Genomic DNA, 72,089 nt, shown 5'->3' with positions numbered 1-72,089 from the left:
TTAGAGCACTACCTAGACAATGAGAGGCACTTAATGTAATTTTAAGTGCCTTCTCAGGTTTAGAACTTGATTTTTAAATATGGCCCATCAAGCTCTTTCCTGGCTAAATCTCGGGTTCCACCGAATACCTACTTATTTCAAACAAAATTTGATAAAGCAACTTTCACTACCAGAAGGAAATCTGAACTGAAGCAGAAAGATGTGCTGGTGATATTTTTATAAATGCAGCTTCAGGAAAAGAGGAAGCTGCTGAGTTTCTGGGGGCTATGGGGAGAGAAGCTTTGTCTTCAACCACAAAGGAGAGTACGGGCCAGAAAATTAGGCCCAAATCACCCATGAACCAGGGATAAAAAGATTACAGCTCTGTCACTAGGGAAGAAGTGAGCATTAGCTGCCTCTACATTTTAGCAGGAGAAATTCTCCACTTGCCTCCTTAGGAAACCAGAGCCTTACTATTTTAAATTATATAATTTTTAGATAAAAGGCCACGCCTTGACCCAAATAAAAATAGTAGTTAAATCTAGCTAGTGCTTAAGCTTGCTAGAGGTCAATGTTTTATCATTGTACATTTCATGTAACCTCCTGACAACCCTGTGAAGGGCGTAATGTTATGTCTCATTTTATAGATGAGGAAACCAAGCACAGAAAGCTTAAGTGAGCAGTAAAGCCGGACAGTTCTGACTTCAGGGTCTTTGCCCTTCCTCCCTCCGCTCTACTGCCGCTTTTTCATGGCACTTACATAATTTGACTGTTTCACCTCTATGAGTGGTCTTTTAATTAATTGTACAATATCTTGTTTATTTTAGTATATTTTCTATTTAGGTCAACTTACTCAAATTAGGGAAGAGAAAGAGGTCACAAGGATGCATATGAGCAAAGTGCTGAGCCTAGGAGCATGGCTGATGCTTCTCGATGAGGAACGCCCTCCGTGTGTCCCCCATGCCCCCCGGCCCTGAGGTCTGGCACAGTGAACTGTTCTCAAGGTGTAACTCCAGTGGGAGGGCCCTCTTTGCAGGATGCAAGCCAGCTAGAATGGAAGCCTCTGCGGGCAGGGACTATCTTACTAGTGCCAGTGCTTAGTCCGTTCCACTAACTTTGGATTTAATTTATTGTTCTTTCTCTAGCTCTTTGAGGTATAAAATGAGGTTGTTGATTTGGGATTTTTCTTCCCCTTTAATGTAGATATTTACTACTATAAATTTCCTTCTTAGTATTGCCTTTTCTGCATCCCATAGGTTTTAGTATGTGATGTTTTTGTTTTCATTTGTCTTGAAACATTTTCTGATTTCCCTTGTGATTTCTTCTTTGATCCCCTGGTTGTTTAAGTACATATTGTTCAATTTCCACATATTTATGGATTTTCAAATTGTCCTTCTGCTGTTGATTTCTAGTTCCATTCCACTGTGGTCAGAAAAGATACTTGGTAGGATTTCAATCTTCTTACATTTGTTAAGACTTGTTTTGTGTACTAACATGTGATCCATCCTGAAGAATGTTCCTTGTGTAATTGAGAAGAATGTGCACTCTTCTGTTGTTGGGTGGAGTATTATGTCTGTTAAGTTGAATTGGTATTTTGTGTTGTTCAAGTCCTCGGTTCCCTTATTGATCTTCTATCTGGTTAATCTATTCATATCTAAAGTGAGATATTAAAATCTCCTTCAACTACATACAAAAACTTGAATCCTTTACATTTTCCCCCAACTCTATGTTATCAATGTCATAAATTATATCTTTTTGAAGTTTGTATCAATGAACTAATTTTATAGTTACGGTGATTTTTATGCTTCTATCTTTTAAATTCTATACTGAATTATTACAGTATTATAATATTTTGCATTTGTCTATACATATATAACTTTACCAGAGAGCTTTATATTTTCATATGCTTTCATGTTGCTCTCTAGCATTCTTTTGGTTCAACTTGAAGGACTCCATTTAGTAATTCTTGTAAAGGTAGGTCTAGTGATAATGAACTCTCTCAGCTTTTGTTTATCTGGGAAGGTCTTTATTTCCCTTTATTTTTGAAGGACGCTTTACTAAATATAGTGTTTTGGGTTGACAGGTTTTTTTTCTTTCAGCACTTTAAGTATATCAATCCAGCCACTCTGACCTGGAATAGTTCTGCTGAGAAATCTACTAGTACTCTTATGGGAGCTTCCTTGTAACTGATGAGTTGCTTTCTTATTATGTACAAGGGAGCTTCCAGATGAACAAAAGCTGAAAAGGTTCATTATTACTAGACCTACTGATGCAGTTAAAATAAAACAGTTTTTCTTACCAATTTCAATGTGGCTGGCTGTTCTTGGCTTTGAACTTGCCTGGGGTACTATGATTTCCAAACTGGTTTCTGGAGTTCTCATAAAGCTTTTAAACCGTATATATATTTTTTATTTTTAAAGATTATATTTATTTATTTTGAGAGAGAGGGGAAAGGAGGGAGAAAGGGAGGGGCAGAAACATTGATGTGAGAGAGGAACATTGCTTGACTGCTTCTCGTGTGTGCCCCAGTGAGGAACTGAACCCACGACTCAGGCATGTGTCCTGACCGGGGATCAAACCAGTTACTGTTAACTTTGCTGGACAATGCCCAGCCAACTGACCCACAGTGGTCAGGGCTAATTGTATATTGTTTTTAAGTTAATGTCTCTATGGGGGAACAAGGTCTGGGGTTTCTTATTCTGTCATCTTGCTGATGTCATTCCATAACCTAGTCAGTATTTTTGCTAAAAATTTTTAACCTTAATTTAAATGTGAGGAAGTAACCAAACAAATCCAGGAACAGTTTGAAGAAATATAGCATGAATACTTCAAAAATGTTAACTTCTTGAAAGTCCTCTCTAGCCCCCTCAAGGAGGGGAGAAAGTATTGCAGATTAAGGAGACAAAAGAGATATGATGGTCAATGCAGTGCATGAAGAATGATCAGATTTTTGAATTTCAATAAAAGCCACAAAAATCACCTTATGTATAATTGAGGAAATTTAGATAGGTACTGCTTTTAAAAAAAATCAGTGGTAAATTCTTAGGTGTGATAATGGTGAATAGATAAAAGAATATCCTGTTCTTAGGAAATACATACTAAAATATTTAAGGGGGAAATGCTATGATGTCTGCAATACACACACAGAGAATGAGCAAACACATGACAAAGTGTTATAAAGTTACACTTTAAACATCTCACAGTTTTATTTTAAAAAATATTTGGGGAGAAAAACTGTATGTAACATATTTCTTATCATCCCAACTTTACAGGTCAGAAAATTGAGGTTGAAAGTGGTTAAGCAGCTTACTCTAGGTCATATAATAGCAAAGCTGGAAATTAAACCTTAGTAGGTTTACAGAACTTTTATATTTTTTTAAAGTGAAATCACAGGCTTGAGGTAGGAATTGTTGTCATTGTTTTCACAGAGGAGGAATCAGAGGCATTTAGAGAAAAGGTGGAACCTCCAGGGTCATGGGGTGTAGAAGACTGAGTAAGAGAATCAGCCTAGTGTTTTCTGTGATGTTTGATGTTCTTTCCATTGCTGAGAGAGAGAGAGAGAGAGAGAGAGAGAGAGAGAGAGAGAGAGAGAGAGAGAGATTGGACAGGGGCTGAAAGTCTTACATTTTTTTCCCCCTGATAAATATCAGATCCTTCACCCTGACAAGTATTTTAGTAAGATTTGGGAATGGGCCCAACCATGGGACATGGCAACATTTGGCTCAGTTTGTAGTCTGATGAATTTGAAGCACTTGCTCTTCTTTTTACCTGATTTCTTCTCCTCTCTGCAGCTGCTCTTAATGTTTTCTCTCTCTCATGTTCCCAGCCCTATGAACTCTACTCCTACTCATCTTTCAGGCCTCAGATTAAACTCCATTTACTTTATGAACACTTTCTTAACCTTCACCAACCTCCCTGCTCTACACCCATCTCCGTAGGTTAAGATCCCTTTTCTTACAGAGATTCCTGTAATCATGGCTAATGTTAACTGAGAACTGATTATGAGCACTTAGCATGTATGAACTTGTTTAATCCTCAACATTTATAAGATCTATAGTATTGGTGCCATTTTATAATGAAGACATCAAGATACAAAAAAACTGGTTACCTTCTCTAAGATCACACAGCTGGTATAAATTCAAATACAGGCATCTGGTTAGGAGCCTAAACTTTTAACCATGTGTTAATTCTTCTTAGCATGTGTAACAGTTGCCAAGTATTTTTTTACTTTATATCTCTCTTGTTTAACTGAAAGCCCATAGCTTGTTCACTAGTATATCCTGCCACTTAGCCTAAGTCCTATATCATCAGGGCTGATATATATGAGGGAGGACCCCCCCCCAAAATGGAATTATCTTCTGGAGGGTGGGCTCCTTGTAGTACAGGCTTTCCCCACTAGGTGAATGTTCTAGGCACCCGTCTGTATAAGTGTATTACTAGCTGGTGGTGTTGTGAGAGGCTGTATTTGGCTTCAGTGAATTTTTTTTGAAAACTCAACACATTTGCCCATTTCATGGTGGGTGATTTATGAGCACACTTGCCTACACCACACTGTGTGTTCAGCAGTTTTTGAGCAAAAATGGCATGACCCCCATGCCCCATACTCCCTATTCACCTGATCTCACCCTGAGCAACTTTTTTCTTTTTGTTTCCCTGGACAAAAAAAGTCCTCAAAGGAAATGTTTTGCTGATGTGGAAGAAGTGAAACAAAAAACAGCAGAAGCACTACAAGGCATCAAAATGGACGAGTTCAAAAACTGTTCTGAGCAGTGGAAAAAATGTCCCGATAGGTGTATTGCATCAAATGGAGAGTACTTCGAAGGTGACTGAGGTTTAAACATGTAAGAATAAATACACATTTTTTTGTAAATAAATTCCAGTTTTTTTAGGTTCCCCCTCATATTTGTTGAATAAATAGTAATGTAGACAGTGTGATGAGAAGAGCAAGGTATTAAGGGTCAGACAGGCTAGAGTTTGTCACTTGGTTACTTACAATTAGGTGATCTGGGATAGGTCAATTGACTTTGCAGTGCAGGAGTTTTGCATCAGAAAATGAGAATCAGATTATCGTATGAATTTATTGCTGCTCTATTGAAAATTGCACTACGATCTGTATAAATATGAGTTGTGCCGCTTTCTTGTACATGATGGGTGACAGGGCCATGGTTCTTTCCACTTCCCAGAGAGAAGCAAGGTAGAGACTGTGACCAGAAAAACGTCCCTCCCTGCCTATGTTGAGCAGGCCTCTGGGAGAGGCCTGAAATTCGAAGGTAGGCCTCAGGGACCTCAGGCTTCTCAAAGAGGCCTGCTGGCGGAATGGGCTGAAGTGTCCACCTCCGCCCCTGTCCTCGTGAGCTCCGCTTGGGGTGGGAGACTCAGCGTGTTTTGTGGAGCCGAGGGCTGAACCCAGGGCTGAAGCAGTGCACAGGGGCAGTGCTGGGGCTGAACCTGACAGTAAAGAGGAGGAACAGTGAAACCATTGTCCCCGTTCAACAACACTGCCTTCTAACCCCAGGGGAGGACTGTGAGGGACAGACCGAGACCTCTGCAGCAGAGGGTGCTGTGGGTGCCATGAAACTGTTCCCTCCACGTGGGCTGCTGCCTTTTGTTTGAACCTGGGGGTAAGACTGGGACAAGCAAAAGAGTGGCCCTGGGGTAACCCTGTGGAACCATATGATCGGTCCATCCTGTGATGTTGGGGAAAATAAATAAAGCAAAGTAAAAAAAAAAAAAAAACTCAGAAAATCTTGGCCTCTGTTTTGTAAAGCTTAGAAGTAAGGTTAGTTCTTTAAAAATATTTCTCAACTTTATGAATATTATATTATGTACAAGTTTGGCAGGATTCTAGTATGATTGTTAAACAGATGTGTTGTTAAGACCAAGAAAAGAAAGCGGCACCTCTCTGAGCTAGAAAGAACATGGCAGGAACAGATGGTGCATTTATTAAAAAAGGTTGGTTACCTAATAGAAACCATGGGAAATTATAGACCCAGTAGGCCTGATTTCAAAGAGTTGGACAAGACTTCCTGAAGGACATGAAGAGAAAAATGTGGTTTGGATACAACTGTTTGCTAGACCCTGGGGTAGATGAGAGGCAGATAAAGATAAATAAGTGCCGTTCTTGCCCTCGAGGAGCTCTCAATTTGATGGATTTTTGTTTCAATTAATCCTAAACAGGTAAAGATATCACAAGGTGGGTGAATTAATGAATAGTTCAATGGATTTTTATTTTATTGTACTGCTATTTGACTTTAAAAAAATCAAAAGTATGGAGACACAGAGAGCATGAAATTGAATTTTTAAGGTTACAAAAATCTGGGAGGGGTGACTAAAAGGTTGGATATCTGAATCAATACTTTTGAAAAGTTCTAGCAGATCAGACTCATTAGGTCCAAATTGAATCTTTACTTAGTTTCAAAATAATTAGTGAGGCAACTATACTGTTAAACAACCTCTAATCTAGTTTATGTTTTTTAAAAAAGTAATGTTGTTTTAGTCAACCACAGGCTTAATATGAGCCAGGAGCAACATGTGGTTGCAACCAGACAAGGAAAGAAAAGTAGCACATCTGGAACAAGGAAAGTTATACCACCACTGTTTACTCTTCCGGTCTAGTCTTGCTTGGAGAGAGTAGTATACGTGCATGGTTTTGATTATGACATTTTAAGAAGGATATATTCATAAGTTCCCTACCCCTCCATAAAGTGAGTCTTTCATTGTTGATAAGTAGGCTGTTGAAAAGGCATAGAGAATTTTGATTATCACCAAACCAAAACAAAAGTGTTCATGAATGACCCAAACTTAAGACCCAGAAGCCAAAATGCTCATGGATATAGTGATAGATTAGTGTTTGTCTTCCTGGACCTTGCCATTGCATTCCATAGATCTCACCATTCTCTCCTTAAATTGCCCCCAGGACCTGCTGTCCTCTTCAGTCTCTTCTTTAGCTCATGATTTCCCCTCTGACAGAGACTCCCACCTTGACGAAACATCATTTAGACTCCTCTGAGCCCTCTTTTCGATTAAGCTTTTTCCTTGGGCTCTAAGACTTGCCTAGTCCAGTTGTAGTGATTATGAGAACCCTACTTGGTCAATTTAGTGAGAATTCCTCCCCCCATACCCCCTCGCCTCAAGTCCCCTTGGTCACCCTGGCTTGCCTTCAGGAAGAATCCTGAGTCAGTTTAGCAAGACTGCCCTCCTCTTGATGTTTCCCTTTAGTACTTTCCCATATGCTGACCCCCCACATGTAGAGCCACCCCCCCCCCAGCTGCCATTACTGTATTTGGAGTGGAGTCCTACCTCTCTCCGTCTGTGACAGCCTCGATGCCCATTGCAGCCGTCTCAATAAAGTCTTTCTGATCATTTTAACCAGCATCAGAATAATTTTTCTTCAACACCATCCCCTGTAATTGTGAGCATTTAATTGAATGTTTTCATCAGAAGCGTTCTCTTCTCTTTCTCCCTGAGAATTTATCTGCTCCTGTAGTTTATGACTTTTTCCTTCTTTAATAACCTAGAAAAGTGTAGTTACATCTTGCATCTTGGTCTCTCCTTGAACTCCAGTGCTGTGTTCCAGGCATTAAAGGGGTAAAGGGGCACAGGATAAAAAAGTAAAAATTTATGCACAAGTGCTTTGCCTATGCTACGTCCTTTAATTCCCATAATAACGCTGTTCTGTTCAGGTGTTTAGCATACCTATTTTTCACATGAGGACCCTGAGGCTCAGACAGCCCAAAGTCAGGCTTTTATAGAATGGCAGCTTGGTTGGTGACTTACACCTAGGTCTGTGGCTCCTATTTTAGGACTTTTCCAACCTTAGCATAACTGCCTCTCTTTCAGGACTTACGGTCTGTGTTTGGCATTTATTTATTCAGTCCACTTGTTTACTAATGCACAGATATTGCATGTCTACTACATTTCAGGGGTGACTCTAGGGACTGGGGGTAAGAAATGAATAGGGCACAGTATTTTCTCTTTAAAGCTAACAATCAAGTAGAGGAGACTGAAAAAGCCGATGACAGCACAAGGTAAGACAGGCTTTGTTCCACTATGGAATGAACTGTTTTCCTTAGGCTCCAAGGGCGGCCGCCAGGAAAGGGCATTGAAGGGGTCTGGGATGAAGAGCAATTTGACTTTCCATTGTCGTATAATTAGGCATTTTATTTCACTTTTCATGTTTCTGTATTTTATCTGCCTTCCCACTACCATGTGTGCAGTAAGCCCTCAAGTTGTTGCTGAATAAAAGCTACGAACAGAATTGTGGGTGCAATGTTATAAAGTATCCACACTTAATTCTAACATAAAAATCTCAATACATCAAACAGATGGTTGTTCATTACCCATAGTGCACTACGTGTCAGTGTAATATGTTTCCTCCCTATTTTGTAAGGGAAGAAATTATGTGGCCGTGAAGTCCAGTGACTCGCGTAAAGCCACACAGCATTCAGGGTCAAAACCCTGAGCAGGTCTGCTCCCGGGTGCTCACCTGTGTAGCAATCAACACCTGACTATGCCCCTCTCTTCCAGGAACAGCTGGAGACAGAGCCTGAGCTGGAACAGACGTGTATTTCATCACTGTGGGTGAGAGAAGGGTCCACAAAAGTGCATCCAGGATAGCAATGCTAATGGCTTATTAGGATCTTGCAATTCAGCCAATTTCTTACCACCTGGATGTTAATGGCTGCAATTAGTTATCCACCTTGGTCTGACCTGGGAAAACTTGCCAGGTGCAGTCCTGCCCTATAGAAACCACTTTGCTGCCAAGGAGAAAAAGGCCCTTTATTTTTTGACCACTGAATTTATGGTGGGGGCTGGAGGAGCAGTTCCTTCTAATAGGTCTGGAACCTGAAGTTTTAAAAAAGTTACCTTATCTCCTTGACTTTCTCATATGTCTTTTCTGTTCCATTGACTCTCTTTGATGGAATATACCAGCAGGTGCTGCAAAGTGCTTTTTAATACTTTAGTAAACAGTTGGGAGAGGAAGCTCATTATGTATAAAGTGAGAAGTGAAGTCGGACATTTGTCTTACTCAAGATGAAATAAGGGCTATTGTTCAATTAGGCTAAAATAAAGTCTCTCATGTTTCCTTCTTAATGTCTTGTTCTGGGGGCAGAGGAATGGGGGTGGAGGAAGTGAGTGGCAAGATGAGTAAGCTTCTGAAATATTGCCTGAGAATGCGACAACAGAAAAGTATCCTCCCTGAGGAGGGATGATAGGCAGGGGTGGGTGGGAACGGGCCTCGGCAGCTGCTCCTACAGAAGTTGCCTTGCATTGATTTCTGCCGGCGTGTCCAATTAGGAAGTGGGGGCATGGGGTCATAAGGGATCCCTCAGAGAGAGCCAGCCTGAGTCCTTCTTCGGCCCTGGCTGTGGAACTTTAATTAGCATGGCTGGGAAAGGAACAGGAAGGAGGGAGGCAGCTGATGAAGGATTATCATTGAGCTTTCGGAAGAGGAGTTGAGAACAGTCGATTTGATCCAAATCTAAAATGTATGAAGATTGTACATCTGCTCTAATCCATTTGCCATTAATCATAGCAACTTTTTCTTTTTTTTTCTTTTTCTTTTTTTTTTGCTGATTTTTAATGGGGAGGGAGTGGGGAGGAGAGTCGGGTGGAGGGCGGGGCGCAGGAGCTGGGGAAGAGCGCTGTCAGGGGGAGGAGAGGGACCGGGCCCCTCTGGCCCGCCAAAGCTCGCACCTGGCTCCTTCTCAGCTGCTGTGCTGGCAAAGAGAATGCTTTCATTTCTTTTTCTCCCTCAGATACACATGTTTATCCTCAAAAAATGGGGACGGGGGGAAATCCCATTTTTGCTTCCAGACTGTTAATTTGGTGGAAGGCTAAGATCTTTCCTAGGTGATACACATACCCCTGACCCTGACTTTTCCACTTTGCTTGAATCAAACCAAATTTGCTCTAAGATATCTGATATATTTACGTACAGATGGTGTGTTGTAGAATTTTGCACCTGAAATATGTATAATGTTGTTAACCAGTGTCACCCCAATAAATTCAATGAAAAAAAGTCAGCCAGAATAAGGCCCCAACTCTGGCTCATTCACTTGATGTTTCAGACCTTTCAGGTGCAAATATCCCTTCCTGCCCTCAGTACTAATCTTTTTTTTTAATGTGATATCTAGAGTCATAAGTACTTCTTTTCTATTCTTTGATTATGACTCCAATATATTTTTTTAATTATCTTGATAGGAATGCAAGCTATTCACCTGTTTCATCAAAACATTTTTGTTAGCCTTAGAGAATCATGCATGAAGGTATTGCCAAATGGTATTCTGATTGGGTTCCTGATTAGGTTCTTAAAACAAGATTTCATTTCCTCAAATCTTCCTCCCCTTGAAAGGATAAACAGGTGCCCCAGTGGGAAGGGCAGCAGCCTCCCTGCCAGCAGGCCCACAGGGCAGCGAAAACTGTAGCAAATGTCACCACATCAAACCCTAAGTCTGGGGGCACCTGCCTGTCCTAAAACTCCAGATTCATGTCCCAAAGCTAACTCCCTCTTGCCCTTAGAAAAAACACTTCAGATATCACTTAAAATACTTTATTCATCATATATGCATAATAGCACATGATAAAAACATGAATTTGGTTTATGGAATGGTAAAGAAATAGTATCTTATTATCAGGATGGAGTAGTTTTGAGATTAATTTACCAGGAATGTGCCATGAAGCAACAACACTAAAGAGCAACTGGGAAGTTCTTCATGAACTTACTGCACTTTTTTTAAAAAAAAATTTTATTTATTTTTAAAGATGGTAAGGGAGGGAGAACAAGAGGGAGAGAAACATCAATCGGTTGCCTCTCACACAGCCCAACCAGGGACCTGGCCTGCAACCCAGGCAGGTGCCCTGACTGGGAATCAAACCAGCGGCTTTTCAGCTTATGAGATGAGCTCAACCCACTAAGGCACACCTCTCAGGGAGAACTTACTCACTTTTGAAGGGAGAATTGAACTCGGATATTTATTAAGGTGGGTAGAACTGGGCAAGGACCAGGTGATACCCTGAGAGTGGGGCCAAGTGGCCAACTTCCAATGGCTCTTGAGAGCCACTTTTAAGCAGTTCTTAGGTAGGTGGTTGGAATAGCAGCCACCGTAACTTCAACTGCATGTATAAACCTCAGCCTCACCTATAATCTGTGAGCTCCTTGAGGGCAGAAATCCTGCTCCTTTCATTTTATTAGTAGGTACACAGAGTGTATACACATGGCTGAACTGAATTTAACATGAGGGATGGCTTGGCGTGTCCCACTACTGTAGACTACAGCAAATATAGCATTTTCTACTTTCCTAGCGAGTCCAGTAGGACATTTTCATAAAATGGAAGGCTGAAATCTCCCTGGAAGAAGAAGCATATTTTTCCACAAACATTCCTATTTTTACAGAGGGGTATGTGGTCTGGGCTGGGGCAGGGGAAGCTGCTCAGGTTTTTTCATAGCTGCATCAAAGAACTTCAAATCTATAGTTAAACTGTCATTCATAAGTAAGACCACCTGACTCCAAATTCAGCTTCCACGGTCACCAACCCACCCTTAAATCACCAAGGCAGTTTTCCAGTAATTTTCCACCAAGAAAGAGAGATACTGTGTCCAGGATTTTCTTTTCAGAGGAAAGGAGCAGAGAAGCTAAAATAGGTTTTCACAACCTCTTCATTCAAGGAGTTTAACCTTCATTCAGGAAACAGTGCAAATAAGTCACAGTTAATGGGCAACAGAAAACTTAGAGGAATTAAGTGTATAACTATTAGAGAGTTTCTTAAAACCGAGATATGCATCAGAAGTCTGGAGAGCTCTAATGCTCTCAATACACCCACATGCATGTGTGGAATTAGCTTTTGAGCCTCCTCATGGGACCTCAGGTTACCCACTGGAGGAGAACAAGTGACTTTTCATGGGGCCCTTAAAATAATTTTATGGGCATCCATTTCCAGGTCCTCAATTTCCAATTGTACCCTTTCCTGCCTAGTCTGTGGTGTGCTGGCTCTTCCCACCTCCTCTTTTAAATCTCCTTCTTTATAAATGAAAGACAAATCTCTCGCCCATCCTAAGTCTTATGAATGTGATTGACCCAGGGAACTAAACAAAGGGGCAATTCCTGGATGCCTTGCTCGCAAGGGGAGTCCTATGAGTGTCAGCAGAAAATATTGAAGGGAGCAGTCCTTTATTTCACGCAAGACACAAACTCTTGTTCAGACTCTGAGGGCTTGTTTATCTATCCATGCATCCATCCATCCATGCATCTGTTTATCTTCTAGTTAGAATTAAAAACTGAGATGGTTGTCACAGGGGTGGGCATTAACATACATATATGAATTGAAAAATAAAGTAAGATTTTTTTTTCACAGAAAGTGATTCTGGTTGAGATGATTGACTTGACAATGCGAACTGGGTTTGCCGAGTTATTACGGTAGGTACATTGTATAAATTGAACCAACTAAGTATGCAGCTTCCAGATTTTGACAGAAATATATTCAGAGCCTATAGGCATCACAGAATACGTTGGACATGAAACATATGAGGAAAATTTTTTGATGTCAGTTTAAAGTTACATAGGGTATATGTAGATTATTTTTAAAAAATTGTAAGGGAATATGCAAGAAGATTTGAAGACAACTGTTTTGGGAATTCGCTGGGAATGAGGTGCACCTGGAACCATCTGGGGAGATTTGTTGAACTGAGACTGAACTGGGTGCGAGAGCACACTCATCCGGCTCAAAACCAAAAAGACAGGAAAGGCTATCTGGTCATCTGTTCAATGCTGACAGCATGTGCAAGGGCCTCAAGACTCTACCAAATGTGTCCATTGGCAGAATGGTTATGTGATGAGCCTCCCCTTAGAACAGGAGTCAGTGGAATGGCAAGGACAATAACATTGGCCACTTCTCTCAGCCTGAAAAGATCTAATATCTTTCTTGCCAGGAGGCAGAAGGAGGGCAGATTGGACAATAGGGAAGGTCAGAAAAGGCTTTTAAAGCCCCTTGAAGAAATCTGGATTCTTAGCCACATGAAAAAAGCAGGATGTAATCAATATTAAACTCTCACCTTTTCTAATTCCCATAAAATTATTTCAGTTTTTCTCTTATGGGATGTTTCTCGCGCCATGGCAATTACTTGTTTACATGTTGGTCTCTTCCCTAATTAGTCAGTAAACTCTTCAGTAACATAGATTATTTCTTATATATCTTCCTAACACTAGTGCCTAGCACATCTTCTCTCAAGTGACAGGATCTTAATAATTTTTTTTAGAAAAGAAATGAAATAATAAACAGAAGAAATTCAATAGGCAGGTGAAGAGGGATGGGCTAGGAAAGGGGGCTAATAGCGCAATAGCCCTACATACAGGGACCGTGCCCGTCCCCCCCAGTCCCCCCAGCCCGGTAACACTTCCTCCGCTGATCGGCTCTCAGACTTTGTCCACAGCTTTGCACTTTCAACTTGGTGTATAATCACTTATTTGTCACTAATATCCACAGTGTTGTGAGGTATACGAAGTCTGATGTTATTTTCACATACATGACATGCAGTAGTTAAAAGCTATACTTTCAGGAAACAACTAGGTTTAAAAAGCTCATTTTCCTGTAATAATTGTTGGGTCACTCCAACTGACATAGAACATTCTGAAAGTGCAACTCTAGAGAAATAGTTTGTTTCCTTCTTTTATTTAGTACTTAAAAAGTTCTTTTCACCTTAAAATCTGTTATTTCTATGAAATCTTTCATAATGGACACTACTGGTTCCCTCCTCGCTTGCTAAGAGAACTCTGATTTTTTTTTTCCCAGTTATCTTCCATTGCCCTGTGTGACTTAGGGAACTGCCTCTCCAGAGCCTAGGATAAAGTAGATAGAAACTAATTATGAAAATTCCATTCCCACTGCAAGTGTTTGGTTTAAAAATGGCCGGAGAACACTGAAGAGAAGCATGCTTACCGAATGGAACTTACTGCCTAATCTCTTCAGCCTAAATACAGTTTTAAGGGAAGGAAGAAGATTTTCTTTAGGACATTGACCAGACATTAGGTAAGAGCAGAGAATTTATTTTTTTTTTAAGCTGGTGAGGTCAGCAAGACTCTTAATTTATTTCTCATGCTTTGCTTAGACAAGATAATGCACTTAGTACTGCTCGGTTGGTCTCAAATGCTTGGCCAGCTCTCAAAGAGCATTTTGATTTGGGGAAAGGATAGAACAGGGCGTTCCCAGCCAGCCTTATCAGGACCAGACAGTACTTAGAACGGGCAGCCTTGATTGTGTGTGCCCTTTGTGAAATCTTTAAAAGGCTGGATCTGCTTACAGAGCCATTAGCTCTGAGTCCCAAAAGTCACCTTACAGGGATGGTTGAGCAGCCCCCTCCTAAGTGCACACCAATCATTAGGCAGAGCCTTTCACTCTTAACCATTTCCAACCCAATATATACTTAATAGATGCAGGGAAAGTTGCTAAATCTGTGCAGAAATAAAACGTTTTGTTAATCATGTTAACATATTAACTGACCCTGAGATGGGATGGCCAGGGAAGGCAGGTTGGAAGAAGTGGGGCTTCCATCGATTCATTCACTTGAACTCGGGGTTCCTTATCTATACCACAGCACACAGAAGGTGATTCAACTGACCATGTTCTCAAATATTTTCTCCTTCCAAGAATGGGACACTTAGTGCCATTCTTGATGCATGGGAGAAAAGTTAATTCATTCAGTGGGTGAAAGGCATTAGGACTTAATTCTCTCATGAAACTACAGTGTGTTTATTCAATATATTTATTGAAGGTTTACTGCTTGCCAGACACTCTTACAGGTACTGGTTACATAGCAATGAATGAAACAGATCCCTGTTCTCATGGAGTTTATACTCTAGTGGAGAATTCAGATTCAGGATGGAGATATACACACACACACACACACACATATATATATATATATATAGGGGGTAAAGCAGGAGTAGGTTTACAGTTGCTTGTATGCAAAATAAGACAATAATTAATAAATAATAATACAAGAATAAATTGTTATGTTTTGTGTACTTATAACTGTAAACTGATTTTTGCCCCACCCTATGTGTGTGTATCAATAAGACACACACATATGTATATATGTGTATCTGTATATACACACATACACGTGTATGATATATATATTATATATATTATATATATATAAAATATATATATTAGACCCTTGAAAAATACAGAGGTTAAGAGCACTGACTGTCCCTGTGGTTAAAAGCCTGTATCTAACTGAAGCCAGCCCTCTGCATACCCAGATTCCCAACCACCAGTTGACCTTGAAACAGCACATAGGTTTGAACTGCACAGGTCAATTGAAAAATCGCTGTGTAAGCGAACCTGCACAGGGCAAACCCATGTTGTTCAAGGGTCAGCTGTATAAACAATGTGTATGCTCTATGCCTGGGTCTTTTTTTTTCATTTATTTGTTTAATTACAGTTAACATAAATATTATATTAGTTTTAGGTATACTATACCTGGGTCTTAAAGAAAGAGGTGATATCTGGATAATGGAAGGGAAGGGGAGGCTATTTAATGTGGACTGGGAAGGTCAAGCTATGTGGAAATGGATCCAGGATCTGGCTGGTTTCTGCTCATTTCCCCCAGTGAGAAGGGCTTAAAGGGCAGGCTCTCCCCATCTCTACCCAGTGAACCTCATAATCCCTGCGTCCATGCCTCTTTGTCCACAGGACTATGGTCAGGCTGCCCTTTTAGGGGGCAGATAGTCCTGGAGTCCAGTGTCACTTAGGATGAGACCAGGAATTTGTCGACAAAGCTGGACATCTTGAGCCACTGGATGAGTGGCTACCCACCTACGTGGTTCGACTTAGGGCTCCTGAAGCAGTCCTTCTTCCCAGAAATACTTCTCTCCAGAGCTTGCTAAGATTCTCTAAATGTTACCCTTACCTACCTCTTTGGCCTAAGGCAGAATTTCCCAAACTTTCTCAGTTCATGGCACACTTATTTATTTTTGGGGCTCTTCTAGGAAAAAAGAAATATCTAACAATTCTGTTTATTAAGTAGTCAAGTCCAAATAACTAATTTGTAGAACTTCATGCAGAGTCTGACAGATGTCTCTGTATTTCCCTCTAAAATAGAAAATATCCCGCAGTACCCCTGTGAAAGTCTGGCATGTGTTTGTCATTGTAGACTCAATACATAGAAAGTCCCTGTTAAGATACAAATGGTCCTTATCTCTCTGAAAGCCAATCCATCTCTCTGGTTTGTTGTAGAGTTGCTCTAAGTCAAAAGACATAGGATAAAGGGTGGTTAAGATTGGATGGAGGGAAAAGGAGGAAAAGGTCGGATTGGGAAGGGCGGTGGGGGTCAGATAGACCTGTGAGGGGGAAAGACTGCCTTCCAGGGGGGAAAGAGAAGGCACTGAGAGCCCCCCATGGGGAAACCTTACAGCCACAAGAAGCGAAGGCAAGGAGGTTGGCAATGACGTGGGTACAATTGCCTATCTACCCCCTGTAGGGTGTACATTTTTTAAGCCACTAAATTTGGGCATAATTTGGGATGCAGCAGTAGCCACTTAGTTACCTTATCTCAATCTGTCAGGTCAGCTCTGCCAATAGGCAGAAAGGGACTAAGTAGCGCTAGTCCACCACTGTAGTGCTTGCTACCCTTCTCCTGTAGATTCAAAGCTCCTTAAGAGAAGGGCTCTGTGTTCATCAGCATAGTAGTTATTGCCACATCCCCCATCAGAGTGCTTGGTATATTTCCTTCTGCAAATATTTCCTAAGAATCTACTATATCCTGGGATTGTGCTCAAACTAAATGATGTTGAAGGAATACTCCTTGCTCTCAAGGAATGTAATCTAATGGAAATGACAATCAATAAACAAATAAATTGTGGTAAAGTCAATGAAGGAAAAGAACCAGGTGCATTTAGAAAGAATCCACAGAGGGACATAAGTGAGATTGAAGGAGAGTCAGGGCAAGGGTCTCTGGGAAAGTGACATTGAAGTGGAGCCTGGAAGGATGAGAAGGCATGAGCATCCTGTTGGGAGAATACAGGCAAGAGTGATGCAGGCATAGGAGATAGCGCTTGTCAAGGCCTTGAAACCCCAGAGAACTTGCTGTGTACACACACACACACACACACACACACACACACACACACACACACTTAATAACACATATCTGTCTAAGCTTGCTCAGGGCTGTAGGTGTGATCTGGGTCTGCTCCACCGTCCCTCATCCTGTTTGAACAAGTGCTACTGGGGCAGCTCTTCTCATGGTGCTGGCGCAAGCCCAGGAAGGAAAGCTCCGTGTGTGAACATATTACAAACCTCTGCTTATATGCCTGCCAGCGTCCATTAGACAAAGCAGGTCACAAGACCGAGCTCAGCATTAATGGGGCAGGGTAGTCCCTGGAGGTGAGGGGAAGGGGTATGCCCACTTTGGGGGTCAATTCTGTCCATCTGTCAAATGCTCTGTGTCCTCAACTGTTGTGACGATTGCCTGGGCTCCCCCTTTTCATCTGTGCTAACATCTTTGTAGATTGTACTGATGCCACCTAGACTGCTCTTCCTGACACTTCCAGCTGGTCATGCCCCCTCCAACCACCCACGGCGGCCCATGCCCATGCCTTGTTCGGGTATCCATCCCCATCAGTCTGCCCCCCTCCGCAACACTTAGCTGCCTCTGCCAGCTGTAGCTGGTTATGACAAGAAAATCTGATGAAAATGTAGGGTGCCAGTAAAAATCATTTCATGGAGATGAATTAAAATAAAATTGCCTAGGCTGATTAAAACGCTAAAGAAGAATTGAATGGGAACAGGATAATAAAACTCACTTATCTTATAGAGAAGTCATGAAAATTAGCTAGTCAGTATTCATGGGTTGAATACAGAAGACAAATTGTTATTGATTTACATATAATGTCTCTGTCGTGTCTTCCAAAAGCCTCTTCAGCTAATATATAACAGGGGGAGGCAACAACAAATGTTAGTTTAGGAGCCATCCATCATGGCTCTATTTTTTTTTTCTTCCCCAAAGAATAACATCAGTGGCAAACACAGCAATGCTTCTTTCAGCAGCAGGATGGAAGCAAACAGAGAGAGCTGGCTCTGGACCTGGACATTTTAAAGAATTGCAGAGCAGATCATAAAACACCATTGCATTCATGAAGTATGGTTCACTAGATTTTTGATGAAAAACATCAAGGGGCATCTGTTTTCCCTTCTCTGTTCTCCCCCCCACTCCCCACCCCCCGGCCCTGCCTCTACCATTAGAGACCATTTCAGGGTAAATTATAGCCTGTTCTCCAGCCTAATTATTCTGGGTTTGCTTGGCTTCACTTCCTTCTTCCCCCTGCCAACCTGCGTTCCTCCATCTCACAGCTTCTTAGTCCTAACCTCTTGAGAGCTCAAAGCGGCAACAGAGAGGAGGGTCGCAAGCCAGTTTATTATGGGTCTTGCTGGTGGTGCTGGTGTTCAGCTGCATTTGAGAAGCTGCACTCTCTCTTGGTTATAGAAGGGTATGCCTCTGCTCCTATTCATTTTAAACATTGGTGAGGCTGAATGGTATAATAGGTCATTGGGGAGTAGCCTCAGTGTAGAAATCAAGAGCAAGGCAAGGCTTTTGCAATTGGGCAGTCCTGGGTCAAAGCCCAAGCCCTGCCACTCTGTTAGCTGTGTGATTTAAGAGCCTTCCTTTCCCTTTTTGTGAAACAGAGATAAGACTGTACCCACCTCACAGGTTGTCAGAATCAGATAATGATGTAAATCGCTTTTAGCACAGTGCCTGACATGCAGGCAGCACTTACATCATTGTAGCTATTATTAGTATTATTTTTCTGAAGTGGCAAGGCCCTTGTTGATAGGACTTCTGAGAGAAGGGCAGTGGGGAAAGTGCCGGGGAAGGCCGACAAAGGCATCCCTGCCCCGCGCCCGCCCCTGGCTGCGGTCCCTGGGCTCCGCCACGCGAAGCTGCTACAGGACCGGAGTTGTCTGCCCGGAGAGGGCTAGCAGAGCCGAGCACTGAGAACTGCAGCAGGGAAATATTGGCTGTTTTATTACGAATGGTGTTTCAAAAGCCCAAACTCCCAGTGGTGTATAGGGTACAGATTATTTAGGGCAAAACCACAAGCCGCCATGCGTTAGGGGCTCAGGGTCATGCTGGGAGCTGATTGGTCGGCGGTGAGGTCAGGGCAATGAGTCATGTCTTCAGGTCTTGAGGACAAGCTCTGAGGTCCTTTCCAGTGCCGCTCTGTTCAGTCTCATGGGAAAGGAGCCGGGGGTTGTTTCACCTTAGGGCTCAGGACCTGAACATAACTTAGGTCAAGATGTTATCTTCAGCCTGCCAGCGGTTCTGACCCTGTGACTGAAAGTCAGGCCTGGGCTGCTGTCTTCTGCTGCCTTGGGGTTTGCTGAGTATCCAGGAGGAAGAGCTAGGTTTCTGACGGGTACACACAAAGAGAGATATAATTTCTAAGGCTAGGATTTAAAACTAAATTTAATCAAAGTCATAAGGATCCTCGGTTTTAAAGCTACCACAAATGGAGCAAGTGACCACAAATGGAAGGGGACCTCTTTCCTGCAGCTGCAGGCAGGTTCCCCGGGTAGACACATGGCTGCCTAAAGCTTCACAAGTTTCTGGATCAGCACCAGTATTTGTCCATTACCAGACTAAGGGGATTTTTTTTTTTTCTTTTTACAATTTTGCATCGGAATGTATGCACCATTGGTGGATATGTGTTCTCTAATTTAGGGAACTAAAGATATGACCGGTGGGTCTTCCAACTTTGAAGTAGTGAACAGACAATTGTGCTATGTGCTCAGCCAACTCAAGTGTACCACTGTCACCGTAGTAAAGAAGTCACTATTCCAACACGGCATGCATGAAGTTATTCCAACCATTTAATTTGTACACTAGCTGTTTTGCTATATGGTAGAGAGGTAGATATTGTGACCTGTTTATAAAAATAATACTTTCTTTCCATGATTTCTCTATCAACCAGTGATATTTTTTCAGTAGTTCTCTTGGCCAGTTGTTTAGTATCTTTCTGCCCAGTATCACTGTTGACACTTTTTCCACATTCTGTTAAGTCATGCCTCTTGCGGTTATTGCTGCTCTTCTTTCTTTCTCCTCCCAGGAGATGTTCTTTGTTCCCCAGCCTTCCTGGGTCCTTGAGGCTCAGCGACCCTTCCAGACCAGCTCTCTGGGAGATGGAAGACTAAAGTTGGCAGAAATTGAGCTTAAAATTAGCCACAATGGGCACCATGTGGGAGGTAAATTAAAAATGGGACTGGGTTGCGAAGGAAGGACTGGAACACTGGCTTCCAGTGGCTGAGTCTTGGGACCAAAGTAGGGGTGGGGGGCAGAGGGAGGCTAGTGTTAGAGAAAGGAGAGAAAAGCTTGGAGAACTTACCATCTCTAGAGACCCTGGGACCTTGAAATGAGGATAGTTCACCACTTAATTTTTTATCAAAGCTGCGATTGTCTCTTCTGCAGAGCGAGGACAACAGTCTGCATGTCATAGTGTTATTGTAAGAATGAAATTAGAAAATATGTGTAAGGTACTCCACACAGTGACTGGCATATTATAAATGCCAATGAATGGCACCTATTTTTTTTAATGTTGTTGTTTTGTCCAACCAAACAGGCCATATAAGCCCCATGGAAGCTGAGACTCTGGCTAGAAAGAACAATAAAGATTATATAGATTTCTCAGCTTTTAAAAAGACAAATCTATAGATCATATATTCCCCTATGGCCAAATTTTGGAATAACCTCTTCCAAGCCATGGGCTCTTTCCCTTGTTCCTGGCAAAATTATATTCTAAGCATTTTCACTTGCTAACAAAATTACTTATTAGCAATGACCTATTTAATTAATAGTATCAGTAAATGCTGTTACAACTTAGTTTAATTTAATAGCTTGCAGCAATATTTTGGGGCCTGTCAGTCAGTCTCTTTTATTGGTTCTTCAGGTAAGTCAGTTTTAAACTGAAAAACAAAAGAGGTAGGTTTAGTCTCTCTGCTTTTTTTTTTTTAAAGGAGTGGTTCTCAAACATGTGCATCAGAATCAGCTGGAGGGCTTGTTGAGACACAAGACGGCTGGACCCCAGCCCCTGAGATTCGGGGAGCGCACTAGGGAACCCCTGCCTTAAGCCAAGGCCGGTTTTTCCACACTTTCAGCTGTGATGGTAATGGGACTGAAAGATCCCTACCTGGCTTAATAAGTAGAGCCTTTTTTTCCCCCCCTCAGTTGGTTAAGCAATAGTTTATAGTCACTTTATGTTAAGAACATTTTTCTGCCCCCAAGAAAAATTCCTAGCCCAGAAGGAATTTGGGAAACAATGGGCCATTGACTATAATTTTGGGGCATGTATAAAAAAATTGGTGTTGCCCTGATTAGTGGGCTCAGTGGTTGGAGCATTGTCCTGTACACTGGAAGACTGCGGGTTCAATTCCTGGTCAAAGCACTTGCCTCAGCTGTGGATTCGTTCCCCAGTCGGGGCACATACGGGAGTCGACTGACTGATATTTCTCTCTCACATTTATCTTTCTCTCTCTCTCTCTCCTTTCCTCTGCCTCTGAAATCAATGAATATAGCCTCAGGTGAGGATTTAAAAAAAATGGTGTATGTTTTAGACACAGATTAAGAGCTTGGGCTTTGAAATTGGGAAGACAAGGAATGAGACCTAGCTCTGTCTCTCTAAACTGCTTCCTCTTCTGTAAAAGGGTCAAGGATACTTACCTTCTTGCCAGGTTTAAAGGTAGTGCATGTAAACCGCGTAAGCAATGTTAGCAATTTTTTTTTCAAGGAGATGTAAAAACTCAGTGATGTCTAAGATTGTGAGTGCCACTGTTCATATTTGCTCATTAGAACCTTTTAGAAAATCTGAACACAAAGTGGCTGCTCTGAGGCCCAGGGCAGTTAGGTTTCATTAGTCCAGGTACACAGGGGTTTCCAAAGGAATCTCTCACAAGTTATCATTCAGTCTCTTCTAGAAAATTTAGACTGAAGTTTTGTTATCTGAAATTAAATATCTATATTAAAAAAACCAGTCCCATCGACTACCTGTTAAACGCTACATATTCTTTAAGTTAATTAATAACTTAGGTTATTAAGTGAATTAATACCTTTAGCATTTGGTACTATTAAAACATGAGCAGCTTTGCCTTGTTTGAAGCATCTTAGGATGTAAGAGTTAGACCTTCGACATCACCTGGTCTAATCCTTGCACTTTACAGATGAGAATCTGTGGGCCTTCAAGGTTAAGTGAATAATTTGAGGGTACATAACCACAAATTAAATTTCTACTGGACTTGCTATATAAATGCTCTGAGGAAGAATGGCTTATGAAGAACTATTCCAAAACCGCAATTACTTTAGTCTCCAGCCACATGTAATGGGTTTATGTCTAAATACCCTATGTAAGGGTAAATTCATTTTGTTTCCTAGGATTACATTATGAAACAAATTTATCTAGAGGCATTCATCAGGAAGTTACATGAAGTAAATGTAGTCATTTTATAAGTTCATGATTGAAATTATTTTATAACCATAATATGTGATTGGTAACATATGCTCTGAAAAATTTCAAGTCACAATGGTCATGTGGTATTCTTGGTAGATTAACACTGAAGCTTCAGTGTCACATTTTTCCACATGTATGAGCATAATCTGGTCTGTTTTTTGAGAAAACTCTTGACCCTTTCTCCAGGTGTTCCTTTTTGTAAAGATAGGATGACAGTACAGATCTAAGTTGGTTAATTTTTGGCAAAAACTATTTCATTTTCTACATAATTAGTTAAAGAATAGGGATTTGTACTTCATAAATTCTCAACAGAGAACCTCAAACCTTCGGCTGCCAAACTGTTATGAAAAGGTTGGTAGTGGCAAATATATACAGAATTTGCTTGGAAGGTGTGTGTAGTTCACTCATTTAGAAATTCTGATAGCAACAATAATAATAGAAATTGTTAGGTGTTTAGGATGTGCTGATTACTGAGTCAAACTCTTTCATGCATTGTTTCATTTAAACCAGTGGTTCCCCAAGTTTAGCATATGTCAAATTACCTGAGGGCATGTCAAAACAAATTGTTTCTGCTTTACTCGGGGTCTGAGAGTTTGCATTTCTAATAAATTCTTAGGTGATGCTGATGCTGCTGATTGGGAGGATCACGTTTTAAGAACTATTGCTTGCTGCACACCTAGGAGGTAGGTATTTCAATCTGTATTTTACAGGCGAAGAAACAGGAACTGAGGTTATGTAAACTGCTCAACCCGCGGCTAATAATCGGTAGAGTTGGGATTTTAAAATTTGCTTCTTTGATTTCAAAATGTTTCTGTGCCAGGTGATTTTGCAATTAGATTCTGTCTGGGCAGAAGAGTAATAGCAACATTTCATAGCCTAGCAATAGGATAGGATTCTTATTGCTCTCAGTACTCAGGTTCAACTATGACAAAAATCATTGATGTTGTGAAATGGTTGTAATCAAAGCCAGACTGTTGGATAAATTAATATGGCCCCTAAGAGGGAACTTATCGTGAAGGTAGAAATAGACTAGATTGGTGCCCGCACCAGTGGCTATGGGATGAAGGGGGCGTCTTGGTTCCAGGTCCAAAAAGTGTCTAGGAGTGGAATTTGTCTTCCACAGCTATCCTTGTTGGGAGTTGTTCCTGAAAGAATCATCTGTGTGTGCATAAAATGGAAGGGTTCTTGCACGTAGGTGTTTCCTTTGAAAGGCCCTCAACTGAACGTCATAGGGAGGGAAGAAATGACTTCTCATCAGGCCGCAGAACTCTGACTTTCATCCCTGTTTGAGGGAGCAGTGAGCCAGGTGCTGGGGGCTGTAGAGGGCATTGAAGAAGGGGGTGAGTTATGGGTTAGCATGAAGCACAGATGTCTGGGGACGATCCCTGTCACCACGAGATCACTGAGGTGATGGTCCCCACCAATTGTGTAGGAGAGGAAAAGAGCTCTATCATGTACCGAATGTAAGACCTTGAGCTATCATGAGCAATTTTGGTGCCTAAAATTAAACTAATTAAAATAGCATTCTCTACCCACTTCTGTAGAATGCTGCATCAGAGATCAGTGATGACCTTCTGATTTTAGCCAACTTAGAGCCTGCTAAACCTAGCTATGCTGACAGTGGCCACAGAAATTTTGCGAGGCAACTGGCATAGGAGTGTGAGATGTTCTGGAATGAGGCAGGTTGGTGGCCCCCGAGTCCCCTGTCCATCAGCAGGTAGAAAGGATTGGTTTGTGGAGTATCCCTGGAGATTGTTAGAAATCTGTATGGAAGGGAATTCCCTCCACTTCCTCATGACCTGACAGGTGAAGTCTCAGCGTCACTGTATTTCAGGGTTTGTGCTCATTTGCATTCCCAGGCTGACGAAAACTGCAATCCAGCAGTCATGTAACATTTAATCTTGGATTAGGGCAAGAGCTCTGGCCTCTTATCTGTGCTTTGGTGCTTAATGTCATCAGAGTCCCCTCTAGTGCGTGGCCTTTACTTGAACAACCAGCATGGTTTCTTTAGTGAACAGTGAATTTGAAGTTTGATTATGCTTTGCTTCCGTCTTTGCTTTGGCTGCTAGAAACCAAGGTTAGTCACTCACATAACAATTGAGCAAGATCTATTATGCATTTTTTGACTGTTTTATCATTTTTCCTCTACTCTGTTATGAGGTATACATTTTCCTGTCTTTTTTGAAAGGGAGAGGGAGTATGTATAGGAATGTGAAAAAGGAAGCCTAGAAAAGAGGTAGAGGGGAGAAAGGAAGGAAAGTTAACACATTTTACAGAGGACATTTACATGGAAAAGCTTAATGTAAACAGCCCAATGCTGATTTAATAGAGGTGACTGAAACTAAATTAACTTGAAATATAGATAGAACCAGTAAAAAGTCTATTCCCTAATAAATTACTGTTCTGCGAAATACAAGAGAGTGTTGAGCACTGTGTAACATTAACCAATCAAGGGGAAGTAATAATAATGACAGATTCTGGGACTTACTCTCAAGAGAAACATGTGTTTCTGTATTGATGTCCAAAAGGGGCAATGCTGCTTTGGGCCAATGCCAAGTCTGAATCATTAATAGATCATTGGTAGAAATTGGAACGCAGCAAGCAGCTATGGGGATTGCTGAAACTCCTCTTTAAGAGTTAGGGGACACCAAGTTCCTGTCCTTAAGCTCTGCTAGGTTAGCAATTGTGGTTCAAGGCTATAAATGCCATAGCTGAGTTACATGTATGTATATAGATCAGTAATAAATTCTGTCTGACGAAGTACATAGTATCTTCATAGAGCTCACTCTTAACAAATGAAGGTCTTGGGGTGGAGCTGAAGATAGGAAACTATACACAAAAGGCAAGCAGGCATCGAAGTAGTGGATGTTGGGGACTACCTACTATATATATATCTTACACTTCACCAGAATATGGGACTAGGCAGAAACACACACCCTAAACCATAGTGCGTATCTTCCAGAAAAGGTACTTATAATAGTAGCCCAACTTCTTTCCCCTCATAATCAGTAGTTTAATGTTTTATTCTCATAAACCTGAAGCCTTCCTGTATAGTCTTCCTTATTTTCACCCCTTTTTTAATTACTCACTCTTTACTGGCCAAGTAGTTCCAAGTAATAATCAACAAACCTGATGATATAAACTTATCAGCACTCATCCAAATGTGAAAATGGGTTGGTATCTGGGGCTCTGTCTGCTATGATGACTTAGACATTAGCCCCAAACGTCTATCTTTTGGAAGTATTGCTGAGCGAATTTTAGAATTCAGACACTTTTCTAAATAAATTGCTTTCATATGGACTAGTCAGTTCTGTTCTCTAGTTCTGGAGATACTATTGGAACTTAGCTAATTATCTTTACCTTTATTGGGCTGAACGCTGTGTGTCAGGTGATCACAGCTGACACAACCTGCTTACCCTTTCAGAGTAACAATGATCACTTTGATAGACTGCCATTAGATGCCTGCAGGGAGTTTTATCTTGTTTGGTTACTTGAATACTGGAGTGTGGAAAGTTGAGACAAAATCTTTAAGAACTAGATTTTGTAGGTACTGCAGGAGGTCCAAGGCGATGCCCATTTATTGACAGCTGTGCAGGCAGAGTCCATATGACAATAGCAGTGGTATTTATTCCACAGAGGTCAACAGCAACTGCTCTAACACACTCAGCCGGAAATCCTAGTAAGTTATTATCTGCTAGGTGCCGGGCACTTTGTCCATAATACGACTAATCCTTTCAACCCTACACCATAGGCTTATGATATTATCTCTAGAGAGAAGCCAACAGGTTCAAAGAGGTTGACACAAAGCCAGGCAACCAAGTGGGAGAGCCAGTTTCCTCCTGCCTGCCCTCCAGTTTCTACGTCCCCTATTATGGACATGCTCCCTAAAACCGGTAGTGAGCCTGCACCAAACCCACAAGGTTCCAGTCTATTAAAGATTGTGCTCCTACCATTTTAGCAAAAGACTGAATAAAAGCAAGAGGCAAGCTAGTCGTACATTCCCAAAGTATGACAAACACGTAATAGAAGGTAGAACAGTAAAAGATGCAGTGTCAGAATAATTTAAGGCTGATCCTACTGATCTTAGTTTTAATTTTGCAGGGTCCTTTTATCTTCCTCTTACCTTTCATTTTTAAACTGAAGGTTCTAAAAACATTCAGTTGGAAGCCCTCCAAAAAGAAACAATTTCCAAAGTGTAACAAAGTCCAAAGTGTAAATTGGTAAGTTTTCTAGGGGTCAAAGTGGCAGTAACAAAAGCTTTTTAAAACTGGCATACTCTCCACTAGCATTCTACTTCCAAGTATTTATTCTTAAGGAAATATTAAGAACACATAAAAGATTAGTAACACAATGTTCTTTAAAGCAGTTTATTAGTGGAAAATTACAAACAACCTAAAAATCAACAGTAGTTTAATAAAATGTGGCACATATGATGGAATACCATGCAGCCACTAAAAAGATGTAGGAACACATTTGGCATGAAAGAATAGTCATGGTATTATCAAGTGAAAAAGTTACAAAACAGTATGCACAAATTGATCCCATTTTAAAAAATCTATAAAAGCGAGTCTAGGAGGCTATAGACCTAAATAACAGTTCTCCCTGGATGGTGGTATTATAGGTAATTTTTATCTTTTAAACTATATTTTCATTTTTTTCCTTTTTACCAACACATCTGACTTGCATTATTAACACAGCATTAACAATTCTTAAAAAGTCTCCTTTGAGGTGGAAACGAGAGCAGAGCTTAGCAACCTGAGTCATAGAGATGTTCATATTAGTCTTGTGTTACTTTAGTGATTTGTCAGGGTGCTTGGATGTTAAATTGTCACTGTCCTGACTAGAATCAGGGGTGGTAGTAGTGCTTATCCTTCTTCCTTCTTCAGACTAAGAAATCCATTCCTAGTGACTCCCCACAGCAACCAAGTAGTAGCATTCCAAACACTATTTCCCTTACTTAGCTAAACATACCTCTACCTTCACATCTACTTATAATATTGCCTAGCAAGTTTCCTTTAAACTTAAGACAGCACTGTTTTTGGTGTAGGTGCAGAAGACACGGATTTCTCGTGATGTCAGATAACAGGCCTGAAGGTGAGAGGCAAGTTTTCTTTGTTCTCTACCTTTATGGTGGAACCACCACCCATATGCCTTGTAAAAACAATTTGCTAGGTCCTACCCCCAGGTTTGATTCAGATCTTGGATAAAGCTTAGCAATTCCATTTTTTTTCTTTTGTTTGACAAATATTTATTGAGTATATACTATGTGCTAGGTCTTGTGCTAAAACTGTGACCAAAAGAATTATGGCCTCTATCTCAGGGAGTCTACATTCTGAAGTGATTGATATATACTAAAGAAATAAATTATAAACTAACTATATAATTAAAATTTTGATTAGTGCTAGAACACAGTCAAGACAGCTTTTGTCTTAGAATCTTAAAAATGTGCCCTGGCCAGTATGGCTAAGTTGGTCAGACGGTCACCCCATGTACCAAAAGGTTGTGGGTTTGATCCCCAGTGGGGGAGCTTGTGAGAGGCAACACATCGATGTTCTCTCTCCCCCTCCCTTTCTCTAAAAAAAAAAAAGAAAAGGAAAAAGTGTCCTTAGGTGATTAAAAAAAGTGTTGCGTGAAGAACTAAGACTAGTTCTACAGCCTCTTGAAGACAAAAATATCAGCACAAATAAAGGTAGAAAAAGTACTTGGAACCATGAATTAGCACTGTTAACAAGTTCCTAGGTGATGCTGACATTGCCTGCCTTGGGGTCTCACACTGAGAACCACTGCCCTACTGAGTGGCCTTTAATTAGGGCAATGTGGGAGAAAGGGCAGCTGTGCTCTTGAAAGTCCCTCCTCCCCTTTTGAGTCTCATGAGGTTAAGAGCTACTTATTCATCTGGAGAAGGGATTGAGACAAAGCCAGCTGTAGGTCAAATTGCAAAGCCACCCATCTATGATGGCTCCTCACCCTGGTAACATGTTTAAAAATTTCAGGCATTTGGGAGGCACAGTAGAGATTTTTGAGGAACCCTGTCAACAAAGCATGGAGTTAAGCTGAGCCTAAGTAAACAAAGCTGTTGCTTCTTGTCCTGCACTCCGTCTCCTTCCCTAGTTTATCTCAGGAATGTCCTCCCAGCACCAGCTCTTGCATTCATGTTCTGTTCGTTTGTTCTGGTGAAGGGTAATAGCAACTATGAGAGTGGATTCTAACCCACTGGATTCAGGTTTCTTATTTCTCGTGTTATCCAGAGTGAGGCACATTCCCATTTTTGGGACCTAATCTCCTAAAATATGAATTATTTTAATTAGCACCATAAAAAAACTATTTAACACCATGGCCTTTTAGGTTAGATTACTTAGAGAACAAAAGTAGAGACAATTCAATCACTTATTTTTGTTTGTAAAAGAGCCTACAATTATTTCCAAGTTTATTTTATTCACATGTATATTTTTCAAATGCATATACTATACCCAAGCTCAGAGGCACAGAGTTTATTTAAATAATTCTAAATTGCACCATGAATTAATAGTCTTTCCAAGCTTTTCTTCCATGCCTAAGAACATTTTTAGGTCTTTACCTGAGTAAAAATTAAACCTATGACTTTATAAAATAAGCCCAAACCAAAATAAAACCAACCAAGCCCCCCTTTCTCCTCCCCCCCGAAACAATGAATCACACACAACCCCATTAAAATATAAACCAATAAACAGAAGAGCAAGTCCACGTGTTGTGGTAGATTTGTGATAGACAAAGGCACAAGAAGCCTTTGAACCTTAATATTATTGAAGGCTAATGTACGTTACTGGGTTCCTATAGTCAATATTCATTTACTGGGAAGCAAAAGGTTCTGATAAAAACTCCCACTGACTGTGGTGAGGTTAAACTGGATCTGAGTCTGATTTAAAGATGGCGGAGGACGGGGTAGAAGAGATCAGATCACGTGTGTGAAAGAGGAGTCTCGGGCGCCGTCATAAAGGAGGCCTAACCTTGTTGGCCAGGAAGCTGTGAGGGTGAATAAAGGGAGACTGGTACTTAGGGAGTGTGTCTACTATGTGCCAAAGCTCTCCCTAAAAATTGCCTAGCATGTAAGATAATAATATTAAGGTGGCATAATTATCCACATTTAACTAATAAGGAAATTGCAGTTTACACATGATTTGAACCAAAGGTCAATGAGCACGGTATGAAGACTGGATCTGAATCCAGGCCCATTCGATTCCAGGGTCCATACTTTCCCCTTTACTACTCTACCTCCTATAAAACTAATTTATAGTTGCTTTTTAAGTTGGTATAATGATATATGTATGTATATCTGGGCTTACATAGCATAATAGACAGCTAGGCTGTCTGTAGAATTTCCCTTCTATGGAAAAAAAGCCTTGCTCACTTGGTTAATAGCTAATTAGCCAGCTTCAGCAGACTTTGGGGTTAAGAGTACGGCAATTCCCGGTGCTAATCAGAGTCTCTTAGACAACTATAATATCACAGAGGAATTTGTCTCATAGCACCAAAGTAAACGGGTAAAAACTACTGTTAAAATTTGGACTGTGACCTAAACTATCAATATGTTTACCAAGCTCTTGTTAGGAACTGTTAAACACCATATTCAAATATTCTTTTGTTAAGTATTTATCATTTTGCTACATTAACATTCCCTCAAGACATGAGCTACATCTTTGTACTTCATGTGTAGTAAGTCTGACTGAACAAAATATTTTTAGTTGCCAGAATGTGATACTCTTTTGGCTCTAGGCCTGGCACATCTTTTTTCCCTCTAAAACATTTCTTCTCCAAACTAGCTCCCACTCATCAAATCTGAATTAGGTGACTCCCAAAGCTCCCAAACACAGCCCCCTATATTTCCTCTATCCTGTCATTAACACTAGTTCTACAGCTTGTTCAGGGTAGTGTCCCCTGTTGATCAACATGGTACCTGGACCTCAAGAAGTATTTATGAATGAATAAGAATGATAGCAGAAGTCCTAACATGGAAACAATCTGTTCATTTATAGCAATGGTCCAAACAACAGTTTTCTGACTCAGAGTGTGTCGCTAGACATTTTACTTGTGTATATTTCAAAACTAAAGATCCTGATCAAGATAACCTAAGTTTATTAATAAATTTTCAATATTTTTTTAGTAGGCTCTGAGTAACCAAAAGTGGATTGTGTGCAATTTACTCTATGATGAATGGAGTTGCACTACTCTGTATTTTTATAAAGATGTGTTATTCAATAAGAAAAAATTCTCTTTACTGCAGAATGTTCTTAAATGAGTCCAGTTCTACTCATGTATTAAATTGCGCGAATTGAACAATCTTAAAACATTGCTTAGAACTAAACTTGTTTTACAATCTTGACTGCAAATATACCACAGAAGTATGGTAACGCTTTTGAAAGACTAGTTGTTCTTAAGTTTAAAAGAAATCATTCAGTAGTGCTTAATAAAATAAACAAAAAAACCCCCAATAACCCATCAAAATACGGTACTGAAATCATTCAGTTTCTGTTGGAAAACAAGGTAAACATGGTATAATTGGATTTCTGTTCTTGGAAACATTCAGAAACATAGTCTTCATAAAAGAGGTTTATATCTTAGATGTCTTTTGAAATGAACAGTTAAAAACAAGTTTTAATTTTATTCTTTGGCTATACCTAATAAATGAGTCACTGATATCAATTCACAATAAATTTATTTTACATAAAAGAAAAAGCTTGCCATTAATGAAAAATTCAGTAGAAAACAGTTCTGCTTTAAGTTGGGGCTCAAAAGTAGAAGCTGCTTATTAGTGAAACCTCAGTAGAAAGAGAATTTTGTAAGAAAACATTCTTGGCACAAAAGCTCTAACACAAATTCTGTAATGAAATAGTTACCATGCAAGTTTATTGGCAGAAAGTTGGTTTCTGATGGCTGGTATTCTCTTTTCAGTCTTTTAAGACATTAACATGGAAGATACTAAACCTGTTTTATTTAGAGTTAATTGTATATAAATATGGTGTCATGATGGATAACCTTTCCACAGTCCACCTACTTAATTGAGCAGCTCTAAGTAGGTTATTGGCACCCTGCCCTTCTGATTCCCCCTTTCCCCCATCAGCCAGTCTGAATCCATCCCGGCAACACTGAACACAGTGATCACCTACAAAGTAAAAATATTTCCAGTTACTATGTTAAAACATAAACATATAGAAAACTAATCTGATTTGTATTTAACTATTCACTATCAAAGGACTTTAAACATTACCATCAATTTTGCTGAAAGTTAAAGGATTTTCTTCAGAGGCAGTTTTAGAAATCTTTCACTTATTTATTGGTTAAAAGCTTTAAATATTTGTGTCACTCTATTTTGTTAAGGAATAGTCGTTAAAAGTCCATAAAATGTTATTATAACCATCTGAAGTCTATGAAAGCATTCATGATAAACTATTCCCAGTAAATAACAAGGAATTTGCATTTTGTCATAATACTAGAAGATATGTCAATCTACGATACGATTTTCTTCTTATACCCACATTACTCACCTCATCTGCCAGAAGTGATAGTTCACTACTGTTTGCAGCATCATAATCATACAGAACCCTGGCCTTCCTGCTGCCACTGCCCTCCTTAAGGTCAATAAGGTTGGAAGGAGAGGTCATTACTAGGCCACTTGTTGAAGTCAAGGCAGAAGACCCAATCACATTTGATGAAGCAGATGGTACAGGTGCCACAGGAGTCTGATTGTTGTTACAATGATAATTGGAAGGGAAACTGTTGAAAAGAAAATGGCTAATTACTTATTTCCAAGTGACCAAAGCTCCTGAATATCACCACTTGATGGCAGTATTTACTTTCCACCAACCTCCACTGTGGATACAGATTTATGGATGTTAATATTTTAATGACAGAGTGTGCCGTCTGGCTTACCCTTGTTGCAGTCATTCTCGACTCCCCTAACCCTCATACACATGAACTCTGTCAACAAATCCTGCCGGCTCTACTTATTTTAAAATACACAGCCAAGGTTTGACCACTTCTACCACAGTGACCACAATCACAGACCCACGCCACCATCATCTCTTGAGTGACTAAATCATACCATAGGTTCCAAACAGGTCTGTCAGCTTCTACCCTGCCCTCTAACATCTACCCCTAACACAGCAGCAAGAATGATCCTGCAAGAGGTTAAAACCAAATCATGTCACTCCTTAGGTCAAAACCCTCCAAAGGATCCTGATCTCTGAGTAAAGGCCAAAGTCCAAACAGTGGCTTCCAAATCCCTATGAGTTTCAGCTCCGTATCCTCAATTCATCTCCAGATGAGCCCTCATTGCTGTTGCTTGAACGTACCAGCTATATTCCTGCTTTAGGGTTTTTGTACTTGCTGCTCTCCTCCTGGACCAACATCTTCTCTCTGATGTCTGTACACTTCATTTTCTTACAGCCTCTAAGCCTATCTTCCCTGACTACTACGAACCTCTACCCCTAACCAAGGTACTCCCTTGCTGTATTTTTCTCTATAGCATTTATCATCTTCTAATATATAATACACACATATACTGATTTTCTACTCCCCTCTACCCCCAAATAAAATGTAGGTTCCATGGAGGTAGGAATTTAGTCTGTTTCATTTACATTGTATCCTTTATGCTTAGAATAATGCACTTTTTTAAAATTAAAAGCAAATGTTCCTCTGATAGATAAAAGGGTTCTAACAATAAAAAGAATGAATTTCTAATTCAGCTTTCACTCTAAAGTTAAGAACACATTTCCCAGCATCCCTTCCTCAGTGAACTCAGTCCTCATCAGTGATTAAATATACCCATTTCTGAAGATTGAAAAGAAGAGCCTTCTCTCCCACAAAAGGGGTTTTTAAACTCTCTAACCAAATTTATTAGTATCTTTAGCCTTTGTGTAGCCACTAAGGTCTACCTATGTCAATTCTGGGGAATTAATGGTAAAAACCAAAAACAAACACCAGCCAACTAACTAAACAAAAAGCCTGAAAGGCCATTTTAACCTTCTAAGGAATTTTACTGAAACACTGAAAAAATTAAAGATTTCCTGGTGTAACTTGATATGTTAAAAACTCCCAATTATTTAAAAATATACATTTACTATTCTTTTGACTTGTGTTTGTTTTCTCCTCCGTAAAATGTGGATAATACTAATATGTACCTCACTGGTGTGAAGATTATGACATTATTACATAGGAGGCGTCCAAAACCCCCCTAAGCGATTGCTGTTACTCAGTTACTACCAACAACACTGCCATTAGAGTCATTAGCATGACAACCTGGTTCAGAAATAGCTCTTGAATTGGTTAGTGTGGATGTGGATGATTTCCAAGTTCTGCATTTGAGTATTTCTATATATTGTCTAAAAAGCATAACCTGCAACAAATTAAAAGCCTAAAATTTCTCCTATTCTATCACTGGTCATTACCAGGAATATAATTCTTTGAGGGCAAAGAGACAAGCTAGACATTATTTCCTAGAGTAATAGTACTAGTTTCACTTTGTAATGTTTGAGCTTATCCTAAAGTGCAGCAATAACTAGATTTTGTTTGAATGGCTGAATTCCAAGCATTTGTGTAGCTTTAAGTACAGAAAGCAAGTATGAATGATAACAATAGCAACCCCTTTGCTCTACTCCCAGGGTATTAGGACAAAGTGAAAAGGAAGTACTAAAGCATCTTGGGCTTAAAATAGTTGTGATAATGTGGAGAACAAAGTGGTATTCTGCCTTCAGATATTAATACCGCTAACAAAACTTCAAATACAATAGAACGGTAAATCCTTCTCTAAATCCTATTAGAATAACTAATGGTATTAGACTACAACTCATATTTAAGATCTCAAATTGATTTTATAAATGTGCCTGATTTTGTTCTAGGTCTAGTTTTGAAAGATTAATATGCAGGAAGGAACACCGAAGTTATAAGGGCATTTTTTGCTTTATTCCTTGAAATAACTTCTCTTGATACACCTCCTTCAAACATTACACATCATTCCCCTGCTTTCATAGTTCCTCACTATATAAATTTTGAACTCTTTACATTACCTAGTTTAAAGGGCATTCATGACATGGCCCTGCTTCACTCTTTTAGCCTTATCCCATTCTTAACTTGAATATTATGCTTCAACCAGAATAAACTACTGTTAGTTCCCTGAACTTGCCATACTCTCATTCCTCTGCTCCTTTTATACACATACAGTTTTGAATATGTGAAAGTTTATTCTTGTATTATTAACTAACTATTATGTTCCATATGAACTGTAAACCTACTTTTGCTCCACCCTGTATTCTTCTTTTGCCTGGATTATATGAGGGGGGACCCAAAAAAACCTGGAATTATCTTTTGGAGGGCTGGCCCCCTGAGGTACAGGCTCCCACCGTTAGGTGAGTGTTCTAGGAACCCATCTGTTATCAGTGTACCAGCTGGTGTTGTTCTGAGAAGCTGTTTGAAGACTTCATGCATTTGCCCATTTCATGGTGGCTGACTTACGAGTGTACCGGCTCTTACCATGCTGAGTGTTTAGCAGTTTTTGACCAAAAATGGCATGACCCCTGTACCCCACCCTCCACTCACCCCGACTGCCTTTTTTTTCGGTTTGTTTCCCCAGATGAAACAAGTCCTGAAAAAGAAACGCTTTGCTTATGTGGAAGAGGTGAAACAAAAGATGGCAGAAGCACTAAAAGGCATCAAAATCAACGAGTTCAAAAACTGTTTTGAGATATGGAAAAAAAAAAATCTTGATAGGTGTATTGCATCAAATGGAGAGTACTTTGAAAGTGACTGAAGTTTAAACATGTAAGAATAAACACACAATTTTAAATAAATTCCAGTTGTTTTGGGTCTCCCCTTGCACATCCTTGCCCTTTTACTCATCTAGGCTGTTTCTACTAAAATAATTTTGTCTGAGAAATTTTGCTGGAACCACCTGAGTCACAGTTAGATGTCCCTCACTGTAACCTGCACTTTTTCCTTGCCAACTTATCATATGGCCTGCCCACCCATGTCCTGTGTTATGAGAGCAGACTGTGTTTGTCCTATACATCATTTTATTTCCAGTGTCAGCTTACAATACAAGGAGCTGCATACAGGAAATAAGCAATTTTGACAGGTTTTCTTTGCCAAGTTTTGCTGATATAGAATAATTCAATAATATTTGAACTTTAAATATTGAGTAACTATTTGGCAGGTGTTCAGTAAATACTTGAATGAATGAGCTGTATGCTTTATATTCTATCACTTGTGTTAATATATATTATTACACTCTAAATAATAACATCGATGGGCCTGCAGTCTTACATAATATTCTAAAACTCTTTTTTTAAAAAACAGTGAACAAGTACATAATGAGTAAGTACAAATTTGTTAATCTCTAGGGGCAACTATGAGTTGATTTACTTTATCTTCCTCAACAAACTGCAAAGATATTCAAAAGTCAACTTCAAACACTTTTAAAGCTTTCTTTATGTAGCACTAAAAAGGTATTCACTTAAATTATCTTCTCATCCCCGTTAACATTCTTTTGTGCCAGGAGATTTCAAAATGTTTTTGTAACCTCAGAGGTCTGATATTTACTTTCCTTTTAAAAAAATCTGATTTTAAGCAAGCTAATAAAAGCCTTTACTTTTTCTAATCTTCACTTCTATTATTAGGTTATATGCAAAAATCTGAATTTCTTCTCTTATCAGGAATTCCATGTGTGAAAAGGAAATCACCACCTTCCCAGTTGTTTCTGGAGGTCTAACATGTACTGGTAACACTGTGCATAGTAAGTCATCTGGGCTTCTACGAAGTCATTCAGACAGCGGAGGTGATGGGCCTGTAAAGAAGATACAGTCACTTTTTAGCTCTATAATCTATTCAAAGTGGTAAATCATAAGGGGAAACAGAATACAACATTGCACTCAAGGAGAATCACTAGTATTTAACAATTTACTAACTACTACGCTTATTAAGACTGACCTTGGTTAACTGTGTAACAACAAACTGGCCAAAAAAAAACCAACAACTGGTTGATTATGGTGAGAGAACTAGGTGATGAGGTGTAAACAAAAACTGAAATGTTTCTTCATATATCATAAAAAGTGCCAGAGTTTATATTACTCTGATTAAATGACTAAAAAGGAAATTCAGGTTTTCTTCCCCAAAATGACTTAGGACTACCAAAGTCTTTTGTTCCAAATGAATTTCCAAAAAAAAAAAAAAATGAATACTCACGTGTGTACTGCTGATTCCCTCTAGCAGAAGTCTGGTAATCTCTGCCTGACGATCAAATTCACTTTGAGTTATTCTTAATTCCTGTTCAGACTTAAATTGGAACGTAGTTTTAGAACCGCATTAAGAGGACTTAGTCCATTTTACATACATTTATGAAGACTGTTAAAAAAAATCCCCCAAATAAATCCCAAATGATAATCTGGCAATTCCCTGATTGTGTTTTATACCTAAACTGGTCCCTGGTTTCTAGACCTTAGTTTTTCTATATTACTCAACCTAGGCAGAACTGATTCCTTACCAATACTTGACTCAAAAGACTATATTAATGCCAAAGCTTAATGACATACACATAAAAACCTAGAAAACCACTGTGAGACAATCAATATATTTCAAAAAATTCTCAATTATTACTATATTTACTTTACTTTGAAGTTAAAGATAGCCTTTAATTTCAAAGAACTACTTCAGGCTGAAATCATATGACTAACTTTTTGTGTTTTGTTATAAAACATATTTGTTTCTAGAAATACAGTTTTTGGGTTCCTTCAAAGCATTCTTTTTCCTACATAAATGTCTTTCTTTCTAGTTTTCGCTCCAAACTTTGCATGAAATATGTTTTATGCAGAAATATTATCCATAAGATATGCTAGGGTTTTTCTGCCAAGTTTTAGGTGACCTTTAATCAGTGGTGTGCTTAAGTAAACTGGCTTTCTAGGAAAAACATGGTTGAAGCTAGTAGTGTTTCTTACAAACACTAATGTGTTGGTTTTCATGGTATAAATACTCCTACCAAGGTAAAGTCACTAAAATCAAAGCTGGAAAGAGTTGTGTGTGTAATAGTATACCACTACTAGCTTCAACCATTAATAAATGTTTAGTGCTGGGACAAAAGAGTTCACTACAAAATCAACATGATATAAAAACAGTAAATACTCCCAAAAACTACCTTCTCAGACCATTAGCTAGAGTTGGTTGGTCACCAACTCTAAAATAAGTGAGGAGGTCACTCAAAATAGTTTGCTTTCTCTCACTGGGAATCACCATGGCTAATGTCATTAAAATGATATTTTCTACCTCTCCAGAAGAAATAGCTCCTCACTCCCAACCAAATAATTACAATATTTAAGTATAAAAACAAGGACTGAACTTTTTCCTTTCACACCCCATCTTCTTCTCCTTCACCCCTGGTGACAATAATTAACTTAGTGAACCAGTTGACAGGCAATCGCAGCAAATTAGATAATCAGTCGCTATAATTACCCATATCATTGGCAACAGACCTGGCAGAGGGGATTAAGAATTGACCGCTAGATTGGATTTATAGAAATAAACTTACTCAGTAAGTGTTGAAATTAAATTTACTCCACTAAAACCAGAATGAATACATGATGCTTTGATAATTGTGCTGAAGTAAGCTTCATTTGGAAGCTAGTAAGAAGTGGAAAAAAGTTCCAGCAGAGAAGAATCAATGATTTTCCTAAGAAAAATGTTATGGAAAACCAATCACTTCAGTATTACATTTGTACTATTTACTGTCTGCTTACTTGAATGCAAAAGAATTTTGACTAACAGAAGTAGCCATAAGAAACCCACAGGAAGTAAATGAGGAGAGTTCCATGTAGATCTTTGACTGGGCAAGTACAACTTGATTTTAATAGCCTTTACTGGAAATGGCAGAAAAGCTTACTAAACGGCAATATTTCTGTACAAAGTATAAGCAAGGATGCTGGATAGCAGATTAAAAGTGACCCAGAAGCTTGAGTCTGGAGTGGAAATAATGTTTTAAAGCTAAAATACTATATATAAAACGATCTTAAGGACAAGAGCTCAGTCTTCCATGTTTGAGCAAAATTTAATTATTTAATTGTGAAGAAATGCACAATGTTACAAAGCTTGGGAAGTCATTCTTTTGTAGCATCTAGACTTTACATTTAGAAAAGGTAAATGACAGGAAGGAAAAGAATCTCATTTCTTTTTTAAACAAGTTTCAGTGTATGACTTGGGTGGCTGCAAACAGATCAAAGTCCCAAACCATTTCTACTTCAACACATATAATTCATCATAAATAATTAATCTGAGAGGCTGAGGTTAAATGAAATTAGGTTTGGTGTAATCAATTTACTGAGAAAGAAAATGATCTATATTAGGTGAAAAGGGTTTAAAGAAAGAAAATAAATTTAAAGGGTTTTTATTCTGTCCTCCAAAAGATCTCATTCTCTATCTTAAATTCTACAATTAAGGTGTAGAGTTCTAGAGAAAAGACCTAATGTTTAGAATTACTGCTACTGGTCTGATTGGGAATATATGATACCATAGCTTGCATTAAAGAAAGCAAGAAGAGTTCTTTTAAGAGGTAAATTGGAAAAAGGGCAAGAATTTGTTGGTCTGTGGTATCAGCTAGAAATTTAGGTCATACATTTGTTGTGACAAACTTGGTCAATGTTTCTTACTTTTTCCTATGGGCTTACATCTTGAAATATTCCAGAAATATAAATTTTTAAACATTTTAAAATTATAATGAAAGTGAGATTTACAGAAGAAAACTGCCCAAATTAATATTGACATATTTTCTTAAGTTCCTTTCATATATACATAAGTAATATAAATACTTGTTTCATGAATTTCTTCCCATTATATCAACTATTTCCCAAACTTGTAGACTGCAGAATCAAATCAGAATTTTTTGGGTATACCTGCACGCAAAGTGGAAGAGACCCTAGTTTTCTTGTTTAATCTATTTTCTCATCCATATTACTACTCTGCCTTCTTTTCATGCTAGATGTTCAGGAAGAAATCAGAGTCCAGGGTGAAACTATAACTAAATTGATGACTAGATTCCACAAAGGGGGAGGAGTGCATAAGTCAAGAATTTCACATTGGATTTCCAAGTCATAGAATCAACAGCTCTATAACCTATGCACGGAATATACTGTATAGTCAGTGATCCTACAAAGTGGAGAAAATAGAAAATTAAAGTGTATAAAACTATTAATAGTCAGGAGCCACAATTACCACCTGCCCTGAATCCACAGCATTGTCCTTATCTGAGGTCAGATTTTGGTAGGCCTGAACATAAAAAGAAACGAAAAATGCTTCACAAGACTTCCAATGGCATTCGAAAAACATGTGCACTAAAGTCATAATTTATTTATTAAATTCTTGCTTAGGTATTTGATTTCCCAGTACAGAAAGATTAGAAATGGTAACACAGGCTAGGAGGAGGCATACAGTCAGCTTCTAAGAGTGACTATTTGGGAGCAGTGTACTTCCAGTCAAGATGGCGGAATAGGTAAACGGCTCGCCTTCTTGCACAACCACATCAAAATTACAACTAAAATATAAACAACCATCTCTTAGAACCATCAGAAATTGAGTTTAATGGAAGTTAAATGAGTTTAATTCTGACAATTACAGAATTAAAGAAACCACATTCATCCAGACTGGTAGGAGGGGCAGAGATGTGGAATAGGGTGGGTGGATAAAAATTCGAGAGGAGTATCTCAGGAGCGAGGAATGCCAGCCCTGCACCAGGCTCACCAGCCCAGGGTTCCAGTGCCAGGAACAGAGGCCCCTATAACTTCTGGCTGCAAAAACCAGGGGGGATTAAATTGGTGGAAAAAATTTCTGGAGTCCCAAGCAGTTCCCCTTAAAGAACCCACACAGAGACTTACTCAGACTTGCTCCCCCTGAGCTCCAGCACTGGGGGCAGCAGCTTCAAATGCACCAATGGCATACAGGGAAGAACTGAAGTGTCGGGCATCAAGGCAGGAGCTGGGGGGCAGCTTTCTCCCAGACGGAAAGGTGGGCAGAGGCCACTGTCCATTTCCTGAATCCACCCCCCACGAAGTCTACAATTCTTAAATTCAGAGCCAGAAAGCGGGAGCCATCCATCAACCTGGCTAACACTGTTTGCCAGGCCCCAGAGATCCCCTGAGACTCTGGCCCACCCAAACTGTTAACCATGATATTTCTGTATGAATGGCTTGTCTTTGCTGCTGACGCTTCACAACTTCCTATACTTATCAAACAAGCAACAGACGGCTCAGAATACCCCGATTTCCCACACCTCTTGCTAAGTGGCCCCAGGCCTGGCACTAGGAGCAGACAGCCTAGATTCATAGCTTAGCTTTGCCTGGGACTCTCCAAGCCCAGCATAAGTATCAGACATGTCAGCTTGCTTTCTAGCTCAGGTAGAGTGGCCCTGGGCAGAACACAGGTGGGGGCTGACCTGGGCCGGCACCAGCCAGGAAACCAGAGCCTTTGCCCCCAGTAACTAAAGACCATGTTGGAGCACCACCCTGCCCCTACACAGTTCATCCTCTACAGAGGGCAGTGAATGGTGGTCAGTGGTCACAGCCAGTCCTTGCAGCTGATTGGCCTAAGTAAATCCCTCCCATTGATCTGCCAACAGCAATCAAGGCTCAACTACAAGAGGAGGGTGTATTCAGCCCAAACAAAGGGCACACCTCGAGTACTCAGCTTGGGTGATAGGGGAGGCTGTGCCACTGGGCCCTACAGGACATCTACTACATTAGGTTATGCTAGCAAGACAGGGAGTCAGAGCAGCTCTATATGATACATAGAAACAAACACAGGGAGGCTGCCAAATGAGGAGACAAAGAAACATGGCCTAAATGAAAAAGTTGATCAAAACATTAGAAAAAGAACTAAATAAAATGGAGATAAGCAATCTATCAGATGCAGGGTTCAAAACACTGGTTATAGGATGCTCAAGGAACTTAGGGAGGACCTTCACAGCATAAAACAGATCCAGTCAGAAACAAAGGACACACTAATTGAAATAAAAAATAATTTACAGGGAAACAGCAGTAGAGTGGATGAAGCTGAGAACCAAATCAATGATTTGGAACATAATGAAGCAAAAAACAATCAGTACAAGAAGAAGAAGAAAGAATCCAAAAAAAATGAGGACAGTATAAGTAGCCTCTGGGACAATTCAAGTGTTCCAAAATTCACATCACAGGGGTACCCAAAGGAGAGGAGAAAGGGCAAGAAATTGGAAATCTATTTGAAAAAATAATGAAAGAAAACTTCCCTAATTTGGTGAAGGAAATAGACATGCAAGTTCAGGAAGCACATAGAGTCTCAAATAGGATGTATGCAAAGAGGCCTACTCAAGACACATCATAATTAAAATGCCAAAAGTTAAAGAGAGAATCTTAAAAAGCATCAAGAGAAAAGCAGTTAATTACCTACAGGGAAGTTCCCATAAGAGTGTCAGCTAGAGAAACTTTACAGGCTAGAAGTTATTGGCAAGAAATATTCAAAGTCATGAAAATCAGGGACCTATAGCCAAGGTTGCTCTACCCAGAAAAGCTATCATTTACAATCAAAGGATAGATAAAGAGCTTCCTAGACAAGAAAAAAAAACTAATGGAGTTCATCACCACCAAACCATTATTATATGAAATGTTAAAGGGACTTATTCAAGAAAAAGAATAAGACTATGAACAATAAAATGGCAGTAAATACATATCTGTCAACAACTGAATCTAAAAAACTAGGCAAACAAGAACAACAGATACAGAATCACGGATATGGACAGCATTTTGATTGTTGTCACACTGGAGTGGGTTGTGAAGAAATGGGTGAACAGGGGAAGGAACTAAGAAATACAAATAGGTAGTTACAGAATAGCCATGGGGATATAAAGTAGAGTATAGGAAATGGAGTAGCCAAAGAACATGAGCAATGGTGGGATGATTGCCTGAGAGAGTAGGGAGTGCTATGTGGAGTGGGGCAACAGGGGGAAAAAATCAGGACAACTGTAATAGCACAATCAATAAAGTATAATTAAAAAAAGAAAAAAATAAAAGTGACAGTTTGACACTGAGGGAGAAGGCAACATACTTCAAAACCAAATAAGAGATCCAATTTTTACACATAATGGATATTCACAATAAAGACCTTAACTTTAAGTAAAATTAAATATATGCTATCCTGTATTTAATGAAACAGGGAAATACATTTTACAAACATTTTCAACTAAAATGTCAGAAAAATTAGCTGTGGTGCTAGGAGAACAAGCTTTAGTTACCTAGAAAATTCATCTGTACGACATTTGACCTTCCATTCTCTGAAGATGGAGAACATAGTTTAACTATATTTTACCTAATTGCCGTACAAATAAACCAAGTATTTAAACTGTCTTCTGGCAAGGCACTATAAAGATTACCACTTAATATAATAGGTATCAACAGTGTGTGCAAACACTATCTTTACAGCATTGTTCTACTGCTCTATGGACCTGAGTGTTCCTTAATCATTTTCTGATTTTGTAAGATACAGTAACAAAGACTGTGACTAGCCCCATGGTTACTGACCAATATTTTTTGAATGAATGACAATTAAGTTTTTGTTTCATAATTCTGTACTTTAATAATTTACTTACTTTTGTCACTTCCTCTGCCCAAATCTAGCCAGCATTAAAAATTAGAGAGAAATATACAGCATGAAAGAAAGCTGGAATTTAACATTTTCTACAATTTAGTATAGAGAAATGAAAATTTTTTAATTCAAACAGCATACTCCTTTTTTAGAATCACATGAGCAGATTAAATACAGTAGTAACTAAATTAGCACAGCTTAACATACTGTGAAATTATGCTTTCATATGTATAAATACTATGAATTTTTGAATCTTGTACTAATTCTTTAAGTCAGTAAGAATAACAGTTTCCTAATATTGGGAATATTTAACCACTGTTACTTCTAGTTTTCTCATCTGTAAAATGAGAAGTTTAAACCATATGATTTGTAACTTCTCATTTAGGCCTAAAATTCTAGAACTTTAGGAAATTAAAATACAGCAAGGATAAATGGACACTGAACACAGACACAGCCATTGGGGTGGGGGACGGGGGCAATAACTAGAGATATAATGAATTTAAAATTATCAGTTAAATACATCATACTATAAGTTGATAATATCAGTAATAAAACAAATGCCTAATAGACAATATTGCTAATTGTTTAGGATATTTTTATAAAAGAAAATCTATGATTTATATACTAAATTACCAATGACTAGAATAGCCTTACACTTTTCATTTACCTACAGATAGGACAATGGAAATAAATGAATGCCTTCTCTTGCTATCTAAGGAAAGCCTTCATTTAGCCAGGGCTTCATAGACCCCGCCTTCCACCCCACTTTTAGTTCAATGCTAATATTAGGCCTAAAAGCAGTCAGTTAACGCCCAATTTATTATTAACTGTACTGCAGTTTGCAAGCCACTTCTGTTAGTACTGTATCTAGGAGTATAATACCAAACGCTCATAAATCTTTATTGGCTAACTAACATTTGTAAGATTTGGGTGGTGTTCAGATTTTTCATATTTCTATTTTGTTGAAAAAATAAAAAATTCCTAACATCTCTAAAATTTCCTCAAATTAAGCCTAATATATATGTTGGACACTATATAACAATTCTTACTCTCAGTTCTTGCCCAAGGTTATCATTATTCTGCAACTTTAAGTGAACTGGCACTGTATGGGGAATGAGCCTTGCCACTACAGAAATACCTAAACTACTGGGGTTTGTCTTGGCCTGAAATTGCAGAAGAAATTAATTCTATGTGGAGTTTGGGTGAAAATTAAGGGAACATCAAAAATACTGAGAAAAAAGATAAATCTGTGTATATTATACCTTCTCAAAGTTAAATAAATTTTGTTAATTTTCTTTGCCAAAAGTTAACATATACACATATAAAGTGCCAGCTAAATTAACATTTTATTATGTATAAAAGTTGCATAATAAATTTATGTGTAAATTCAGATTCTAACATCTGAATTTGGCATAGCTGAATTTGGCAATTACACAAATTTCAGAAAACACATGCTTTCTTTTCTTTCAGTTCCAGTATTACTTCAGCTAGTGTTCCCAATATATTTTGTTAAATTAATGAATGCATGGCTTTGAATTATTTTAGAACTTTACATGCAGATAATAGCAAGAGAAGGCACTTTATTCAAGACATAGAAGACACAGTAGGCCAACAAACCTTTAGCCATTTTACATGCAGGAAGTTGAGCATGTAAGAGAAATTTACCATAATGTTATCTCCTTCAAGGCGAGCTGAGTTTAGTTGCTTAAATACATAGGTGAGAGACAAAGAACATATTATACCAATGAACACAGTGAAAGAAGTTATTTCTGCACAATAAAGAACACACAAACAGGTAGTAAAACAGCTGATAAAATGATTTTCTCCTAAAAAAACTATATTGTTCTGTGGAATTTCATATAGTGGTGCCTATTCGATATTGCCAAAAGATTCAAACTTTCAAAGACCAAAAATACGGTTTTGCTAGCTTGATCTTAAATTAGAATCATACAGGAAAAAATGCAGCCCTTTAAAAACTGCCACCATTATCTACAATTTTTATTAAATCTTCACCTATTAAAGCCCTTCTGCCTCCCACAGCTTTCCTATTCAAAGATCATTTCTATTTTATGAATGTATGATGCCTTCTACCACGTTATCTTTTAATCAGTCTCAGCCAGGACTTGGCATACCCTGAAGAAATATGAAAGGCATGTCAATCTTTATATTTTAAGTAAACTTCAAATTCTAGTATGTGTACCTTAAAATTAAGGTGATATGCTGGTGCTATAAATTCATTCATTTTACAGATTAAAGATTAGGAGTGCATGGAAATGCTTAAGTGAGCAGAGAGACGTATTGGCTGTATTTTGTTATCTGATGACATAGTTTTCCATCATTATTTACACACCCAAAACTAACAAAGGCCTAAACCTCTAAATGTTAAGAGTTTTGAAACCAGATGATTGTTTTTTATCATTTACAAAACTCTAAAATAATTTTAAAAAATGTTTACATAAAATGAAGATTTGGTTAATAAATGTCAGTGTCTCAAAATTTAAATATAGAAGTTATATTTGTCTTTGCTTCTCTGACATAAGTTTTATTCTCTTTTCAAAGCTGTATTTTTGTTCATCGAAAAACATTCAAATAGGTTTTCTCTTTCCTCTCAACTGGTATATTTCAGAAATGCCTTTGATGTTGCTTTATCATTCTTCATTAGTAGTTAGTAACCATTAGTTACTAATGCTAATAAAACATTAGTAAAGCAGCAATACTGGATATAGGCACAAATATTCTTCTCTTAGGGCTAGCTAAATCACCAAAAACTTCAATCTATTATGAGATTGTGGACCAATGGCAGCAGAAATTTTGCATTATATATCTATGAACACTCCTCAGCAAAGTACCCTGCACAAAATTAACATTCAGTAAACATAAAATTTTAATAAAGGTCACAAGAAACTAGTAAATGATATTTTTACTGATATGCACACATCCCAAACCTTACTTGCAAAGGAATAACTAGTCGCAAAACAATCCATGGAAATTTATAAATAAGCGAAATTAAAAAATATCTGAGGTTAGAGTAACCACTTCAGCTGCCAACCAGAAACCAGGAAATGTGTCAAAGAAAAAAAAAAAAACAAAAAACCCCCAAACTTCTGTGGTTTCTATTTTTCTGTATTCTCTAAAAAACAACAACAACAACAACACAAAAACAAAAAAACAAAAGAGAAATGGAGAAAAAAAATTCACAAAATAAACAACACATAAACAAACAAAAACCAAAAGAGAAATACAGAAAAAAAATTCACAAAATAAAAGCATGCTTCAAGTGTTTATGCAATAACAAACTAAAAGGACTTTTCCTTTCCAAAGTATTTCACACTTGCTACTATAAAGTTTGAAGAAAATAAGTTGGTTATCTAGGGGGAAAGAACACAACTAAAATCAGGAAATGTAAATTTTTGTCTAGCCTAACATTTTAAATAGTGGGCTACAGTTGTTTTATGCAATATATAAGTTCTAGAAAAGCTGTGTTCAAATGCAATTGTTGAATAAAATCATCTGTATAATCTTTTTTATTTTAAATGTAAATTCTCAATAAATTTTGCCTTCAAAACAAAAATACAGCACAGAAAAACTGACAAGATCTTCTTTGGATATATCAAAAGGCAACATCTCTAAAATTTGTCTACTATTATTCTGAGTTCTTGTATATTTTAATAGCAGTGTTAAAATAATTTAGAATAATCAAAGGACCTTGTATACTGTAAAATCTATGAGCTTCCTGGCACACTTCCAGGTAAAAAAAAGTGGACTACTGTTATCCTATAAAAGCACTTGTTAAAGGAAATTTTGTACTGATTCTTGACAGCAGTATTCTTATTCCACAATCATCACTGGGGACATATAGACATTTTGAATAAAGAGATTCTGTTCTAGTTCAAACACTTATTTCCAAATGACCCTCATTTATCTTAACATTTTTCCTGAATAGAAAATTAATATCTGAAAAACCAATTTATATTTTACTATAGAAATGTATTATTAGCAATTAAAAATAAATATCCTGAGTCTCTTGCTAACCACAGGGTTCATTTTTAAAGTTCTGATTCTGCAAAAAGTCTATTTAAGGAAGCCTGACTGTTCTTGATGATGATGTCGGGATAATTCTGAGAAGAAACAGACAGTGAATTTGAAATTAATGTCTTGTCAAAGACAGCTCTTCTCCTGCAGTAACTAATACAGGATCTCCAAAAGGGGAACTGTGTAGAAGAAAATATTTTGCTCATATATAAGTTATTAGGGTAATCTCATTAGATATCACTGTTCAAAACCAAGTTATCAGTTGTAAGTTTTATTCAAAACCAAGTCTCAACCTTTTCTTTCCCAAAACAAGAGAACCATGACAGACTTTTACCAGTATTGTGCTAACATGCTCCTTAAGGCAATGATTCTTAATGGTGGTAATGGTAATGAGTTGGGAACAGAAGGCAGTGGGAATAGCATGCTCTTAATGTATCTCTTAGCTCAATTTAAGAATGAACTTACTAGCTAATAAATTCAGATTTGTTTACATTGCACTATCTTAAAGTGTTTCAATTTATGTCTGATTAATCTTTTCAAACTTTGGAATAAAGATTTAAACAGTATAAATGTTAGATTAAATAAGCAGCTTATAAATAAAACCTTGAAGAAAGTTTTATACATATATCATCACTGAATAACTATGTTTAATATATACCCCCTCAATTTTATTTGAGGTTGTTTTTATGAAAAATATACCAGAACTTCCTTATCCAAATAGGTTTCCTCCTTTTCAAAACAGCCACCAGTAAGTTTGTGGTGCCACTGTTTCACTGTTATCTGAACTATTCTTGGTGTCAACTCCTTCAGTCAGTTTGAATCACATGTGGAAAGGAAGTCACATCTACTTTTTAAGCCACACACCAGCCTTCTCAAACTTGATTCATTCTCATCTTAATTACTGTTTGTTTTCCTACTTTAAATATAATAAATCTATCTCCAAAAATACTATTTGTCACCAACAGAGACTCAGGATACTTAAATAACATGACACATCTCGAGGAGCTCGTAATTTTTGTTTTTTAACAACAGGGGCATCACTGAAATAAGAATACTGTCTTTTGATGGCGATTCTGCACTTATTTGGATATATTACATTCAGGTAGGTCTGTTTAAAAACATAAAAACAACACCCTAAAGTCATATTCTAGTTTTAATGACATACTGTAGGTTGCATGGTACATGAGTAAGATATTTTTCAAGTCTGAAAGTTATTAATCTATAATTTTTTTTTAAATTAAAAAACACTACTTACTGAAGCTCTAGTTTCTGCAGCTTTTGCCTTTTTTAATCTGGTTTTTGCAGCATCCAAATCCAGTCTCTTATTTTGTAATAGTTTCCTTTCTTTCTATAAGTTTAGAAAAGAAAAATATAAAGGCTAATGATGTTAAAATCCAGTAAAAGCATACACATTTAAAGTATTATTTTCCATTAAATATACAAATTTGATAAACTAAGATGTGTAATTATGAAATTGGACTAAATTGACCATTTTGGGTATCTGACTCCCTTTTCTTATTGTTTTCAATTGTAAATTAACAGAAATTTTAGATAAACTGACAGAGACATTTAGAAAGGCGGCAGGTGATGGTAGAAACAAAGGAATATTAATGCTAATATTTTGGAATTCTGCCCCACCCCCAGGAACATTTGGCAGTATCTTACTGGTTATCACAACTGGCAGAGGGATGTTACTAGCATCCACTGGGTAGAAGCCAGGGATGCTGCTGAACATCCCACAGTACATATAGTTACCACAATAAAGAATTATTTGGCCCAAAATATCAACAGTGCTCAGGATGAAAAACTTTTCAAACTGTTAGTTTATTTAGAAAGTGCCTTTGGTGAAGAAAGTACAGGCCTAGGGTAAAGCTGCTTGATACCCTATATGATCACATGCGTCTAACACTGAAAGCAACTCTATTACTCCTAAATGGAATTTTAAATTTATAGATAAATAATGAATAAACACATGTATGGTGTCTTAGAATTTCTCAGGGGAACTTCAAGCTTCTATAAAATAGGTATGATCATAAGAATGCATTGTTTGTTTTATTAATTCTTAGATTTCATATATCAAATTTTGTCCTATTGACAGTCTACTATCTTTTAAATTATATTTCAATTTGGTGATTTTTCTTTTGTCTCAGGTCAAATAGTTTTACCTAGAGATAAATTCATTGTAAACATATTTTCTGTAATTTTTTGTAAGAATAAGAAATCTGCAAAGTTCGACCTAGTATTTAAAATAGAGTAACTTTGCAATAATCTCAGAAAATAAAAACATCCACCTAAATCTCCATTCTCCATCACTTAAAAAACAAATTACACTGAAAAATAACAGACAGAAGTCTGATAGTCAGAAATATAGCTTCTAGTAATTAGGTTTCTGGCTACCAGTTTAAATAAATAGTTACATGGTTATACTACAGTGATATTTTGTGCCATATTTTTATAATCATTCCAGGAACCTTACTCTGTAGATTTTAATGCTGGCAATAAACAAGAATGGATGTACGGGTATCTCAATAACACTGGAGGGACACAAAAAAAGGAGGCCATATAATCAACAGTCCTTTATTCTGTTTGGTTTTGTGTTGTGTTTAATATATACCTACCTAGACTATTTAAATTTTCTAATCTGTGACATCTACACAGTTATGAAGATGGCAAATTATTGATTAAAAACTGTAAATATCTAAATTTTTTACTAAAAATGGAAATACTTTTCAACTCACAGCGATTGTTTTGTAATCTCCTTCTATAAAGTTTCTTAAAGGAGTGAGAAAGTTTAAAGCTGATGTTTGAATCAGCTCTCTGTCTGCAGTTCCAATTCGTTTTTGTGTTTCTCCACATTTAATAAGAGCATTACCTACAAAGGAAAAAAAGCTTTTTTTTACCATTGCCTGCTAACATCAGAAAACAGAATCATGCTAAGATAGATAATTTGATTTGCTTTATACTTGTCACTTGTTTACTTAAGTAAAAATCAAATAGAATTAACTGTACTTAAGGCAGTTTTATTTTAAAAGTGAATTTAAGATTGTAAATATCTACCTAAAAATGAAAATAAAACTCCTTATCATAGTTATCTGTATTCATTCTACCAGTGGGACAAAAGAGGATGGATACACTAAAATGTATGTATGGTCACAGCTCAAATAGTATAGACAGATTTATAGAAGTATAATGCTTAAAATATTATAAGAAGTAGATCAAGTCAAAATTTGACTTGTTTCAACATTTATGCACTAATCTCAAGTATCTATAAATAACAGTATATATTTGTATTTTAAGTTAAAGAAAAACCCATGTTTTTCTTTATGGAAAACACAGTGAAAGAAAAGGGAATCACAAAATCAGGATTCTACTCCCAGTTCTCTCTTTAATACACTTTAGATTTGCGGATCTTAATTCCTTCACTTTAGGATGAGATTAGATCTGACTAGTACGAAAGGCAACAATATTAAAAAGATAATAATATAAAGTAGCAGTTAAGAGCTCAATTTCTGGATACAGATCTACATTTGAATTACTAGTTGTATGATCATGGATGGATTATGTAACCTCTCTAAAAAGTCTCCTTTTTGTTAAAATGCAGATAACTGAATTTACATTACAAATAGAATATAAAGTGAAGATTTACTAAAATAATTATATTGTATAGTGTTTAGTTCAATGCCTAGAATATTCAACTGTTAGCTAATTATCAATTAATAATATAGATTCACAAAGCCCAATTCCAATTATCAGGATACATTCAATATAACTATTAGAGATGCACACAGATTAACTGAATTGAAAAAAGAAAAAATTTAGAAGCCTTTCAAATGATCATGCTCCACTAGGCCTTCAATTTGGTGAAGGAAAGGGCTGGGTCTCCTTAAACCTTTATGACTCCAGCATGTAACTGAGGCATACCAGGCAATAAAAAAATCTGTTTAATGTATGAAGTTTTTCTAAATTTAAGAATTTCTAAATTTAAAATTTAGAAACAAAACTACAGAAATTGTAAGTATTTTTCAACTTCTGGAAAAATCATATTTTGAAGAACACAATGTAAAAATTTTAAAGTTGTACATCTAAAAGCCAGTCAATGGATTAAATGATATTCAACACACAGTATTGAGGTTATGTCCATTTGACAAAAGAAAACTACTAAAGTTTAAGTTCATTTAGTTCCAGGATATATGAGCTATTTCATAAATTAAGACTATATGTAGAAAATCATTTAATTTACTTACTTCATATTCATTTAAGGGTCAATTTCTTGCAGAAGTCTAAGAGAATTATTAGACATGCATAATAGGAAAAAAACTATAGAAATCTAAAATAGTCTTATGTTGAGAAAACTGGATTTGAAGGATAATGGTTTAAAACTTTGAGCTTCAGAGTTACACATTAAAAAAGTCAGTATAACAACTAACAAAACTGGAGAAACTATAAAACATGATTATAAAAAAATAAACTATATGAAGAAAATAGAACTGAAATATAACCTAAACATCCAGAGATAACCATTGTATTAACACTTTTGTATTAATGACCATATTGTGTAAGACAGTTGAGTTGAGTTACGCAGTTGGAGCACTTACGGTTCACTGAAGCTCTGAATCCTCAGGGATGCCACCCGTGCATGCTCATACTCTGTTCGGGTTTCCAGCCTAGCCCTTACCATAAAACGCTATTATGAGGCCTCAAGCTAATAGGACTGCTGATTTGTTCAAACACTTAACTATGTGTCAGGTACTTTTCTATAGAAATAAGCCCTCAAGAAAGCTTAAAAAATAGAGGAAACATGTAAACAAAAACTGCAATATATCGTAAGTACCACAACAAAGGTGTTGCAAGATTCAATGGGAGAGCAACTAAGAATTCATTTAACTTTTTAGATCTAAAAAGATCACATGAAATCTCAGAACAATATATCCTTAAATAGTGTCCAGCACAAATAATGCCCCCTTTTTTATTACAAAATCTTTTATTACAAAATCATAAGCATGTAATTCTGTAACATAACAATATCACATTGAAGCACACCTTATGACATTTTAGGTGAAACGTTCAAATTAAAACTATAAATTTAATACACCCACATTACTACCCTACCAACCATACTCAAGCAGGCATTACTTCAGCTGGGCCCTGTATAGTACATGTTAAATTGAACTATACATACTTGTAACTGATAATTCTCACTTCATCCAAAATTTTACCATAAAAATTTGAAGTTAAAAGTGATTCCACTAATATTAGGTAAATGTTAATGATGCCTTTAAATAGTAAAAATCTAAAAGTAAAGATAGTTGTTAATAGACCTTTTGCCTCTTGCTTACCATAAGCTGTTCCTGGGCCAAATTCAGTCCCTGCATCAATCATATATTGTCCCAAAAGTTCTGGGTTGTTTATACGACTTGGAGCTTTTCTATCCAGTTTCTCATAAACAAATTCTTCTATCCTGGCATCTACGAGAAAGGTTTAAAATTACCAATGATTTCAAAAATGCAAAAGTATTTAATAGACTGTTTTGTTTCACTACTACCCATTTATTACCCTGTAAAATTAACATGAAATTAGCATGTTTTCAAGTACTTATCTTAATATATATTTTTATTTGTGCCAGTTTAACTCTAAGAAACTTACTATTTGAGAAATATAAAAATATTTTAAGAGCCAAAATATTTTAAAATAAAGTAAAACTATTGTATGAGTAATTTATGGGATTTTGAATTCTAAAAAAGGGTTAGTATTCACTTAATATCTAGTGAAGTTGCCTTTGCCCCATTCATATGTCTAATACTTAATTTTGAATATATGTTTATAATCTCAAAAGCAAGGATCTCCAACTATGAAAATATTGATATAAGACACCTAGAAGAATCAAAGAGTCATATACTTCTGACACTCATTTTGGGCTTTTGATTTTTCAAAATCTCTCTCTCCCTCCTACAGTCTAAATGTAGGCATGGGGGTTTAAGAATACAGTAATCCAGGTTTGGAAGAGTCTACAGAGATCAGCAATATGAGGCCTTGGCTTAATTTTATTTAATTATATGTAAAAAATATAGATATGTAGATACCTCTGAGTATTCACTCAAAAGATTTTATCATTAAAAATAAGACTAAAATACAAGACAAAGGTTAAAAGCAATTATTGAACATTAGTATAAATGGAAAGGAAAAAATATGAATAAACAATTTAGCATAACAGTCAAGAAATTCACATTTATATTGCTGCCTAACAGTGAGATATTTCAGAGACAAATGAGAAAAAGTCCAAATCTAGAAACAATGATTAAATATAAATATACAAAGTCTGTCTGGAAAAAGTCCAGCCATTATTAACATAATGAGAATGGTTTGTGTGACATTAATGTAACCTGGCAGCCAAGGAGAGTGGAATGGAATGCACATGCATGAACAATGACTTCACTGTACTAGTCAGTGGGGGCAGTAGACTCTGGTGAGTGAGCATGTGTACTGTGTGGCCGTTGCATTCAAAATGACTGAGTAGAGTAATATATCTGCATCAAATTTTGCGTTAAGTTTGGTCGTTCCACTGTGGAAACTATTTGGATGATTCAGAAGGCCACAGCTATGGGCAACTGGTGATTGGCAGCTTCATCATGACAATGTGGCTGCTCATGCATCACATCTCGTGCAGGCTTTTTTGGCAAAACATCATATCACCCAGGTGACTCAGCCTCTCTACAGCCCAGATTTAGTGCCCTGCAACTTCTAGCTTTTCCCAAAACTAAAATCACGTTTGAAAGGGAAGAGATTTCAGACCATTGATGAGATTCAGGAAAATATGTCGGGGCAGCTGATGGCAACTGGAACTGTGTGAGGTCCCAAGATGCCTAATTTCAAGGGGACTGAGACGTCATTTTTCTATGTTTCTTGTTATCTTTTATCTTCTTCAATAAATGTCTCTATTTTTCATATTACATGGCTGGTTACCTTTTGGACAGACCTTGTAAATTAAAATTATAATTCAAAAAAGTTAAATATGTTCCTTTTAAGCATCTCCATAACATAATTCCTCCATAAGTGGAAGTTTTACATAGTGCACTGAAATGTCAAAAATGAGCTGACCCAACAGAGAAACACTTAAGGAGTTGGCAAAAGTTTTAATTATAAAAACAAAATAGGCTGTTGGAACAATACTTGCTTTTGTGCTAGACACTGGTGCAGCATCAGAAGATCTTAAGCAGGAATTGAAAAACCATTAGCTTAGTTAAAACCAAAGTGTCGGTCCAAAACTAATCATTTAGAAAATGTTACCTAAATTTCAGAATTTCATTTTCTGACTGTGAGAATAATGCTTTCAGCTTTGCTGCTTTCTACCTGTTTGGTCAAAAGTATGAATTTTATGTTGATTTCATTCAGTTAATAAGACATTTGATATATTTAAATGAATGTTTCATTTCAACAAGTCTTAAAAATATGTAGGCAATTCTGCTCTAATTTAATATATATATTTCTGAAAAATCCTACATTCTGAAAAGTCATTCACTAAAAATGACAAGGCTCACAGGAAAAGAGTTGGGTTTAATGACACAAAATCTAAGTAACTTTGTAACAAGAGCACAAACAAATATCCAAAATAATTCTGTTACTATTTCTAACTTAAAACGCTAATATAAAATGGTATGAAACACTAATATAAAACAGTATTTATAAGCCATGGTAACTTCTTTATACTGACACCATTCCTGTTTACCAGTTGTGCATGAATTTATTTGCCAATCTGGAAAGCATGTTTTAGAACACACTATGCATGTGAGGAACTCTGAATAGAGCGCAAGGAACAAGAGGAAAACCATCTATTACTTTTTTTTTTTAGGTACTATGGTATATAATTTAAGTAGCCTTAAATGAATAAAAAATACCACATGGTATCCAAAGACTAGGCCTCACTCAAAGTGTAAAAGGCTGTTTAAGAAGTCACTGCAATTGAAATAAAACGGCACAGAATTACTAATAGTTTGTATAGTGCTTGAGTTTTATGTAATAGCAACAAAATTGGAATTTTAAGTTAGTTTCTAAAAGTAAGTTTATGGCACTCACAACATGGTCACACTAACACTGGGGAACAGGGGAAGGAAAGCGTGTATTGTTGCCTTTGTCCTTTAGTTTTGATATGTAAGCCCACAGTGAAAAGCCTGGGTGTCAATACACTTGGTTCTAGTTCAAGTTCCTCTTTAATTAGCTATGCTACATCGGACAAAATGCTAACCTGTGAGTTTCAATTAATAAACAAATATTGTGCACCTTATTAAAATGTTATTTAGTTGAGTGACCCAGAAAACCTTAAAAGTTGTCAGAAAATCAAATGGAATAACTTATGTAAAAGCATAAAACTTAACATAAATAATTGGTAACTATTCAACTTTCTATACTTTTTCCCTTAATTATTTAGGGAGGATTCTCCCTTGGCTGAAAGATTAATTTATTTTCTTGGCCTTTCATAACTCTTAAAATTCAAAGTCACTGCCTAAAATTGAGTTTTACAGAGGATTCTACAAAGGCCTGAAAAATGGTATTTGTCAATTTGTTAGAGTATATACAGAGGAGGGTTTATCACGCTTTTCTTCACCAAGGCACACAAAAAATAACCATAAGCCTCAAAGCCACAAACCAAGAAAGTCTGTTTTCTAATAGCAATGAAAACTTTTTTTTTCAACATTAAAAAAATCTAACAGTATCTTGTAATAAGATTAGTCAATAAAATAGACAAAAGGTAAAATGTTTCTTACTTGGATTTGGCTGCAATAACACTTCAGTTTGTTTCAGTATTTTTTCTGTCCATATTTTGGTACATTCAGCTTTGCTAAGGAGGTTCTCTAAGTGAGCATCCAATTCTGTCTTCTCTGCCTGGCCAAGCTTTTCCTCCGTGAACTGTTATTGATTATTAAAAAAAAAAATTAAATATACTTCAGACACATTTTAGGAACTTGTATCAATAATTAAAAAGAAACTCAAATCCAAACAACCCCAACCATACAAAAAACTATTTGTAAACCACTGCATATGAATGTTGCCTTTTTGCCCCCATGGTAATTTCACCCTTATTTCTACCTGTTTTGGAGCACTTATTATGATCCTATTTTATAGTTAACACATATGCTTAGTTCTTCTAAAATATATGGTTACAGAAAATCTAGCACACTGTCTGGTATACAAAGTATACAAATATTTCTGACTTATAAAGGTAGGATAGCATAGTGGTAAGGAGTAACAGCTTTGAGTCAGTTGGATCTGAATTCATGTCCTGACTGCAATGTGTATGACCTGAGCAAGCTTTTGAATTTTTCCTTAGTTATCCTCTATCATAGAAGAGAGACAATATATATCTCACAGTGCCTTGAGAATTAAGAGTATGTATGTAAATCACTTTGTGTAGTGCCTTGTAATTATTATGTTGAATTTAAATAGGGCTGTTTGTTTAATGTGGCTTTGTATTATTGGCACTTTAATCACACCTGGTTAGATAGGCTTTTATGAGATGTTCTGGGAAACTACCATTTAAATTGTTTCTTTAGGGTATGTTCCAGCAATTGATTTACAGACGAACTTTTAGAATATATCCTAATCATACTAAAGAGGCATCTTTTAAATATCATAAAATGTAGTTTAAGGTACTCAATGTATATTATCTTGTGATAGTTTCTGAGGAAAGGCAGCAGTGCCCATGAAGTAACAAAGAAGTAAAAAGATTTCCATGTAGATTTTGATGGAGGCTTCTAGATATTTTTAATACTGGAAGTGATGACTCAGGCTGCTTATCATGCATAATTTTTTTTCTAGAATATGTGGAGTTTCCCCTACATTAACACAGGTATATCACTAGCATTAATTCTATGCTCATTAGCCATGACTCATTTCTGGCTAACAAATCATGATATTCACCTTGTTTTTCTTCCCCTTCTCATTTCTTAAAATATTTTCTGCTGTTCCACTTTTCTGAGTTTTATGACGTTTCTTCCAGCATCCTTGTTTTAGTCTAAGATTTTCAACTGATTATCACAGCACTTTTAGATTTCTGCTTACAACCCCTACCAAAGGTCTTGTTCAGGATCTAGGAGTAATAGCTTTACTAGTTTTTGTAAACTCTTAGCTCTTTTTGAGCCTGGCCTGTAGCCAAGTCCTGACCCAAAGGGTAGGACTGAGAAAAGCAGTTCCAAAGCTATTGCCTAATCCCAAGGTTATTTGGCTAACTACGCAATCTCATTCTTAAGAAAGAACTCTAATCTTCTCTATAGATCCCTGAGATTCTAAGCAATACACCTCCTACAGAGGTATAGGTTAGAATTTTACAGGTTCAAAGTCTACCTCCAGTGGTTAAATAGATTATCTCCTCATAAAGCAACCAATAGGAAGGAAAAAAGTGAATAAATCCAGGACATTATCTACAAAGGATGATCTACCAGTACAGCAAAATTCTTCACTTAGCACTTTAATGAGCAAGTATATCTATTTGTTTGTTCATTGAATTCATTTCTTCAACAAACATGTTTATTAAGCACCCACACATGTACTAGGCACTATTCTAAGCACACAGGTTTCACCAGCCAAAGTAACAGACAAGCTTACTGCTCTTAGGAAGCTTACATTTTAATGGGGAAGACAGACAATAAACAGGTAAATAAATACTTTGATAATAAGGATACAAAAGTAAAAAGAAGGTAAAGAGCAGACCAACAGGTATTTCTTGAGTGAATTACTAAATGATTAACTGCTTGAATTAATGAACTCAAGCATAGGTCAGGAGGGAAGAATTCATTCTGCAAAAAAATGAGCAAGAGAATGGGAAGGCTTCAATATCAGAGGGATTTGCAATCTGGGCCTGGAAGAGGGTGCCAGAGTTTGAGGATTACTAGATGTGAGTGGTAAGAAAAACAGCCTCTCTGAGCAGGTAACAACTAACCTGAGATGGAATGGTAAGAAATGAGCATGTAAAATTACAAGGGAAGAGAATAGAGTCCTCTGGTGATTTCTAGAGTCTCATCAGCACTACCTTTATGTATACAAAGTGTTTTTTTTGGTAGAAGTTCTTAATTTATGTTAAATAACCAAGAACAGATTAATACAACAGTTAGCAGATCCATAATTTTTAAAAATCAATATTTATTAGGTCAGTCTGTGCAATGCACTCTGCTAAGAACTAGAAGACATGGTCTCTGTTACAGAAGAGCTAAATGAAAATTATCCAAACAGTATAAACCTGCAGACCTATTTTTTTCGTTCATAAAATCATGTTAAACTTTAACAGATATTTCTAGAAACAAACTGGAATTAAACAAATGGGCTAGAAATTACTAAAAAATGTTTATTAATAATGATGAAAGAAATAGTCATTGAGCTTATCTGATACAGGTATGTTTCAGGGCAATTTTTTTCCCAGTAATATTCCAGAGAAACAACAATTAGAAAGCTAATTATTTAGAAAGCAAAACATTTCTTCTTCTTTTAAAAAATTTACTCTCACCTGAAGACATTTTTTTCATTGCCTTTTTAGAGAGAAGAGAAAAAGAGAGAGAAACATTGAAGTGAGAGAGAAACACTGATTGGTTGCCTTTTTGTATGTGCCCAGACCAGGAATCTGCAACTTGGTTATGTCCCTGATGGGGAATTGAACCCTCGACCCCTCAGTCTAAGGGACGACACTCCAACCAACTGAGCTATACTGGCCAGGGCTGGAAAACAAAACCTTTCAATCTTCAGGTCAAAGATCGGCTTCCTTAATTAATATTTCTTTGTGATTTCATGACACTACCTTATAGGTTTCTCTCCTTAAATACACATTTTTATTTTTTTAGTGTGAAAGTGTAATAGAGCAAAAATGAGTATTTGCAACAAGTCATTTATTTGTATGAGTTTAAGCAAGAAACAAAGAAAATATGTAAGCTGACTTACAAAGTAAGATTCTATAAACATAGTGAGTAGGTTTTTTACTATTTAATTCACAAGGCTAAAAAACAAAAAGCAACATAAGGAATGCTTATGCCATGAGTGAAATAGAGCTTGATTACAGAAACTGTTTATAAAATAGCAGCTCTGTAGAGAGGCCCGCATGAGCAATGTATTTAAGTACCAGTAATAAGTTCTATCTGATGCCTATCTGCATTTGTTAACTAACTACATCTGTTTCATATTTTAGTAGATTATATATGGTCATTTTATCCTCTAATTTGTTTAAATTTTTTTTCTCAGTAAGATCATTTACAAGACCTTCTTTTATATGTCTGTATTCTTAACAGTGTCTGAGCTTAGTATATGTTATTAGAATATGCCATATACTAAGCTGTGCATTTTGTAACAGACACTCAAAAAATTATTATTTATATAAAAATCATAATTTCAGTGATGAAGTTGAGGATCAAAATTATTTAACATTTTGCCCGAGTTGTCAGTGTTGAGATTTGATCTAACATCTGTCTGAATCATTGTCTTACGTATACAGTTAATACTTGCTGTCAAAAAAAATCATATTTTCTATCACCACTATCCAAACATTCTGTGCCTCCCTGCCCCTGATGATTGTCAATTATCATCAAATCAAGGGTAATCTTAATCCTATATAGAATAAGCAAAACAAAAGGGTGGAGGGAGACATAAGCATATTGCTAATGTTATCATATATTTAAGTTGAAATTATAAAGTTAAATTATTATTACTTAAATGTGTATTGTAAAAGGCTTAATAATTCCCATGATTTTTTCATTGCGGGGCTTAAGAATTTGTCCCATTGTTAATCAGAATGTATGCATATTAAGGTAACAAAATAGTACAATATTTGATAGTTTCCTCTAAAACATTTCTAAGAATGCAGCTACTGCACAAAAATGATGAACTATATCAAATAAATTAAAGAGGCTTAGATTATTAATACAAATATTTATAGATAATATAGTATTTATTTTCTTATATTGTATGTGAGATGTATAATCAACATATGACATGGTTCTTGCTCTCAAAGCTTTTATGATCTTAACAACACTGCTTAAAGACAAACAAAGTTATAACAGCACCCTTTTTAGATGGACAAAACACTATATTTTTTTTAAAAATTCCTTTCCAAATTACTGAAAATTTTGAATTTTTTCCTTAAAAATTTTAGTTTCCAACACTGAAAGATCCAAAAGTCAGTCCAAAATCATTACGGACTTTGTAGTCTCTTGATGATAATAGTTGTTAATTAGAAACTACAATTGATTTTAAGCATGTATTTTAATGAATGTACAGCAGTACCACTTAATTAAAAACTTTTTCAAATATTTCATTACTAATACAGTAAAATGACATGAGAACAGAAAGTTTAATTTTCTATACATACTGAGTAAATGTATGGACTTTGAATGTGACACTTAAATTACAAATAACTTCAGAATGTCTCTTAAACTCTAGAGACATTCTGAAGTTATTTGTAATTTAAATTCTATAAAGGAAATGGAAATTCAGAAGGGCTTGAGGGAAAGTATTTGGCCACGGTGAAATTCCATCCCAATAGCATCTGATTGGAGCTAGTTGAGGGCAGTATCATATTCATCTTCACATCTATAGCTTTGACATATCATTAATACTTGCTTAATTACGTGGGAGATCAAGGCCATGCTTGCGACTAAATTTTATAGACTTTCCTCCCCCCTCAGAAAATAGCTGGTAGTCATGAAGTTCATAGTTGTAACTTCAGTAGTCAGTTCAAGGGAAATGTTAGAAAATTAAATTAAACCTCCTCCCTAAGTAATTTAGTTTGAGAGGTTTTTTTTTTGTTTTTGGTTTTGTTTTTTTTTTGGAAAGTATACTCTTATTTTAAAGGTAAGCAAAGTTTTACTTCAATATCAATTTGAATTTAAAATGTGCCCACTCGAAATATTAAACCAAGTAAGAGAACAGTAATTCACAAACTGAATATTTACTATAAAGAGTAAAGTATTTAATTATGACAAATTAGGACCAGACTATTAAGTCTTTGAGGACAGTAACTAAATTTCATTTATCTTTGAATTCATTGCGCCAAGCACCTGAAGACGCACTCAATAAATTTAAGTTGAATTAAACAGCTAAATATTTTTCAGTGGCATTAATCAACTTCCAGGTTAGCAGATATAACTTATGGTTACTAACTTGCTTGGTGAAAATAATATAAAAAAAATTAAAAAGAATCCCGTTGGATGTTGTGAGAAGGGGCTAAGAAACAGTTGATTCTTTAGACATACAATCTCATTAGATGTGAAAGCCATAGAGTAACAGAATTTTAGAGCTCCAAGGGACCTCACATTAGGAGAAAAATGCCACAGGATTTCATATCAAGTTTCTGTGGTCTAAGATGGACTTGAAGTGGTATTTAAAGAGCAAGAAAAACTAAACAGAGAGGCAGTAGAGGGCATTCAAGATGAGTTTACCTTACGAACAAAAGTCTAGAGTTAGAAAAGTACAATATTTTTGAAATTAATAGTTTGATTGAATTATATATGAGTGAGAGAAAAGACAAGGCTAGAAGGGAGTATTTAATGGTCAACTAAGGACTGAAAAGACAGACTCTATAAACTAATAAGTGGTTTTTGAGATACTAATACAGTAACAACTCATAAAAGGTAAATAACCTGATGCTCTTGTATTCTACTGTTTTGAGGGAGTTAAGAACAACAAAACCACCCAAACGGACTGTTAAGGAATGAACATACCTATTCATTTATACATTTTACCGTAACATGCTTTTTTTAAAAGTACCAAGGCACATAAATTTTACAGGGGATAGGATGGAGTAATAAAACTCATTTATATGCTTTAATAGTTTGATTTTAGTTTTTAAAAAACAGGGACTTGTTCAATTTTTAATTAAAAAAATTTTTACGTAAAATGAAAAAAAAACAACAACGTATGACAGTTGGTCAACCAGAAATGGCTTATTCCTTAAGATATAAATATGAATGTTGAATTATATTCCTAGTATTCTTATTACTTATAATGGGTAATTGGCATAGACAGCTTTCACTCTATTCTTAGCATGAAACTTGGTACCTTGGCACCATACTGATGTCAACTCAATTTAGAGTACGAATTCAGTTACTGACTAAATACTGCAAAAAAAAAAAAAAAAAAAAGGAAGAGCAATGTTTTGTTGAAAATTACTACACAGCATTCCAAATTTCACATATTACATATTTGGAACCATCTTTTTTCCCCTATATATTTTATTTTTAAAAAGTATTGTAGAAAATGTCAAACATATACAAAAGCATAATAGTATAATGAAACTTAATGAATCCATAACTCAGCTTCAAACTATCAACATTCTGCCAATGCTGTTTTAACTACATCCCTTCTTTCTTCTGAAATATTTTAAGGCAATTTTCAGACATGATATAATTTATACATACATATTTCAGAATGTATCTCTAACAGATCCAAACTTAAAGACATACAAAAGGAGCCTGCTTCTCCTGAAATATTTCCTTTCTTAGTAAATGGCTCAAGCCAAAAATTGGAGTGATCCTTGATTCATTCTCCTCTCATATCTCAAAGCCAATCTAACAGGCAATATTGGATACATTCTGAACTTCACCTGCTAACACTTACTAAGTCCCATCACCTGGCACTTTTGCTTGACCTATGTCCACAGCTCCTTAAGTGGTCTCCCTAAGGCCCTCTGCAACCTCAGTCTTTGCACTTGTTCCCTATGACTAAAATATTTTTCGCTCAAGAAACGAAACTGTCACTTCCTTGAGCCTCTCTGAATTCAATCCAATTAGAAAGGCTTGCTGTGTCCATCACTCCTATACAGCATGGCAACCACCACTTCTGCCTTTAACCTACCCCTGCTGGCCTTTTTCTCCATTGTTACCTGATGTATGTACTAGTTTGTCCTCTTTTACTAGATTGTAAGCTTCAGGAGGTGTTTCCTTGATTTTATTCTTTGCTGTATCACCAGTGTTCAAAATAGCAGTAAGAGGCAGTCATGGCACAGACACATCTAAGTATTTAAGACTGAAAATTATTTGATAACTAACAGATTAGATCATAATTTTAAAACTCCTAAGAATTTGAAACACCCAGTCATTAAAATTCATTTGGAAAATAGTACATCTTTTGAGAGTTTTGACATATTTTTAAAATTGAGTCTATTGACAATTTAAATCAAATTCTAGTATGTGTTCCATTTAAGCAGTATGGATTATGTACCTGAAAATATATCTGTATTTAAAAGACTGGCATTATATAGTGTCAAGTCTGCATTCAACATCTAGAATCACAGGGAATCAGCACTGAAACAATAACCAAAGTCTCTTGTCTCTCTTGCAGTCAACATTAAGTCTCACACATCAAAATTTATTTCAGACCTTCACTCACTCATTCTTCTTGCACCTTGTCTTTGAACTATTAGAAATCAGCTAATTTAAATTCAAAAATTATCTGAACTATAAGGTTCAATGTCTTTATAATATACCTTATATTTTTGTAGAGGAGGCGGAGAAGAGGGTTAAGGAAGCTAGCTTATTACTCACCATGCAGATTCTGGAACTTGGATATAAAGACCTAGAAGGAATATCCCCTCTCTTAAGTGGTACTTGCCTAAGTGTTACTGAAATGTTCAGGTTGTACCAGATGATCTTTAAGCCCTCTCTAGACTGTAATATTCTGTTATTTTATGTATCCTAAATCTGCACAGATTATCCAGGAAGAGAGAAGCAGGTTGTAATAAGCAGCAGGTCAGACGGCACTTGCTGTTTACTAGCCATGCAAGTTAAGCAAGTTACTCACCTCTCTGAGGCTGTTTCCTCATATATAAAGGAGGTTAATAACATCTATCTGGCAATGTTACAGAAAGGACTGGAGATAATCTGTCAAATGTCTAGCAAAATGTTTGACAGTTTTTTTCACAATATAGGCAGCTATTACCTTGTTCTAGTTCTACCATTCTGGTGCACAAAATCGGGGTAAAGGGAAGCTGTAAAGCAATACGACTGCTTTACACTTCACTATCAATTTGGTATACATTAGAAAACTATTTTTGTTTTCTCTTAAGAGCATACTGTTGTTACTGTGCCTATGTCATTAACTTAAACACCAGACTGTTTACAACCCATGTTGTGAAATTTACATCTGTTCATAGATTTAACCGAGTTGGCAATAATGTGGGTGATGACTGTAGAAAATTCTCTAAGTTCCCTAGTTCTGACACTTCCTTGATTGCCGAGTACGACGACATAGTTAACTTTTCCCCTTAAAAGTATATCTGAAACCTCCCCTACACGAATCTCTCCCCTCTCTCTCCGGGCCCTAGAGCCGGTACTTCCCATTTTGAGTGTGTGGGAACTCCCGACCTCCAGGTTTCCCGTGGCCTTAGCAAAGTCTGGATGCCAACTGGTGATCTCCATTTCTCCCGCGAACGGTCAAGCCCAAGGACCGTCCTTTCCGGGAGAGAGAGGAGCTGGAAGGAGCAGTGCGGCTAGCTCTTTGGGTTGAGGGGCAGGAAAAGAAAACTTCCTTAGAAGACTCGCCGGGGAGGGTGAGAGAGAGGAAAGGAAAGGGTGGGGGTGGTGCCAGAATTGTCCGTCTCACAGTAACCCAGCGGGACTTTCAAGGCCTCCGCCCGCCCGGGGAGGGAGGTCACACGAGCACCCGCGTCGTGGGGTCAGAAAGGCGGACGGTGCTGTGTGCCTCCGCTCCAGGCTGAAATCAAGGTGTCCTCCAGAGGCGGGAGGGAGCTCCGGGCCCCGTCCCCCACACCGCCACACTCCCCGGGGAACAGTGGTTGGGTAGGACGGGTACGGAAAACAGCCGCCAGGCCCAGAGGGGCACCAGGCCGCGCCCATCACCCGAGCCTTCGGCCACAGCAGGCCTGCTGTGCCATCGGCGAGGCCGGGGGCGGAGGGCGCCCCCGCCTCGGGCTGAGCGCTCCAGTATTCCCTCCTTGGCCCTCCGGGGCACCATCACCCCGTCCTCCACCGCAGTACCTGCACGGCACGACTGAGGAAAGTGCCCGCGTCGGCCGCCAACTTCTTCACATTGAAGTCCATAATGTTCATCCTGGGCGGCAGCCAGGCGGAGCTGCCGGCTGACCTAGCGGGTAGGCGGAGGCGCCAGGGCCGGGTTGAGGCGCCGGGCGGGACTGGCGGGGGTAGACGTGGTAGGTGGAGGGAGGCGGCGCCAGCCCCGTTGCCGCAGCTGTTGTTTCCGTCAAGGGGAGAAAGAGGGTGGGGCGAGGGAAGAACCAGCGCCTCTTAGCGGGCCACGCGCCTGGGTGGCCACGGTCGAAACGCAGGGCCTATCCGGTCCGGAGTGCGGCCGCTAACGTTGGCGTTGGCCTCAGATGGCAAGCAGAAAAAGCAAGGATTGGTGATCTGGCCCTCTGTGTCGGGATCCTCAACAGAGGAAGCGAGCGCCGCTGAGGGGCGGAGCTTTTATGGAGGTTATCGCGGGAACAGCGACCCCTTCAGGATCACCGCGGCACAGCCGCGGGGGGCTCTGAGAGTTTGGTCGGTTCTGCCCGAAGGAAGGTCGCGTTTGCTGGGAAGGTTCGCGCCGTGCGGCTCTAGTATTTCTGCACGTTTGCGGTTAAGTCCCTGAGAATCAAGGGCCCAGACAACTCAAACCCCTCTTTTTGCTTGGGTTAAAAATACAGATATTGGAGCATAGAATTGCAGTATTTGTGAAATTAGAATGAACAGCTCCCTGTCATCTTGTAGAAACCACGCCCTCTCGTCTCTGACGCCTGAATGGCACTCCACGGCGAAAGCTGCAAAACAGGGTTGAATTTAAGGTCCATGCCGAGCCAGTTTTCATTCATTCAGCATTATTGAGTATCTACTGTGTACTGGAACTGAATCAGGTGCTGGAGGTACCATGCTGAAAAACACTGTCCTTGCCTTTAAGAAGCTCTCGGTTCTTGGCCACCTTAAGAGACTTCACCCTCAGTGGAAGCTCTGTAACTATTTGCTGCGCAAGGACTTTGTGCACACGCTAGCTTACCCTAGGTGCCTATTGTGTGCCAAGTATGATGTGCACAACACAAATTTCCATAGCAGAGGACGCGCGCGCGCACTCACACACACACACACACACTAAAATGGTGAGAGAAAATAACCCTTAAAGATTCAGCATGGCGAAAATACGTGAGAATATGATGTGAAATCTGTTTTTTTTTTTTTAAAAAAAAACACGTAATTCCGAGTAACTTCTTAAGCAGTCTTCGTGATAGAGCCGGTGTTCGAACTAAGTTAAAACAGCTGCAAACTAGAAGAGAGTCGTTAGTATTTCAGGAAAACAGTGTTTTTGTTTGTTTACTTTTTTTTTATTTGGGCTGTGCCCTTTTGTTACATTAGAGCTGGGAAAATGCGGGCCCGCAAGCAATGAAATGAGCTCACATTCATGTTTCAGTGTTTACTGAAACAGCAGTAACAGAAGGAATGGCTGTTGTTAAAGGCTGAATGATCAGTTCCTAAAGGCATTATATGGAACAGCAGATAACATAAGGATTTGGTTGTGTTCGTTTATTCTTTGTGGTAGTGACAGAAACAATCACTTCTTTCTAAGACAATTCCAATAGAGTAATCTCCTAGACCAAAAATACTGCATGTATTTTTCATCTCAGCCTGTTTTTTGAGAAATACAGAAAAAGAAATATATAGTTAGAAATCTTGTTTTTTTATTTATTGTCCACAGTTATACTTTTAAGCACTTACTGTCTTTGTAGATGTCTATATTGACAGTAAGTATGTTTGCCATAATCTATGTGCATTTCTACAAAAGGATCACAACACCACATCCACCATTAGAGAAAAAAACCTCTGGATCCTCTTCCTCAAAGGTGGAGATCTACATGACTTGAAAAAATAAAGCTGCATTTGTTCCTGTTGAGATCTCTATAGCAATAATACCGTTTCTCTTGTTTCACTGACAAATTCATAAGACTAGGGTACCGATTTTATTTTCTTATTACCCATTTCCTTCCTAATTCCATGAAGGTGACTTCTACTTCTGTAACTATACCTAAATAGCATTTTTGAGGTTGCCAATTATCTTCTTGATAAATCAAATGACCTTTTCTCAGACTTCCATATTGAATCTACTCACCCCCTTCCCATCAACATACCCCTGGTTTTCCTGCTACCTCCTGGACTGTCTCATTCCACACTGCTGGCACTTCTGATGGCTTTACTGTAGGGAATTCATGAAGCTCAATGTTTAGCACTTTTTTTTTATTCTATTCTTTTTGATTAATTTCTTACTTGTGGCTTCAATTAGGCCACTTCTTTCTTTCATACATTTACTTAGTAAATACTTTTTTTGAACATCTATTCTGTGCCACATGGCATTGTTCCTGTGACAACAAATATTGCAGGCAAAAAGACAGTTCTAGCTGTCATGGGAAATTATAACTAATATGGTAAGACAGAAATTGAATAAGTACTTACAAGTGTGAGGAAATGCCAAGGAGGAATCCAGTGTACTCTTAAATGTTTACTTCCAGCCTGTACCTAGTAACCTTAATCCTAATTTGTAGGCTTGGTCTTTCTGTAAGAGTTCCAAACCACCTGTTAATGTTTTCTTTTTCTCTCCCCTATATTACCTTCATATTCCAATAATGCATGGTGTTAGGAAAGCGATCTTTTTAAGCTCATACAAAGTGCTGAGTATCTGAAATCCTCCTAAAAGTTTGTAGATTAAAAAAATAAACTTTTATTAAATGGCATTTTAGATAGTATGATACGTATTTTAATATTTTTGGTAGTGCCAATAAGGAGTTCACTTCCTCATATTCAGACCAATGACATCTAAAGTGAGGGTGTTGTATACTTCATGGGCTATACAAGATGATCCACTGTGGTTCAGAAAAAAATATTAGAAGTTTGGTTTGTAATTATTTTTATCTAATAATTTTTTTCATCAATCAAAAGAATATATGGATTCATAACAGGGTGAGTCAGGCCAAATTGCTGGGGAGCAGAGGGGGACCCCAGTCCAGGAGAGACCCCTATCCATCAGCACTAGCACATACCCCACAGAAGGACAGGGAGAAACCCTGAGGTTGCAGATTGAAATAGCCACAGGAGGAGGCCACCCCAGGCAATTGTAAACAAACCAGCCACATCAGCATGCACTGCCTGGCAAGGCAACCAAGCAGCAAAGTGCAAACTAACAGAGGAGGGGCTACAGGAAGAGGCTGATGCCCAAGGCAACAGTAAATACATGTGTGGCCCTGGCAGCTGAGCAACTCATGACCTAGCTGGAAGGAGCTTGTACTGAGGCTGCGTGAGGCTGAAAAGATCAAACCACATGTATATGGTGGAGGTCAGCAAGCCACAGCAGGGGCTGGATGCCCCGCCTCAGGCTGAGATGCTGTGCACCAGTGTGCTGCTGGGAAACTTCTGCCCCCTTCTGCAAAATGGTGGTCAGAGGAGGGACAAAGATGACTTTGAGAAACATGGCTGACACTGAGCAACATTGGTTGAAAAGCCAGACACTCCCACAGTGCATGGAATTTTGGGGGAGAACTTTAAAACAGAATGCCTGCAGAAGCCTCCCTCTCTTCTTTGCCTTGCACCCCAGTTGGGGAGTGCTTGCCGGAGAAGTTACGGTACAAGCAGGCACTGGGCCTACTTGAGGCTTAGGCCTCTCATGGTTGCAGGCCAGCTCGCAGAGACAGTCCTGTGCAGGGATATGCCAAGTGGGGCCCCAGCCCTAGGGATGCTGTTCAACACACCACTTGTCCTTGACTGCTTCCATTCTCTCACTCTGAGAGCTACACCCAGAGGTGTGAGCTGGGAACATTCCTCAGCCCCAGGTATACAGGCGGCCTCAGGCACTGGGGCCCTATAATGGAGCTACCCCTGCATGACCGTCTGAATTGACTAGGCAGCACTCCCCAGACCCTGAGAGAGAAAAAGAGAGAGAGAGAGCTTCATGAGGTGATGGTGATGCTGAAACACACGAGAGCACACCAGAGAGAGAGCCTGAGGATGGATCGTGTAAAAATTTCCAGCTCCACAAGGACAGATAAGGAATGATGGGGAACTTTTGGGCATGATTTTTCACTTCAACTTTTCTGGGAACATGGGAATTTCTGTGTTTTGTGGAAGAGGTTGCCTTGGAACAGGAATACTTCCAACCTCCTCAAATTGGGTACCCTGTTAATAAAAACCTCTTTCCTTCCCCTACAAATCTTTCTGTTATTCATGCACATGGCAGCAAGTAGCTGGACCCTGGCTGACTGGCTACAGATTGACACTGGTGTCCTCATATTGCATTTATTAGATAGATATGTCACAGAGAATAAATGAAGTATCCTAAGGGAAGAGTGGGGATTCCAGTCTGGAAGAGTTGAAAGTACTTTCCTTTATTTACTTCAGCATATGATCATATAGTATAGTATGACTGATTAAGTTTGTAGATTGTATTATCTATCAAGTTTTAACTAAATAAGTATTCACAAAAATGGACAAATATTGGAGAAGTCCAATTCTTATTAATATTTAAAATATTAAAGATTAAATATTTTTAATCTTTATTTTTAAAATTATATTTCATTAATTATGCTATTACAGTTGTCCTGATTTTTCCCCCTTTGCCTACCTCCACCCAATAACACCCACTCCCTTAGGCAATCCCCCAACCATTATTCATGTCCATGGGTCATGCGTTTAGGTTCTTTGGCTACTCCATTTCCTATATTATACTTTACATCCCCATGGCTATTCTGTAACTACCTACTTGTACATCTTAGTCCCCCCACCTCTTCACCCATTCTCCCACTCCCCACTCCCATCTGGCAACAATCAAAATGCTCTCCTTATCCATGATTCTATCTCTGTACTTCTTGTTTGCTTAGTTTGCTTTTTAGGTTCAATTGTTGATAGACATGCACTTTTGTCATTTTATTATTTATAGTTTTGATCTTGTTCTTAAATAAGTCCCTTTAACATTTCATATAATAATAGCTTGATGCCAGTGAACTCCTTTAGTTTTACCTTTTCTGGGAAGCACTTTATCTGCCCTTTGATTCTAAATGATAGCTTTGCTGGGTAGAGCAATCTTGGCTATAGGTCCCTGCTTTTTGTAACTTTGACATTTCTTGCCAATCCCTTCTAGCCTGCAAAGTTTCTTTTGAGAAATCAGCTGAACCTTGTGGGAACTCCCCTGTAGGTGATTAACTGATTTTCTCTTGCTGCTTTTAAGATTCTCTCTTCATCTTTAATCTTTGGCATTTTAATTATGATGTGTCTTGGGGTGGGCCTCTTAGCATCCATCTTGTTTGGGGTTCTCTGTGCTTCCTAAACTTGCATGCCTATTTCCTTCAACAAATTAGGGAAGTTTTCTTTCATTATTTTTTTCAAATATATTTCCAATTTCTTGTTCTTCTTTTCTCCTTCTGGTACCCCTATGGTGTGAATTTGAACCTCTTGAAGTTGTCCCAGAGGCTACTTATACTATCCTCATTTTTAAAAATTGTTTTTTCTTCTTGTTATTCTGATTGGTTGTTTTTTGCCTCCTTATGTTCCAAATCATTGATTTGATTCTCAGCTTCATCCACTCTACTGTTGTTTCCCTGCAAATTGTTCTTTATTTCAATTAGCATATCCTTTGTTTATGACTGTATCATTTTCAAGTTGCTGAGCATCCTTATAACCTGTGTTTTAAACTCTGCATCTGATAGATTGCTTATCTCCATTTCTTTTAGCTCTTTTTCTGGAGTTTTGATCTATTCTTTCATTTGGGACATGTTTCTTTGTTTCCTCATTTTGGCAGCCTGCCTGTGTTTATTTCTATGTATTAGGTACAGCTGCTTTGACTCCCTGTCTTGGTAGTGTGGCCTAGTATAGTAGGTGTTCTGTAGGGTCCAGTGGCACAGCCTCCCCTATCGTCCAAGCTGGGTACTTAAGGTGTGCCCTCTGTGTAGGTTGAGTACAGCCTCCTTTTGTAGTTGAGAATTGGTTGCTGTTGGCAAATCAGTGAGAGGGATTTACCCAGGCCAGTCAGCTGCAAGGACTGGCTGTGACCACTGACCACCAATTTCCACTGTAGGGTAAATGGAGGCAATCTGACTTCCTCACTCAGGTGTCACTCAGGAAACTAAGGGAAGCAGTGTCTCACAACCTTGAAGAGGCCTGATAAAGTAATGTTCTCATAGCCTTCAGACTGGGTCCAATAAATGGTTCCCATAACATGAAGTGGGCTCCCATGCACAGAATCATGCTATGTTACCTAACAGTTTGGCCTTTTGCCGGCTTTGTTTGTCCTAGTACTTAAAAAGGTAGGGGTGTCTCACTGTGCACATAGGCATACACACTGCTTATAGCCTGCGTGGCTTGCCCACCTTTGAATAAAGGCATGTCAAGCATCCCCATGGCTCCACGCCATTTTCTTTCATCTACCTGAATCTCAGGTGGACCTGCCAGGCCTTGACAGGCAGCAACACAATTGGCATAGTTGGCAGGATTCTTACAGTGCGGAAATGGAAGGGTCCCGGGGGTCTCCTGAGGGAACCCTTGATGGGTGGCCTGCTACCAGGATGTGGAACCCGGTGCAAGCCTCCTGTCATCATGGGCCCCACCCAGGGAGTGGTCCGATACCAGTGGTGCACCTGATACCATGGAGAAAGCCCTACAGGAGGTTGAGGAGACCCTGGAGCAGCCCTGCACCCGTGTGGCCATGGGATCCATAGGCTGGGTGTTTCTTTCAGCTTTGCAAGCTGAGATAGAAACTACACTTTGTGATGCAGCAAAACTATGCAAGCTCCAAGTATGAGAAGAAGTCCTGGAAGCTAGAAATGGTGCTCTGGAAGAAGCTCTGTGAGCAGCGGAACAGCAATGCAATCCCTGTCTCCTGCTGCAGCAGATGAGTCGGAGGAAGGTGATGTCAATGTGGAATCGAGTTCCCGGAAGGCCCACCCCATAGTGTTACAGAAGATGAAGTCCCAACAACCTATGATGCCTGGGGTGGGGCGGCAGCCCTGGG

General features: G+C 38.0%; 1 protein-coding gene across 1 annotated transcript; it reads right to left on the bottom strand.

Moving 5' to 3' along the window:
* Positions 1–26,854: 26,854 nt before the first annotated feature.
* Positions 26,855–65,497, bottom strand: SH3GLB1 (SH3 domain containing GRB2 like, endophilin B1). The gene is made up of 9 exons (XM_054566929.1): positions 65,090–65,497; positions 55,886–56,027; positions 52,463–52,591; positions 49,865–49,998; positions 48,382–48,474; positions 36,687–36,776; positions 36,188–36,288; positions 31,997–32,225; positions 26,855–31,614 (listed from the first exon to the last, which is right to left on the bottom strand). The coding sequence occupies exons 1-9, from the start codon at positions 65,159–65,161 to the stop codon at positions 31,507–31,509; spliced, it is 1,098 nt and encodes a 365-aa protein (XP_054422904.1). The 5' UTR covers positions 65,162–65,497; the 3' UTR covers positions 26,855–31,506.
* Between the last annotated feature and the right edge of the window lie 6,592 nt (positions 65,498–72,089).

This window comes from Pteronotus mesoamericanus, unplaced genomic scaffold, assembly GCF_021234165.1.
Source record: "Pteronotus mesoamericanus isolate MK-2021 breed Mesoamerican mustached bat unplaced genomic scaffold, CSHL_Meso_final contig_181, whole genome shotgun sequence".
Taxonomy (NCBI): domain Eukaryota; kingdom Metazoa; phylum Chordata; class Mammalia; order Chiroptera; family Mormoopidae; genus Pteronotus; species Pteronotus mesoamericanus.
This window is presented reverse-complemented; position numbering and strand designations above follow the sequence as displayed.

Excerpts from the sequence above, each read along its gene's own strand:
- SH3GLB1 (XM_054566929.1), bottom strand. The coding sequence starts at position 65,161 with ATGAACATTATGGACTTCAATGTGAAGAAGTTGGCGGCCGACGCGGGC. Across the intron at positions 32,226-36,187 it reads CTCCAGAAACAACTGGGAAG|TTTCCCTTCCAATTATCATT; the intron begins GTGGTGATTTCC and ends TCTTTTCAACAG. Across the intron at positions 31,615-31,996 it reads TATCACTTCTGGCAGATGAG|GTGATCACTGTGTTCAGTGT; the intron begins GTGAGTAATGTG and ends TTTACTTTGTAG.